The 72089-nt window shown below is 39.8% G+C and overlaps 3 protein-coding genes across 4 annotated transcripts in view; 2 read left to right on the top strand and 1 right to left on the bottom strand.

Moving 5' to 3' along the window:
• Nucleotides 1-17364, top strand: part of SUZ12 (SUZ12 polycomb repressive complex 2 subunit) — a 25755-nt gene extending 8391 nt beyond the window's left edge. For both annotated transcript variants that reach the window (XM_029285109.1, XM_015821265.1), the window contains 12 exons: nt 1933-1982; nt 3182-3267; nt 6028-6259; nt 7385-7487; nt 9799-9904; nt 10437-10614; nt 13185-13276; nt 13720-13863; nt 14178-14335; nt 14635-14833; nt 16264-16343; nt 16618-17364. In XM_029285109.1, the coding sequence (XP_029140942.1) occupies nt 1933-1982; nt 3182-3267; nt 6028-6259; nt 7385-7487; nt 9799-9904; nt 10437-10614; nt 13185-13276; nt 13720-13863; nt 14178-14335; nt 14635-14833; nt 16264-16343; nt 16618-16966 (1777 nt within the window). In that variant the 3' untranslated portion in view covers nt 16967-17364. The remainder of the gene's footprint in view (nt 1-1932; nt 1983-3181; nt 3268-6027; nt 6260-7384; nt 7488-9798; nt 9905-10436; nt 10615-13184; nt 13277-13719; nt 13864-14177; nt 14336-14634; nt 14834-16263; nt 16344-16617) is intronic.
• Nucleotides 17365-27711: 10347 nt separating this feature from the next.
• CRLF3 (cytokine receptor like factor 3) lies at nt 27712-59610 on the bottom strand. The gene is made up of 8 exons (XM_015821264.1): nt 59476-59610; nt 45518-45725; nt 42788-42875; nt 41349-41526; nt 39482-39704; nt 38440-38572; nt 29393-29505; nt 27712-27997 (listed from the first exon to the last, which is right to left on the bottom strand). Exons 1-8 carry the CDS (start codon nt 59590-59592, stop codon nt 27744-27746), a joined length of 1314 nt encoding a protein of 437 aa, XP_015676750.1. The 5' UTR covers nt 59593-59610; the 3' UTR covers nt 27712-27743.
• Nucleotides 59611-60855: 1245 nt separating this feature from the next.
• Nucleotides 60856-71994, top strand: LOC107292195 (ATPase family AAA domain-containing protein 5; the record flags this gene model as incomplete). Its single annotated transcript, XM_015821263.1, has 8 exons — nt 60856-60934; nt 62570-64248; nt 64409-64463; nt 65054-65224; nt 66896-67034; nt 68827-68905; nt 70424-70605; nt 71834-71994. Coding segments are annotated over exons 1-8 (2517 nt in total), but the record flags the coding sequence as incomplete, so codon positions are not given.
• Nucleotides 71995-72089: the final 95 nt, after the last annotated feature.

The following is a 72089-nucleotide window of genomic DNA, read 5'->3' as shown; positions in this document are numbered from 1 at the left end:
AAAAGATGCTCCATTATATGCAGGTGGAAACATTTCAGACTTGTCTTTAATTTCTCAAGCCAAATACATCTTTTCCTAGGACTGTAAATTGGGACTCTAGTGAAATACTCAATTTTATTTTCTATAAATCCGCTGCCAATTCTATTTTCTTGGATGACATAGGCTCATAACTTACACATAAAAAAAATAATGTAAACTAAAATCCTTCAAGTGAGGAATTGCTTGAATAACTTAGGATCTTAAGTTAACGGCTTTTCTTGATGAGTTTGTTTTTAGGAACTGATGTTAGTTTCCTATTTGTCCTTCTGAAATAAAAGTTTCAATCATTTTTCTTGATAGAGAATTGCAGATTGTTTTTAAAGTATAAACATATACTTTAAAATATTTAAAATCCTGAGATGTTAAATTTATTAAATTTGTAACTTTAGAAGCCAGTGGTTAAAGTTCATTGAACAATATATATATCAGATTTGTTAAAATGGTTCTTGACAGTAGTTTTATCCAACATTGGCATTATAGTGCAGGTGAAAGGGACAAGCTTTGATGAGTATAGTAAGAAAAGAAAAACTCATAGTTGTGTCATAAAAGCAATGCTTTTCTCCCAGTTTATCCTAATTCAGTAAACAAGGCTTTCAGTCATTAATACTTCATATCTAGGAAGTGTTATAGCATACTTCTTTTAGAAAGAAATCAAAGCAAGCCTAATAAATCATATAATTACCAGCCAATTTAAAACTCTGCATTATTAAAATTTCTTTGCAGTGCATTCTCATTAATATACAACATAGTCATTGTAATGCTGGGGTAAAATTACTTCCACCAGTGCTGAAATCTATGTTGCAATTGAGTCATTTTTTTCTATTATAACTTTCATGTAATTACTGCCCGACTCGTTACCTGGTTTTACAAGGTGTACCATCTTATGGAATGCCTTGAAGTTGACTCCCCTCCAGTGGTTTTGCTACTTGTTAAGGGTCATTTAATTTCAGCAAGCTGTTGAAGCTAATGTTTTGACTAGGATACTATTGACTCTGTCTCTCTATTCAGCGACTTTACTATTGTATGACCTTTACAAAACTGAATTTTAAAACATTGTGAGATACCTTGAGTGGTGATTGACATAACTCAAATTGTTTATAAATATTTTAACAAAATAATTTTATGACATTGTTCTTTCAAATTGACTCTATTCAAGACCTAAACAAATGTAGGCAGATAATGAAGGGATCAAGCGGGTCAGAAACTTTGGCTTATTTTGTTTAGAGCAGCCTGCTCAACTAATGACCTCAGATATATTGCATTGTAACTTCAGTCATCCCCATCCTATTGTTATATTGCCAGCTTGGTGAGTGAATCTTCCAGGTTTTGTCTCGTCTGGTAGAGGCCTTTAAATATTAAAACAAACACTTTGAATTGGACTCGGAATACTATTGATCAGCCTTAAAGTTTGACACATATGAAGTAAATACAGGTCATAATTAGTAAAATGACTTGCACTTTCAAGCATGAGAAATTCTTCATTTAAGCATTCTAATGTGGAATATAATATTAATCCAGACAATTAGGGAATTAAAGACTAATGGTAGGTCGGTATGTGTAATGTAAGGAAGTGCCAACTGAAGCTAACCAAGAATACCTAAAACAGGAATTAAACTATAGATTCCAAAGGAAAAAGTGCAGTCTCATTCAGAACTATCTGTACATCTAATCCCAACTACTTGAAACACCCGGTGAATAATATATGTGTTATTTTAGCAAAGGAGCCAAAATGATTATTTATAGCACTTGCTATGTTTCATATAAGTAGTTGTATAGTGGTACTTTTTGTTATTTGTAAATGCAGTGTTTTAGTGGACAAAATCTTTGTTTGCATAAAGACTTAAAAGAATGTCACAACTTCAAATCAGTTAAATTTTTATTTTCTTAATTTAGCTTGTCTGCTCATCTACATCTCACCTTTACCGGTTTCTTCCATAAAAATGGTAAGTAGTTTATCTCTTTTCCCCTTGTGATGCTGTTCTCTCAGTTGACAAATGTCATTTGTTGTAGAGTTAGGGAATAAAATTAAGACAATAAAAATACTTTTAAAACTTGACTTATACAATACCATTGCAAAGTATTAGTTATATCCAGTTTGTCAGACTAATTAATTGGCTTTAAAGCTTGAAGTTAATGGCAATCTTAATGATTTTGTTTCTGTATATTAGTGTGGCGTACTAAACATTTGTTATGGTCCTCGACTTACAACCATCGATTTAGTGACCATTTGGAGTTACAATGGCACTGAGAAAAGTGACTTATGACCTGTTTTTGCACTTACGATTATTGCAGCATCCCCATGGTCACATGATCAAAATTCAAGCACTTGACAACTGGCATGTATTTATGACGGTTGCACCATCCTGAGGTCATGTGATCACTATTTGTAACCTTCCCAGCTGGCTTCCAACAAGCAAAGTCAGTGGGAGAAGTGAAATTCACTTAAACACGAGTCACTTAACAACCAACTGCAGTGATTCATTTAACAACTGTGCCAAAAAAGGTTATAAAATGGTGCACAGCTCATTTACTGTTTTGTTTAGCAATGGAAATTTTAGGCCCTATTGTGGTAAGTTAATGCCTACCTGTACCAAGGATTTAAATTGAGCTTCAAGAAGAATATTGTGTGCTATGGTATTCCCTTAAATCTAAAGCTTCTGGACCTTTGTGTTTCAATTGTATTTGGTTGGCAATTATTGTAAACTCCATAGGACTTTGTTTCAGTATTTCAAAATATACTAAACCTTTGTACCATTTCTGAGTGATGGAAAACAACTGCAGCTCTATTTACGGGTAATAAATAGATGTTTTTGAATTTGACATCTGGCTTTGCAACTAAGGTGATTAAAAACAAAGTACTTTTTTTGTCAAGCTTAAATATAGAATGGCCATCACTAGACAAATGCTTTTCTGTTTGCCTAATTCTGCATTTTTTAACAATGTGTCTTGAGAAATCTCTCTGCGAAAAAAAGGTAGTTACGTTAGGCAATTCCTACTGACATGAAAGCCTTCTGTTAGGGATGAGTGGGCATTTCTAAAGCATCCAGCAATATCTTACTGTAAATATATCTTGGCCATGCAGAATTCAATTCCTAATCTTTTCAGGATTTTAAATCTTTCTCTTTCTATATTGACTGTTTAGATAAGCCATTGCAAAATTCAGAAAATGAACAAAGTTCTGTAACTCTGGAAGTATTGCTCGTAAAAGTTTGTCACAAAAAGCGAAAAGTAAGTACTAGAAAGCAAATGTTAAAATACTAGAAAAAATAGAAAAGACAATTATGTTTAGAAAAGTTATAGTTGGTAAGGAAGAGCGTGACATTAAAACTAGGCGGTTTCTTATAAGAAGCTATAAACTATCCAAATAAGTAAGCCATTTGTTTGCTTTGTCAAGTTTCTCTTTCACTGTTGTTTTATTCATATCTCTCATTTAAGGACTGGATTTTTTCAGATTTTACTACCAGATGAAATAATAAGTTCTAATTAGGTCTTACTTTCTTCAGTTTGTTTACCTGAATTCTAAGGAGAGGGACCATTTTGCCTCAAACTCTTAATTTTAAATTTAAATTTAAACTTTTAATTTAAAAACATTTAAGCTTAATATTTTTGATAAATGGCTTTTTCTCTTTGTTGATTTTTTTAAAAATGTAGCTTAAGATTTTTACAACATTTTTAAAAACTGCTTGCATTGCAAGCTGAATGATAAGTCTTAAAAAGTGCCCCTGATTTAACATTTTTAAAAATTTTGTTTGAACAAAAGGCCAAAAACTCCTTGTTAGTCGTTGTGGCTCTTTAGATCCTTTGGCACATTGGAAAAGGGTTGTTAGAAACTGGAAGAATGATAAGACTTGGTGAGCAATTAAGCGGATATATGATTACCGTATTTTTCCGTCTATAAGACGCACCCTTGTATAAGACACTCTGGCATGCGAGTTTCTCTGTGCCGCTCAGCTGTTTGGCAGAGCGCCGAACAGCTGAGCCGGCAAATCCGGAAGTTCGGCCGGCCGACAATCTTGCCCCCTCCCCTCCCCCCGTTAGTGGGAAGCCCACAGGGGCTTGACTGCTGCACCAGGTGGCATGGCAGCGGCGTGTAAAGAATCCACGCAGGCATGCCCTGGGCTGCGGAGGTTACCATTTTTCTGTGTATAAGACGCTGCACTTGTATAAGACGCACCTGATTTTTGAATGGGGTGTTTGCAGGAAAAAAATAGCATCTTATACATGGAAAAATACGGTATCTTCACCAGATCTTTGGTTTTGGAAAAAAGTGAAAAAAGACAATATTTTGACGAATCTGAAAGAAAATTGTTAATATTTTTAATTTCCTCCAAAACAAAGGGGAATATTTATACACCTGTTTTTAATAGTCATATTCTCTCTTTATGTAGACTTTGGTGACAATCATAGGTGCAGTGTACAAGACCAATTGTACTTCCAAATGTTCTAATTAGAGTCAACCATGTGGATGCAATTTAGTTAAACAGAGGTTTTTGCTATTTAGGTCTGAACTAGGAATGGTGGGGAGAGATGTTGTTTGTTCTTACTGTACATAGCAGCAATTCCTGAATCTCATTATCTCTTTATCATTTTCTTAATTCAAACATATATTGCATGTGACTGCACAACTTTCCTAAGAGACTACTGAATGGCCTGGGTTTTTGATGCCAACAGAAACAATGTATCATACTAGAGCCAAATATTTTTCTGCTTCAAATGTAGATCCTGCACACCTCAAGAACTAACAGTGAACTGAAAAGAATTCAATTTCATTATGTTAAGATACATCTAATCCATTATTACTTCTAGAACACAGTTCATGGCAGTGACAGCTTCCTAGGATAAGGGGGTTTGTCAGCAGTTTTATGACAAACCTCAGAAGCCTGGAAATAAATTTCATTTAGGCATACTGTAGTTGAAAATTTATCCTGTATATTCAATAGTACTATCCAAATGGAATATTAGAAACTAGGTAAAAATATATTAATTGGTACATCTTTTGTCTCTACCTTCAATTAAGGTTTACTATCATCTAAGTTATTAATAAAAATAATCTAGATATTTTTGATTACTTCATCGGTTCCAGAATACCATCCACATTTTTCAGCTGTGCAAGTTGAAATATTATCAATTAAAGCTGATACCATATACATTTATTGGTATTGTTCCAATTATAGCATTTAAATTGGGGGGGAAATGTGCAAATTTGTCAAAGTAGTTTATTAAACAGCTTTTTTCTTTGAGTATAAAAACTCAAAATAGCATGCTTCTAATGACAGCTCATGGTATTCTATTTTTTAAAAGTTAATTAGAATTTCAGCAAGAATATTATGAAACAGAATTTCAGACATAGTGTTACAACTTTAGATTTAAAATGAAAGGTATAATCCAGTGTAATTAAGTTAGGAAAATGCTTTATTAACAATTTTAGTTAAAGCTAAATTATGAAATCTGCAAACTTGATAACTTTATTTTGGTCATTTCTGATAATATAAAGATTGGGGCTATATTGCTAATTAATGTTTGACATAATGTAGATCTAGTCCTCAGGCTTCAATATAAAACTTGCTTGTTTGCTTGTCTGTTACAATATATTTTAGATGCAGTGTGTCTCTAATATTAATCTTCTGAAACTGTTGGAAAAGTCGCAAATATGAGCAAGTTCAAACTAGGTGATATAAAAATAGTGATTTTTAGAGTCGGTTCAAACCTTTAGCGAGGGAAGAGAAGGAAAATGTAAGCCTTTTTCATCCAGTATCCCCTGTCCTTCTGTCCTTTTGGAGGGACCTGAAAACCAATCTTTCTTTGGCCCATAGTGGGCTGTTCTAGGGCACCATCTAGTTATTGCTTTGTTTTAATGTGGGTTGGATGTGCTGTGCACCACTCAGATTTTGTATTGGGGCAATATATAAAATCTTGTAAAATAAATAAATGGATAATCTTGGGTTTTGCTCTGCTGTGCTCAGCAAATCATCTTATATTTGTCTGCAGGATGTTAGCTGTCCTATAAGACAAGTACCTACAGGGAAAAAGCAGGTACCTTTGAATCCAGACACCAACCAAATAAAGCCAGGCAACTTTCCATCATTGGCCGTTTCCAGCAATGAGTTTGAACCCAGTAACAGCCACATGGTGAAGTCTTATTCATTATTATTCAGAGTAACTCGTCCAGGAAGAAGAGAATTTAATGGGCTGATAAATGGTGAAACAAATGAAAATATTGGTAAGAGTGAAGTCTATTTCACTTTCACTTGAAATAAAAAGATGGAGTCAGTTCTTGAATGTGTCTTGAAGGTGTTCATCGCAAAAGATTTCGTGCATACCTTTTATCTGCCTTCTTTCAGTTTTGACTCAGACCCACGTGTCCTTGAGTAAGGTTTCTTTTTCAGGGAAAATTGTAAAAGATTTTCTCACATCACTATTTATTTATTCCTATCTTTCATTTTCCAAAGGAGCCTAAATTGGTTGCTATAGCTGTCCAATAGAATATTAAAATATTTTTAAAAACCTAATTCTTATATAATTTTCCTTTTTGGCCTTCGCCTTGTGTATTATAAATCCAAACAGGAGAGAACAGCAACTTGGAAAAAGACATAAATGGAGAATAAACCACTTCCTGAGGGCAAGGTTTTCAGTTCTTGATGCAATCATTTTATTGCAGGTAGTTTGAGAAAGTTTAACGTATTGCTATAATAAATACAATTCAGTTAAGTAATTTGGTGTTTCCGTATTGGCTAGAATCTGTTTTGCCCTAGAGAATATATAGCATATGTGGGTCAGACATTTTGAAACAAGAATAATGAAAGTACTTTGGCTAGTATTTGAGAAATGATAAACCTTGAATAAGAGAAAGATCAGCCCTGAACAACACTACAAATTCTACGAGTTCCACTGTGCTTTTAACACACCTTGAAGTTGGATTTCCTGTCAGCATCCAAAGTGCCTATGTTAGCAGAATGCAAATTGAATTTACTTTTATGCATCTGGTACCTTAGTATCCTTTTATCTAGAGCAGGGGTGTCAAACTGCCGACCCACGGGCCGGATCCGTCATGGCGACACATCACGTGACGTTGCGAGTTTGACACCCCTGATCTAGAGCATATGCAATTGAGAGCAGTGAATTGTTTTAATAAAATCTTCTTGTGCATATTAAAACTTTGCTGCCTAGAAAGGATTTCTATACCAAAGAAAGGATATGATCTTAGTTTTTTCATTGCTTTCTATTTTTACTATGTATCTGTAAACAGCTGTTTATGAGCAAATTCAAGTAATAAAATTCAAGCTACATGAGTAGTGAATTATATTAGTAACTATTATGTTCATACAGTAACTGTATTTAATTACAGATGTTAATGAAGAGCTTCCAGCTCGAAGAAAACGAAATTCTTCCAATCGTGAAGATGGGGAAAAGACTTTTGTAGCACAAATGACTGTATTTGATAAAAATAGGTAATGTGTTCTTTAAAAATGAGTTTTTTTCCTTGCATATGTTTCTATTAGCCTTTTAAATGTGGATTTTATTTTAGCCTAAGGCAGGGGTGTCAAACTGTCAGCCCGCGGGCCAGACACATCATGACGAAACTGCGCCCACCCCATTGCCGGCAATGGGAAAAAAGTTCTGATACGTCGCGCAACATTACAAGTTTGACATGTCTGGCCTAAGGTTTCTCGATCAAATTTAATTTTTGAAGGCTCATCTTTCCCAGAATAGAATTAAAATATTCTTCATTGCATTATAAAATCTCTGAGAGAAATTGTTACCCCCTAAAATTAAGATGTATTTAGTTATATATATATTTATATTATACAACTATTTACGAATTTATGACATAAATATCTGCAGCAGATGCCATTTCAACACTCTTCTATGCTGTCTATATTGCGCTTGCATAGGTACTGTCCTTTTTTGAGACTGAATGCTTTATTCCCATTTCTATACTGACATAGTAATTACCACCTGTGATTAAACATTGCCAAAAAATAAAGATAACTCAATTCTGATTTTCATGCTAAGTTTAAAATTAGAATGTTTTAATGTAGTTCTTCAGATGAAAAAGCACATTGATTTTTATTTTAAAACAAGTTATAAACTTGTTTTTTAGTAACAACACAGTAAAACAGTACAGTCTACCGATGTTCTTCTGCATTCAAAGTTCACAACAGAAGTGGAAACTTGAAGTGTAAAATTTATGTACAGATCAATTGATTTGAAAATGTGTTTATAGTAAAGATTTTTAAATACACATTTTCAGGGATATCTTTAAAATAGGGTCCTTTATTAGACTTCAAGGGTTATCTTTTTCTGCCAGAATTCTGTTAACCACAATTAACAATGGTAGCTATGGCAACTAAATGGACTGAAAGGTAGTTACATCTGCAAAAGATACGTTAAACAGTGTGTGTTATTTTAGGACCACACAAAGCATATGTACAGTATATTTGAAATGCAACATTTTTTTCCTCTTTTTCAAATAATAGAATTCATCCAAATGGACCAAACATGAGAAGTAAAGTGAATCTATGATTATAAGGGTGGGGAGAAGCAAGAAAAGGCCGAGCGTGGGTGGGTCTGTGGGGCGTGTAGAAGTCATCTGGGAGCAAATTTAAAGAGCAAACAAAGCTTGATAGAAGAAATAATAGAAGCAATAATATATGCAGGTAGTCCTCAACTTGCAGCCAGGTGAATATACATGTCCCAGGTTGATGTTGCAGGATCCAATCTGGGATTGATCCCTGTGCTGGGCGAGAGAGGGAGGGAGGGAGGGAGGAGCTCCCCTGAGGGGATGGGCGCTCCGGCATGACTCCGAAGGCTCAGAAGGTGACCAACCCAGATTGGATCCTGGTACAAATTACAACGGTACTGGGGGAAAAAATCCCCCATTGACTTTGCTTCTTGTTTCTGACACAGTAAAGTCATCAGTGCAAGCCAGATTCACTTAATGACTGCTTGATTCACTTAACAACTGCAGAGATTTGCTTAACAACTGTGGCAAAAAGGTTGTAAAATGGGCCAAAACTCACTTAACAACTGTGGTCGTAAGTTGAACACTATCTGCATTTGCCAATCTAGAGATAGATCAAGAATCCTTTAGTGTTGGGATCCAGCCTCTTTTTATTAAGCCAAACCCTAAGTCAGTCCAGGATACATAGTTATCACAGTAGAGATCAGTGTAATAAAAAAAATCAGCATTTTTTTCCTTTTAAAATAGAAAATTGTTTTATATAAATCACCTTCACAGACAAAGGGCATATGGCATACGGTTAACATTTCTAGCACTAAATCTTAAAAAAAAAATGCTTATGATATTTCTGATACAGGAATTCTGCCAATCTCAAAAAGATCAAACAATTGGAGAGGAAAAGTAACAATAGGCCAGCTAACATTTCAGTATGTTATATTTCTTCCAAATAACATAGAAACATGGTTACAAATTGAAATATAATATAATGTATTATAATATATGAATTCCTTGAACAGGTTTTAGTTTTGGAAATAGTTGAATGGTTTTGTTCACATCAGCCCCAGAGTTTTTAATCCTTTACCCTAATATGAATGTTTTGAGATTTTACTTTTCATATCCTTTTCTTGCTCCAATTATATTATTTATTGCCTTTCCACATTAAGAAATATGTATTTATTTCACAACATTAAAGTGGATAATTTAGAGATAATGAAGAAACCCCATAAAATTCATAAAAATTAAACCAAGCTATGTGACCAACATTGAATATTGAATAATAACTTTTTTTTTTGTAACAGACGGTTGCAGCTTCTTGATGGAGAATATGAAGTAGCAATGCAAGAAATGGAAGAATGTCCTATCAGCAAGAAAAGAGCAACATGGGAAACAATACTTGATGGAAAGGTAAGAACCAGAACTCCTCTCAAAAGTTGCACGAAGTTGATGAATTTCCTTAGCTTGGAATGTTAGTGACTTGAAATTTTATTAATAAGGCAACTTACTAGAAGGGAAAAGTACAGGTTAGTTCTGTCATAGAGCAATACTCCAATGAAATATTTTGAAATAAATATTTCTTCTTTAGAGGATTACGCTCCATAAGGCTTGATGTTCAGATGACTGATCATTTACTAGTGTGTTGGGATCACATTTGAAATCTCTTGCAGGCTGAGAGTGAACAGCTAAAGGGGAAATACAATTTACAAATTGATACATGAGAATATAATTAGATGTCAAGTATGCCATGTTCTCACTATAAATATTTGCAGTGCACAAGCCATTCCACTGCCCCACTATTGCAGTGAAGGTTATTTGGCTCTTAACAGTTTAACTATGATCTTTTCTCAATATTTTTTTTTATGAATGACTTGTTCCATTTCACCTTATGAAACACTCCTTTCGAAAATTCCTTAAAAATTTTTTTTTTCTTTTATTTCAGAGGCTTCCACCATTTGAAACATTTTCTCAGGGACCAACACTTCAGTTTACACTTCGATGGACTGGAGAAACAAATGATAAACCTCCTACTCCTATAGCTAAGCCCCTTTCAACACGGAATTCAGAGAGTCTCCCTCAAGAAAATAAGTCAAGTTCTGTTAAACCGACACAGACTATAGGTAGGTGAATATTTGAAACAGAAATACTAGTTGTGCTGCTTGCTTGCTGTAGATCCCTTCCCTTTGCTGGAATAATTTTTAAAACTCTTTTATTTCAAGTAAATGTAAAATATTACATGAGTCATACTGAGATTATATTAAATTAATTGGATTAATCTGCCTGAAGCTCAAATGAAGAAATGTCGCTTATTGGATCTACTTTGTCTTATATATTGTCTCTCAGAGAGCCTTTAATTTCAGTGCTAATCTGTCAGCATTGCTTGAAATTTGTTTCTGGGCCCATTTCAAATCTTGATCTTCAAAATTTTTAATAACTTCAAATATCTTTATTTTCAATAATGCATGATAATAATTATAGCTCCCTGTTTCTTAAGATATATTTGCTATTTAAGAATATTTGCATAAATTGAGAAATATTTACTTGTATATTTTTCTTAAAGTTTAAATATTTAGAATTAAAGACATGGCTATTTCAACTAGCAGGACTGGCCTAAGGGGAAATTTTTTAGCGGGGTTTTTAAAAAACAATTTTAAATTAATCAAAGGCCAAATCTAATATTTCATTTTAATTATGTTTTAACGATAGTATTGGGGTATTTTTGTATTAGTTTTTTATCAGGCTGTCAGCCGCCCTGAGTCCGTAAGGAGAAGGGCGGGGTAAAAATTCAATTAAATAAATAAATTAAATAAATAAAGACATAGGTATAAAAACTGTAAATAATGGCTTTCTTAAATGTAATATGGTACAGATTTGAAATAAACAAGAGTTTGTGTTCAAATTATAATATGGTAGAAATAAAAATAAGTCTGTAATTAATTAATATGAAAAAAACTGAATAGAATTGGAGGTTAATTCAAATATTGTACCAAAGCAAAGAAAAATACTTATATTAAAGATTAGGAAGAAAAATTTTCAGCCTAGCAAGTGTCAGGTCCTGACTGACCTTAAGTTTGAAAACTAAATGGTCAGAACTGGTTAGTATTTGAATGGGTGATGATCTCTAAATATTTGAATGGACCACCATTTAATATTGGAGCTTGGACTAGGCTGGAAAGTCCAGCACATACACATAACACCTCCTTGAGAAAATTAATACAGAATCACTTCTGTATTGTAGCCTGGAAAACTATATTGATATGGTCCTAAAGTCATCAGGTTGAGGTCAATATTACCTTTTATTTAAAATGTATTGCAGCCTTTAAAATTGCAAAACAGCTTAAGCCTGTTTTAGAAACTTATGCTATAGATCATATAGGATGCCTGCAAAATATATGATCATAAATATCACTATTGTAAAAAAATAATAGTTTAAAATATTGCTAACAATATATGCAGAAATATTGAATTATATCTAAAGTTTTATTTGCTCTTACCTCAAAAAGCAAACTTTTCTTCTAGCTTTCTCTGCATTTTTATTAGATGTTTCTGCTTGCTTTGAATGGGTCTCACAGTCCATCTTTCATACGTTTTTATTCATGTACTAAGACGTGGCATAAGGTGTGTGCATAGTAGTATGATGACATAGTAGATGGTTATTCAGTGTAGTTGCGCAAGAAATTTGCTGGGTGGCTTTAGAAAGTCTAAAGTGCTATAGGAGATTAATATGTGATAATAATGTTCAATAGGAAATAATAAAATAAATATACGCATTGAAAGTACCATAAATATTAGTCCAGAATACCCTTGTAGTGTATCCCACAATAGTGATTTGAACTTGTACTAAAGTAGGATTGTTTTGCCTATGAAGAAAAGCAATGTCTCCTTAAAATCACGGACATCTCTTGACTATCTCCTGAACATGTACATTTTTCATGTCCATACATTTTTCTTGACGAACAGTCAAAAGTGACTTGCCATTGCCTTTTTCCTTGAGTCTGTCTAATTTGGATTTTTTAATTCATTTTTATTATAGAAATGTTTAACAAAAGAAACAAGAAAAAAAACAAAGAAAAGTGATAAGTAAATAGAAAATAAATGAAAAAGAAAGATATAAAGAAATGGCTTCTGATCTTCTTTATAGCAGTTTTAAATATAGTATTTATGATATCCTCTGTCTGTAAGATTACATAATGGCTCCCCTTCCACATTATATCCTTTCTAACCATAAAACTCAGAAATCACACAAGTTTATTTTTGTTTGTTTGTTTGTTTTCAGCAAAAAGTTCAAACAGGGTTTCCAATCACTATCAAATGTAGTCTTTTCCATAGTCAAACGAGTCAATTTTGCCATCTCTGCAAACTCTATCATCTATGATTCTATCAAATTCACCAACCATTCCTCCATTGTAGGTATTCCAGATTTTTTTACTTCACAGTCTAGCCAGAATCATGGGAGTTCCCGTCAAAATACTGACCAGGATAAACTCTCCTTAGATTCGTAGCCTAAAGAAAATCAGCCAGGTGCTGGCATTTGTTGTCTTAATTAAAGCATCTATTTCCAAAATAAATAAATTGCTCAGTTACTAATTGCTGTAATTGGCATATGTAGCAAAGATGGCCTTCAAAAGACTTAAGTCTTGTACATTGTATTAAGACTATGTAGTCAGTGACTATTCAGATTCTGTTTCAGCTGTGAAGGAATCTTTGCCATCAGATCTACAAACAAGAAAAGAGAGAGATGTTTCAAATGAGCCTCGTCAGAAACTGAGAATATTTTATCAGGTATTAACTATCTAATGTTTGTTTGCTACAGGTCATTGTTGTGTTATTTTATCTAACTGTCTATTAGAGTCTATAAGTTACCTTATAAGTAATTCAAGGCAGCAAACATACCTAATACCCCTTCCTTCCCCTATTTTCTCCACGACAGCCACCCTGTGAGGTGACTTGGGTTGAGAGAAAGTGACTTGCCCAGAGTCACCCAGATAGCTTTCATGCCTAAGATGGGACTGGAACTCACCATCTCCTGGTTTTTAGTCTGGTGCTTTAACCACTCGGAAAACTAGGCAAAATATTTCCCCGTTCTTGAAGGAGCTAGCTATCACTTCTTGATTTTGAGCAGAAATATGCACAGATTCATAAAATGCATACTAGAAAGAAAATGAATTGCAATGTAGGTTTTTTCTAAACAAACTCATAGTAGTAACATCATCTCTTTTTATTAGTTTCTTTATAATAACAACACAAGGCAACAGACTGAAGCTAGAGACGACTTGCATTGCCCATGGTGCACGCTGAATTGTCGCAAGCTTTACAGCTTACTTAAACATCTCAAGCTTTGTCACAGCCGGTTTATTTTCAATTATGTGGTAAGTATTGTAGTAAAATCACTTGGGGTTTAATATTTTGTTTCCACTGGTGTTGCCTTAGTGGAAGGTGATTCCATTATAGAAAGCTACATTGTAAATTTCTAGATGGAGCTCAGAAGGTAAGTGACCAAATTTAATACTTTTTTTTTTCAATACTACTCAGCAGTAGTAGCTACAACAGGGAAAATCCACATTAAGTCCTGTCATCCTTCTTAATGTACCCAGTAACTCAGAATAAACAAATAGTGGCTAAAAGTTGATTTGGAATCTTTGTGCAGCAAGATTTGGAAAACCCATTCTTTTATTTATTGCAGTATCATCCAAAAGGTGCTAGGATAGATGTTTCTATCAATGAGTGTTATGATGGCTCCTATGCAGGAAACCCTCAGGATATTCATCGTCAGCCTGGGTTTGCCTTCAGTCGTAACGGACCAGTCAAGCGAACTCCAATAACACACATCCTTGTATGCAGGTCGGTAGAAAATGGAGTTAGTCTGTACATGTCTGTGAGTAAAAATACACAGTCTGTGATGCTCTCGTCATATTAGAGACAGTAACTGTGATATTGTGAGAGCTTACTATTTTAATACGTTGGTGTTTTTAAATGAACTTTACAACAATAATTGATAATCTGGATATATTGCTGCTAGAAAACAATTAGGTTTCTAGGCTGCTGCTACTACCTTCACTCCTCAAGTGGTCTTTGTAGGATTGCAGTGCTGCTCAGATATTTAAATACCTGGTTGAAAACATTAACACTTCATTTTTCAGGCCAAAGCGTACAAAAGCCAGCATGTCAGAATTTTTGGAATCTGAAGACGGAGAAGTAGAGCAGCAAAGAACATATAGCAGTGGCCATAATCGATTATACTTTCACAGTGATACTTGTCTACCTCTACGCCCTCAAGAAATGGAAGTTGATAGTGAAGATGAAAAAGATCCTGAATGGCTACGGGAGAAAACTATAACGGTAACTTTGGGGCAGACTGTGATACTATCTCTTAATCTGCTAATATTATTAGTAGATGGAATTGGTACAATTGCTGATGTAAATAGCAAGGAGCTGGATTATGTACGAAACAGGAAAATATTATTGTCGGTCAGATTCTGAAATGTTCTATATTAATTTAATTACTATGGAAAGAAAAAAAAAATATAATGCAGGGAAGAGAATCTCATGTTTAGGTTGGATGCTGGTCATAAGATTTCCATATTTTACAACTAGGGGCTCATAGATGGCAAATATAGTTAGGTGTTCGATACATTGAGTAAATGGGGCCATACTTTTATTTTTCCAATGTTGCAATATCAGGGTTGTTGTTGTTTTTTGCCATAGTAAGGGCCCAGAGAGTTCATTTATATTGTCCAATTGTCAAATTTTATATAGGTGTATATTTCAAGAGAATGTTATCCTTTGAAATTTTGCATATGTCGCACCGTCATGTTTATGTAGTCCGCTATTGTCTCCCAAAACATGTTATGTGTAGGACACTGTAAAAGCATGTGTTTTAAAGAAGCATTTATTACATATCCAACAAAATGCTTTCTTAGGCCATCCTGTTATGTACAAACGTAATGGGAATCCAATAAATTCTAAATATTTTTTGTTGCATAAGTCAGGGGTCCCCAACCCCTGGTCCAGGGACTGCTAGAATCCAGGCCGTGCATACAAGCGAAGCTCCATCTGGGGATGCAGGCAGCACATGGAACCGATCCCTGGTGCCCAAAAGGTTGGGGGCTGCTGGCATAAGTCATAATTTGAGGTCCATTGACACTCTTGCTATAGAAATTAAGGCATTCCTTCATTTATCTAGGGCCCCTAGGCAATATAGGAACCCACTAATTCTTTATTCCACTTGTTTCTTAGCATCTGCATCTCTCACTGATTTATTGATAACAAATACTTGTAAAAACCCAATAGTAGTTTTTTGTTTTTATTTTATTTTAAAGGATTTAACTGGTGGTTCTTGTATCCCAGAAGTTGAAAGTGCTGCTACTCCAAATAGAGTTGTTAACAAATGTTGTAACTATAAATATTACTGTTGGGTTACATCTGATAGATGTTATTTATCTCTTAACACAGCATAGGTTAAAAATTCATCTTTATCATCTGTCAATTGGTCCAAAGTCAAAATATCTCCACTTCCATCCAATTTTTCTGTATTACATCTTTTCCCCCAATTTTTAAAGTTGGGTTTCCCCATAAAGTCAATTTAGCATGAGGAAAAGGGTCTTTTTTATTAGATATTACATTCTATAACTTTCTGATGTAATGGTTTCCAGAGATGCTAGAGTTCTTAGTACTTAGACCCCAATACTGCCGATCCAACCAAGTGGCATCCTTATAATTATTAATATTTCCTTTGCTTTAACTAACTTTCAATGGATGTCTCACTGCAGCAAATTGAAGAGTTTTCTGATGTTAATGAAGGAGAAAAAGAAGTCATGAAATTATGGAATCTACATGTTATGAAACATGGGTATGTAATCTATTTTTAATCTAAAATGGATGAGAACAGAAATATGGATGAAAAATTATTCAAATTTTCAAAAAATATTAAATATTTTGCTGTCCTTATTTTAATGTAGTGAGAATTTTAAAAAGTTCAGTTGGAAATATGGGCAAGAATGGTATTTCTAAACAGGATTCTTTTAAACTTGCATCTTTTGAGAATTCCAAGAAATCCAAATTCTGTTTTTTTCAGGGGTGACAACTAAGTAGTAATAATTTGTCTCGTGTTTTAATGTTAACAGATTTATTGCTGACAATCAAATGAATCATGCCTGTATGCTGTTTGTAGAAAATTATGGACACAAAATTATTAAGAAGAACTTGTGTCGGAATTTTATGCTTCATCTAGTCAGCATGCACGACTTTAACCTTATAAGCATTATGTCAATAGACAAAGCTGTTACTAAACTCCGAGAAATGCAACAGAAATTAGAAAAAGGAGAGTCCATTACAGCCACAGCATCTGAGGAGTTTACAGAAGAACAGATGGGTGCAACTAATGGCTATGGCGATGCTAATTCTAGGGAACGGTCTTCAGAAATAGATAATACATCTTGTATGACAAAACAGAATAGAAAACAGAAGATCTGAAAAGACCAGCTGACAAAAAAATGAAGTGATATTCTAAGATGCATGAACTCTATAAGGAATTTAATAAGATATACAGATTTTTAACAGGCACTGCTGGAAGCAAAGGATTTCATCACAGATAGTGTTGATATGGTTCCTATTGAAATAATTATGCAAGTGCAACATGTATATCAGTTCTAGTGATGTAATGACAATACTCAAAGTTTGAGCATGAAGAGCAATACAATTTTTGGAAATTTTAATTATGAAATGTACTGAATTTACATAACTTGAGTATATGTAAACCAGTTTTTATATAAAAAATTTTTGCATCGGTAATGGCTGACTTTCCTACCATGGAGTTGAAAATGAGAAGCGATCGGAACAGTTTATAATTTGTACTTAAAAATTCTGTTTCTTTTTTGTAGAAAATAATGTATCATTTAAAGCTTAATTTGATCCTTTATTTTTATTCTATCAAATTAGAAGACCGCAGTTTTTAAATACATTTTTAAACATTCAAGTGTAATATTGCACTTCTATAATGTCCATTTAGGGGGGAAATTGCTTTATCTATCTCAAACACAGGGATATACTATATTAATTGTGCCAGTAGCCTAAAAGAATTTGTTGATATCATCTGGTATATGAGATCAGACTGTTTAGGGTGGATGAAGATGATGATATGCTGCTTTAACACCTTCAGGTTATGGTGGGCATTTCGGCCTACATTTGCATGTATACAGACTGCAGAATCAAAGCACAGTTAACCTGGGACTTTTAGATGCTACTTTTAAGGGGGAAAATACACTGTAAAATTGGTCCAGAAAATGTGTTGCACTTCTTTTGCAAGTATTCTGTGATGTATTGCATTCAATACAGATGCTAATTAAAAGCCTGGTGCAGTCTTGCACTGCTCTTAACACATTAAAGCATATGTTTACAGATTTTCTTTTTTTCCAATGGAAAGTAGCTTCACTACTGGTACAGTATCAGCACCAAGCGTTTGTTCCAGCAAGCACTATGGTTGAGTAACATCACCTCGTTTTTTTAAAAAAAATCTTAAAATAGTTCATTTTTCATATTCCTTATTTATAAAGGATCAGTTATGTATATACAATTTACATTTGTTTTTATTTCATTCCATCATCGTAAGTAGGCAGTTCCCCATTTTGGATTTTTGCTATGGAATGGGTGGGGAAGAAGCTTCCTAATGGAGATTTTCAAAACTTTATAAAAACTGTAAATACTGACTTTGGTCCCTTAAAGGTGTGTTTAACTGTGAGACTATTTAACTAATGGTGTGGATGTGATTTGTCATCCAGTATTAAGTTCTTAGTCACAGATTTGTGTCAATAGCAAAGAGGGAGACTACAGTTTTCATTAGGTGTCTTTTGTCTGCTCTGAGTTGTAGTAAACTCTAATTACACCTTTGAATAGCCGGCAAGCATTTCTCTTGGGCTTTAATTTGCTAAAGCTGTGCACATATGTAAAGAAATATTTTAGGAGAGACATAGATGTAGAGTTATTGCTTATGTCACTTAAGCAGTCGCGCTCTCAATGCTTAAAAGGAGGCTAGCATTCTTTGCACAAAAAGTTGATGACCCCCAAAAATAGTAATCAAATTACTTCTGTCAAGTAAACTTTCTATGTCATGTCCATTTATAATAAAAGCTGAGAATCCCTTTGTTTCTATTTATAATAAAGATGGATTTTCTATATGTACTCTTAATGAGACTTTGAAGAAATCATGTAAACTGGATGAACATTTGAATGGTACAGTAGATAAAGACAATTGTTTAATGAACCTTTTTGTTTTTACATTAAATGTTTATTTGAAATTTGAATTTTGTACATAAAGTTCAATAATGTAAAATCTGACAAGGTGTCATGTTGAATCTTTTCACGTATATGCCAAGATGGATTCAGAACCAGACAAATTTTGGTATGTGTGTGGGGGGGGAAATATTTGCATTTGGACTAATTGTGACTTGTGATAGGGCCTGAAATAGATTTTTTTTGGCCTGCATTTAGAATACTTTTTTAAATTATTTTTTTTTTGCTTTTTTCAAGACTTGCAGTCATAAACTAATGTAATTTAGATAAAACATACCAATAGTATTCTAAAGATAAAGTCTGATGCCACGATTGTCCATGAAGGGACCAGAAATGGTCAACGTTCAGATTGGCAACAAACATTTTTCTTTTCCGATCTGCCAGTCATTGAAATACACAAGCAAAATTATTTTTCAAATATTAACATCAAGTAGGAATATTTTGGGAAATTAAGATAGTAAAAACATCAAAATATACGGACGCACTTCAACTAATCACCCAAGAAAGCAGAACTCTTGAAACAGGCATTGTCTCAAAAGGAAACTTCTATTAGGGACTAGTGATAGCAGAAGCTGAGATCTGAAGAAAAGCCTGTGTGAATGATATAATTAAAAGCAATATGGCCCCTCCCACCAAAGTCATAATGTCTGTCTGAACTCCAGCCAATCCACAGGTGGCTTGATGGGCGGCTGACTGGTACGGTAGGCTCGCATCTCAAGGTCTTCTCCAGCTTTCGTTTCCTTGCAACTATTTCCTAGATGAGACACATTCCATACTCAAAAGAAGGCCAGGCAAAGAAAGAGGAAAGCGAAAGTTACCAACACAGTCCCCCATACACCCCCTCCCCCAACAGAATGGCAGGCCCCAAAAGAATAGAAGAAAAGAGAGCAGACTACGGCTCTGATCTACGTGAATTGAATTCACCCAGGGCCATAAGTGTAACCTTTCTGAAATCAAAGTGATAGGTAATCTTCAACTTACAGCACAATTGGGACCCAAACTTCTCTTGCTAGGCAATGTGGTCATAGAATCACACCAATTTTTTAACATATTTTTTTTTGCCATGATCATTAAGTGAATCCAATTTTCCCCACTGACTGCTTGTCAGGAGTCCCTAGGAAGGTTCAAATGGTGATCGTGGGACTGGGTCACTGCAACCGTTGCATCTATGTACGCTGGTTGACAAGCGCCCAAATTTTGATTGGGTGACTGGGGACACTGCAGTAGTTTTTTGTAAGTGCGAGGACTGGACACGAATCACGTTTTTCAGCAACATTGTCACTTTTGAACAGTTGTTCAAATGGTTTTAAGTCAAGGACCACCTGTTTTGCATTTTTTTTCTAATGGGAATTCAGCAAACACACTTTATTTCAGTTGCTATTGTTGTGCTGAATTCAAGGAATAAAACGTAATTTGCTTAAAAACTTCCCAATTTGTGGCCTGCTCAATTGTTCGGGCTTCTCTGGCTTAGCTGTCTGTTTCTTTAAGTTGTTCATACTGAAAATCAATTGCAGTCATATCTGCTCACAGGTATTAGATGATTTTTGATCTTTAGTTGTGCATTCACTTGACCATTACACATCACGCCCAAGAGATAATAATGTGCTACCTCCTGGCGCAAAAAGGTGAAGTTTTCATCTTACCCTACTGAGCTTCCAAGCTTGAGACAAGGTAGTAGTCACTTCAAAGCCAAGGCAACCATTTCTTCCAGTCTTCAAATTTTGCAGTTTCCTCTTTTTTAATATACTGTATTTATATGGAAGGCTGAGTGACCCAACCAATATGTATCATGGTTAATTTTGTGAGCATCTGAGAAACGAGTCTCAGATTACAGGAACGATCCCTTCCGTGGCAGGGTTTTTAACAACAGATCTTACAGAGCAGATTATTGTAGTCAAACCACAAGGTAACAGAGACAATGCACTATATGTCAGGCTAAGCTCAAAAATGATGTGGAACAATTCAGCCAGAGTTCAGTTCTTTATTTGCACTTAATAGAAACTTTCTAGAATAAACCCTTATTATTCTCAGCCTGACATACCCTGGGAGATTCTAAGGAGTGGCTGTCCTTTCTCTCTGTCCCCTATCCAGCTCTGCTGGGCTGCCTCTTGTCTCATCCTCTTCCTGCAATGTGTCTCCTTTCTAGGAAACTGCCACATCACTGTAGCCCATCATCCTCCCCTCCATGGGCACTATTTTTCACATCATACAAACTTTCCTGATTTAGAATAGTAGTGACCAAAGGTGGATGCAGTATTCCAAGTGTGGCCTTACCAAGGTTTCATAAAGTGGTATTAACACTTCATGTGATCTTGATTCTATCCCTCTGTTAATACAGCCTAGCACTGTGTTGGCTTTTTTGGCAGCTGCAGCACATTGCTGGCTCATATTTAAGTGATTATCCACTAGGACTCCAAGATCCCTCTCACAGTTGCTACTATTGAGTGAGGCACCCCCTATACCAGTGATGGCGAACCTTTTAGAGACTGAGTGCCCAAAAACTGGCCCTGCCCCTGCTCCACCCCCTGCCGGCCCCCGCTCTGCCCCCCCATCCCCCGCCCCGCCTGCCCACAGGACCACTTACCGCCTCCAGGGCCCGCCACAGATCGCCCAGGCAGCCCAGCAGCGCTATGGCAGCCACAGCTTCTGCCCGCGCCCTGCAGCATCAACTGCATGATGGGGTGTGAGGACAGAGTCTTGTCTACACTGGCTGGCTGCCATGTCCTTGGCTGCACTGCTCTGTGTGGATCACCCTTGAGGGCGACTCTCCTTCAGGGGGGCTGCTGGAGAGGAGGGGGTCACGGGGGGAGGCATGGCTGGGGCAACGGCACGTGTGCCCACAAAGAGGGCACCGAGTGCCGCCTCTGGCACCCATGCCATAGGTTTTCTTGCCTAAATGTAGAACGTTACTTTTTTCACCATTGAATTTTATTGTTAGATAGCACCCAATATTCAAGTCTGTCAAGATCTTCCTGTATCTTAAGCCTAACCTCTGGAGAATCTCCATAGACAATCATGCTAAGGCCTTCTTGGCCACTGCTCCATCTGCTGTACTAGCAGGAATTGTGAGTCCAGGAGAACCCTCCAATTATGAACCAGCTTCATATGGGGGAGCATGCCTCTCCCATCTAGAGGTAAAGAATAATATTTCTAGATTCAGAAAGGCTTTAGAATCCACAGCTACTCCATTTTGCTAGGACTTTCAGTGCCTCATGTGCTTGGCCAGAAGCAGGAATACCTACTGTAATTGGGCATCATCTGAATATTGGTATTACTTCAGCTCAGGTTACTTAAGTTTCACCTAGACCAGGGGTAGGCAACCTTGGCTCTTTTATGACTTGTGGACTTCAACTCCCAGAATTCCTGGCTGGCTGGTTGGAATTCTGGGAGTTGAAGTCCATGAGTCATAAAAGAGCCAAGGTTGCCTACCCCTGACCTAGACATAAAGTAGCAAAGGGAATGCACCGACTCTATGCAATTCTGCAACACGGCTCTCACAAACTCAACTTTTCCCTCTCCTTCACGTCACCCCTGAAACCTTGCTTCAAGGAAGAGAGATTATAAAACCCTGCTCTACTCTCAGACCTCAGAGCTAGTCAAGTCAAGATGTGCCAAAAGGTCCACTAGGACCAGTATTCACCTCCTGGGCCTGCCACAGATCACCTACAGTTCTGGAGTGACCAAACCAGACCTGAATTTTGACAGATGCGGATCCTCCAGTTTTCTCTGCAGCTGTCAACCAACTCCTTTCTTCACAATCTTCTCCATTGAGAGAAAGCTGAAAATCAGGTGATCTTAATGTGATGGTGGCTGACCTGTAACCCTAAAACCATAGTCAAAATTCAGTAGCAAAAAACTCCTGTCCAAAGGAGGCAAAATATTACATTTCTTGGTTAAAAAAAGAGAACAAATTATTCTCAATGAAATCCTAACACCAACAAGCCATTGCCCTATCCACTGGAATTCTAGATTGCCAGATGTTTTAAAGGTGCAGTGTCTACCTATGTAAAAGTTGTCTGCTTTCTGTCTTAGCATATCAGACTATGAACAAAGACCTTCCCGGTGAATTAATATCCACTAATTTAAGGATTTTATTCCACTAGTCATTTCCGACTCTAGGAGGCGGTGCTCATCTCCATTTCAAAGCCATTGAGCCAGCGCTTTCCGAAGATGTTTCTGCAGTCATGAGGCCTGCATGACATCATGGAGTGCTGTTACCTCCGGACTGAAGTGGTATCTACTCGCATATGCATGCTCTCAAACTGCTACAGTAATGGCCAAAATTGTGGAAATCATTTGGGAAAAGTGTATTTTTTAGGTTTGATGGCTAATAACACCACTTTTCTTTTTGGAGTAGTACCATAAAATTATATATCAATGGAAAGATAATTTAATCAAAAATGTAATGCAACATAGTTTGTTCAATTATCTGTACTGTATTCTATGAAACGTTATAGCCAAATAACCAGAAAAAGGAAGCACAACTTGCTTAGGTTGATATCGGGTAGCTTTCCTTCATCTGATTGTAGCCAATGAGCATGAGTGTTTAGAGAGCCAATCAGGTGTCATCTTGTTTTGGCAATGAGCCAATCAGATCAGTAGGATTCAGTTACTGATGTCATGTATTGAAGCTGAGAGGAGGACATTTGTCAGTGTGTTATGTGATTGCTATCAAGTTGGTTGGGGCTTTTTGTGTTCTTTCATTTAGTGAGCTTGTAAAACGCAATAAAATTAAAGTAAGGGTGCAAAGAGTTGACTGGTTGCCGAGAAAGCGATGTAAAATAGTATTATTAAGTGAACAAGGCTACAGTTATAAAGAAATTAGAAGAAAAATTAGTGGAAACTTAACCAAAGGTGGCATTTCTACTGAACACTTTTCCGAAAAGGTCTCCACAATTTTGGCCACTACTGTAGGTTGGCAGGAGCTGGAGTGAGAACAGGAGCTCACTCTATCAAATGGCGCTTGTGTCTCGAACCTGAGCTGCCAGCTTTCCAATCGACAAGCTCACCGCTGTAACCACTGAACGACGGCGCCACCTAATTTAAGGAGGGATGATCAGCTGTTGTTTCTAAGAACAATTTTTCTGTTAGATATACCTCTGTTCATACATTTACTAAATTCTTATGTTCCATTATGAGCTGATGCAATGGTCAGCCCAAAGTTTCTGGGGAATAAAACTGCTAAGGCCTCAAGGCTTATTCTGTATATTGCTACCCTAGTATCTTACTTTGGTACTAAAGGTAATGAACATTTTCAAATCTAAGTTATTTCCCAAAGGTAACCTCTTCAGTATTCAGACTTTGAATTAAATACGTAAATAATTCTGATTATTTAAATCTCTTTATTTTACAACTTTTAGTAGGATGGCAGATGTCAACCTAGCCACTGTTGGCAATTACTTGAAAGCAAAACTAATGATTTTGAACAATGGCTCCTAATTTTCTGTTCCTCAAGTTTCACCAAACACTTTCAAAGAATTTGGGCCTTACCACAACAGAAACAAGAGGCTTATTTTTTTCTGTTGCTGTATTTACTAATTACCAAAAATGTTTAAAACATCACTGATTTACTCTGTGGCACACCTTATTACTTTTGAGTCCACCTCCGAACATGGGTACAACTACTTGAAAATTCCTGGAGTACAATGACAACATCCTGAGTACAATGACAACATCACCTTTGCTGAAGGAATGTAGGCTTCTGAAAATAATAGTTCTTTGCTCATAAAATTACTTTAGAGCCAAATTTTCCCGCCCCCCCAAAAAAAATCCCTCAGCTTCCTACAGCATAATTTTAAGCAACTGTTTATCTTCTGCTTGCCTTCATCCCGATATACCTTTCAAGTTCAACAGAGACAAGACCCAAAGGTGTTTTTATTTTAAAGGCAGAAAGTCCAGTTGCTTTTAAAATAAAAGCATCTTTGGGGCAACCATGATCTGGATGAATGAGAACTTCCATAGGCAAGAGAAAAGATTTCACCACGACTGGATAGGGTACAATAAAGTCAAACCTTTATTAAAAAGTCATGATACAAAGTATCTTGAGGTAAATACATACAAGTGCATACAAAACATAATTCCATGCTAACTTTGCCTCCAAGAACTGCCACCTCATATGAATACTGTCTGAACAAAGAATCCAATTTTTCAGAATTCTTATGGCTCTAAAATACTGATTCAATTTCTTTTGAACATTTTTGCTGCTCATAAATAGGTTCAAGGTAAGCTTTTGAATAGCTTTCCTGTTTCATAGCTATTTTTTTTTAAAAAAAGCCCAGACTTTACCCTCTCAAGAGATAAAATCTCTCTGTTTTCTCTTTGTCTCCCATCCCCGGCTGCAGAAAGTCAGCCTTTGCTGGGGAAACAAATTTCTATTGCTATAGCAAAAAAGCTTTTACAAAAGTTTAAGAAATTCAGAAAATTCCTTATTAGCTCAGCATCTACATGCCTTCCTCCCACAAGATAGAAGTCTGTGGTATATTCAAAAATGAAGATCTTACTCTATTCCAAGGGAAGGATAAGAACTACAACCCAGATATCTGGATAGCATCCGGCTGTTTTAAATGTTGCTTTATATTTTTGGTCTTCTAACAGTTGAATATTTGGATTATGTCCTCCATTCCATCTGTCACCAGATGTAAAAAAAAGTTACTTATTTTAGAACATAGCAAAGGCACTTTGTATGGTATATATGAAATTGCAAATGTCCTCTGACAATCCTTCAAGAAGAGGAAACAGCACACATCACATCTGAATACCTTCGCAAATCCCGATTTATGTGGGGGAATTTCCAACCTGCCATTATATAATGAACATACAAAGCTAAAGGTGAACTAAAGTATCTCATTCCTTTTTTTTTTTTTGGTACCAGTTTTGCTTTACGCTCAAATACATTTTCATAGAAATCAATAATGAGAGGTAAAAAGTATATGGATGATCTGGTTTGCATTTGACATTCTTAAGAGAGGAATGTTAATACATTAATATCCTTTCCCAGTCTATATTCACATGAACACATAAGGCAAGGTGGTGATTTACATGAGCAGAAGAGAAGAGTTTTGGCATGGCCTGATTTTAAACTGGGGGGGGGGGCAGAGGTAGGATTCTATAATCCTTAAATTCCAGCTTCTTACAGGGTATCTTGAGATCGGGGTGGGGTGGGGGGGAAACTAACCATTTTTATTTAGATTCTGCTCCACAGAGTATTCAGTTAGCCTTCCCCCAAATCCTGCCTCCAGATATATTGGAACTTCAACCCATAATTCTGATAAGCAACAGGAAAGGAAGTGAAATATATCTAGAAAACATCAGATTGCAATAGGCCACGAGATAAGGCTCAGTTACATATTCCTGAACCAAAAGACCTACTCCCAATTGATCAGACATTAATACCTGGTGACAACTTTTACTTAGGGCTGAAATCAAAGAACTCCTAGCTGGCAATCCCACCTTATAAGAAGGGAAGGGAGGAATTTTGCTCTTTTTATCAGCAGCTTCTTTCTTTGCTTACTTGTCAGACGGGGTAGGGCAGCTAAGGACTGCAGCTAAAGTCTCTGGGCCTGGGATCGAAGACTTAAAAGTTTAAGAAAGAAACTGGCTGCAGATCTTACTTAACAGGCCAAGACTGGGTTCACCATTTTGGGAGATGGGCATGCAGGCAATTTAATTATACAAAGGAGATCCCAAAAAGAGGGATTTCACTTGCCCAAATTAAAACAGCAAAATGGTAATTAACTGCAGAGGCTGAGCAAAAATGCATTAGCTGTTACTCTCTACTTAAAGTTAGTACCTGGCTCATCTGTTAACTTGGTTACATCAACCAAATTTTAAAATGCATGCTAAGAGACCTCTATTATGCATTATTTTTTATATGGTACCTCCTTATTTGCAAGCTCACTTGCATACCCTGCTGCTCTGACCCCACCCCTCTTTCTATAAAATTATCTGAAAGGAAGTCTAGGTAAAGACGGGTGTGATGAACATAATTTACTTGCTACACAAAACTCTAGACTCCGTACAAGTGTTCAGGAAAGGTCTAAACCATTTGCGCCCTAAATATTTCCTCGGACTGTGTGATATCATCTTGAAAAAGGAAGGCACAAACTGTAGAAGGCACTGCAATGAGCACAGGGGGGCGGAAAAATGTCGCTTAAAAGCGACAAATGCCAGGAACGAAATTTTCTCTTTCACGAGTGAAATATTGTTCAACAGAAGCATCCAACGAAGGCACGTTAGGTATGGCTTGCCAAAGCAAACGTTTCAGCTCAGATTTCTTCTGCAGTCAATAGCAAGGCACTGAAGGAAAAGGATAATGTAGAGGCCCAAAAGGTCTTATTGCCCAGTGGACAAAAAGCTTTCGGCAGGAATAGGTTGAGGTGCAGCATTTCAGTACCGAACTCTGATGAATGGGAAAACATACATACAGTTTTGGTCCATTAACCCTGAGCCAAAGAATAACACTAGGCAAACTTAGTAAGCATGACCAAGCATTGATAGCAGGACCACAGTAACAGAATCATCTCTACCTTTTTCTTTCAAAACCACACTCTCTCTTGGTGATCTCCAGAGGGGGACTACAACTCGTATCATCCCCCTTTGACTAGGGATTGTGGAGGATCGTGCCCAGCACCTCTGGAGAGCATCCAAATGGAGAGAGCTGTTCTAAAAAAATAATACTCAAAATGCATGATGTTGAATAGCAAACACAACAGCTTACATAAATTTTCCAGGTTACTCAGCATTTCACCAATATTTCAGGTGAATCCAGTAGAGAAGACAGAGTTCAAGTAATGTTCATCTCACAGAAGAGTGGCCTTAAGCAGCTTACTCTTGTCTGAGCCAACAGCAGTATACCAAAGACACACAGATTTAACAGCCTGGATGGGCACATAATTGTGTCATTGGAGTCCGAACCCTTTGAGTGACGCAACCAAAAGACAACTACTGCTTCTCAGTCTAAGAGTTAGAACACCAAAACTTTCCAGCCGGGATAGGAGAAGGAGCATCCAAAATACAGAGAGCCACAGCATTGATCAAGTACCCAGTCAAAGACCACTTCCCTATTGTTGGAACTAATTGTCACTCTGAGTTTGAAGTTCCCCCCATTATTATTGCAAGGGCCTAAATTCACAGTTTCCATGTCGAAGGTTACAGCTGACCCTGAGGTCACCGCAGGCAACTGGTTGGTCATCTCTTTTCCATTGACAAAAACAGCTCCTGCAACAGAGAAGGAATGCTGGTGAGCCTACCCAGTCACATAACACATTTTTTTCAATTTCCCATGGAAATCAAGTAACTTCTGAGCTTTCTGAATTCATCTTCCGTAATGACCTGCAACACACTTCATGGACACCTTGTTAAATTATCTTCTCGCCCCTGAAGACAGAAAGTTGGCTTGCTCGCCAAACAAAGGTCCTATCCCAACTTCATTATTCCCAAGTACATCTGTTCAATGTCATATCCAACCCCCCAAATCAAAAGTGAATCACCAGAGAACTAGATAGAGAAGCAGAACATTCTCATGTCTTGGTCTCTTAGCCAGGACAGTTATTAATGGTTAAATCTCCCAAGAAAGACCATTTTGTAACAGCGCCCACTGCCCCAAAAATAGTTAGGACGCCCACATTATTTCACATAGTGTCTCACATGCACATTAGTGACACCCGTTTACCACACTGGCAGCAAGAAAAGAGGGAAATTTATTTTCTCAGTTCTCAGTTATGTACAAGTGGTAGGGCAAATCTTAAAAATACCATTATAAAGGGTTGCCCAGTTGTTTGGGGTCCAGGGCTATATTCTCCATACAGAAGCTTAATGAGATAAAATTTAGGACTTACTGATCTTCATGTATTTATAATGAAATTAAATGAAAAAGGAGAGTGTATGATGATGATGTAAAAGGAAACCAGGCCGTCAAGGAACACGGTGGCTGGACATCATCACAGCTGACACCAGCCAGAGCATGGAACAACTCCAAGAATATTGACATGCCTGTTTCCCAAGGCACTGCTTTTTTTTTGCATACCTTTGCTGACAACTTATTATTTTCCATCACCTGTTTTGGATTTCTCCACATCAGTGGTTCTCAACCTTTTTAATGCCGCGACCCCAACCGGTCGTAAGTCGAGGACTAAACCGGTCGTAAGTCGAGGACTAAACCGGTCGTAAGTCGAGGACTAAACCGGTCGTAAGTCGAGGACTACCCAACCGGTCGTAAGTTGAGGACTTTCCCTGCCCGGGAGTGCCGCGCATGCGTGGTTCTGCCCCCTGCGCCGGCCGAGGCGTATCTGGCAAGTGGCAGAGACGGAGCAGGCCGACCACCAGCTGGCCCAGCCCAAGGGAGGTAAGGCACCTGCCGGAAAAGGGGGGAAAATGGCGGACAAAAAAAAATGGCGGACAAAAAAAATGGCGGACAGCCTTGCTTGGCGACCCCCATGAAATGGTCGATCGACCCCAAATGGGGTCCCGACCCACAGGTTGAGAACCACTGCTCCACATCATACTGTAATACAGTCGTTCCATATACAATAGGTCTTAAAATGACAGAACATTAGAATATGGTAGAGATTACAGGTCAGAAGGTGGGCCAGTTTAGGTCTATTTGAAACTCACCATTGGTACTAATGCACACAGCTTTATCCCGTTGCAAAGAATCATAGCCATTGAGCTGCTCAACACAAACTCCAATACTATCTTTCCTGTCTGGCTGGCCAACTGTTTCAATTCTGTGAAGAGAAAGGGGGGGGGAGAGGAAAGCAGCTATATTTAGAAAAAATGTTAATATAAACCACGTCCTTGATTAATGCACCCTCCTTTAAAATCTCACAGTCTAGGAATTCAGCTCTCTCCCATCTGGTGTTCCTCGCATATATTGAAATACAAATCCCATATGTTGGTCTTCAACGCTTACAACACTTACCAGCTTTGGGAAAGCTACTTTACTAGATGAGATAGTTTCCATTTGCTTCAAGTCATCTTTCTTAAAGATGGAAAATTTCTAGGTTTGGGAAAACCAACTACCCGCATGTTTTGCATAAGGGAAGGCCTTCATTGGATCAGTGGCATCTTTAGCTAAAATGATACGATAGCAAGTGAAAATGAAAATCTCTGCCAGTGATATTGGAGAACTATGCCTGATAGCAATAGCAATAGCACTTAACAGTAGTGGCCAAAATTGTGGAAATCATTTGGGAAAAGTGTATTTTTTAGGTTTGATGTCTAATAACACCACTTTTCTTTTTGGAGTAGTACCATAAAATTATATATCAATGGAAAGATAATTTAATTAAGAATGTAATGCAACATAGTTTGTTCAATTATCTGTACTGTATTCTATGAAACGTTATAGCCAAATAACCAGAAAAAGGAAGCACAACTTGCTTAGGTTGATATCGGGTAGCTTTCCTTCATCTGATGGTAGCCAATGAGCATGAGTGTTTAGAGAGCCAATCAGGTGTCATCTTGTTTTGGCAATGAGCCAATCATATCACAGTAGGATTCAGTTACTGATGTCATGTATTGAAGTTAAGAGGAGGACATTTGTCAGTGTGTTATGTGATCACTATCAAGTTGGTTGGGTTTTTTTTTCCCTTTCATTTAGTGAGCTTGTAAAATGTAATAAAATTAAAGTAATGGCGCAAAGAGTTGACTGGTTGCCCAGAAAGCGATGTAAAATAGTATTAAGTGAACGGGGCTACATTTATAAAGAAATTAGAAGAAAAATTGGTGGAAACTTAACCAAAGGTGGCATTTCTACTGAACACTTTTCCCAAAAGGTTTCCACAATTTTGGCCACTACTGTAGACTTTACATATCGCTTCACAGTGCTTTACAGCCCTCTCTAAGAGGTTTACAGAGTCAGCCTATTGCCTCCAAAAATCCAAGTCCTCATTTTACCGACCTCGGAAGGATGGAAGGCTGAGTCAACCTTGAGCCCCTCAGAATCAAACTCCTGGAGTGAGCAGTGAGTTAGCCTTGAAAACTGCATTCTAACCACTGCGCCACCACAGCTCTTGCCTGATGCTCTGAACAATACAGTTAGATGAACAATCTAATCTACTATCTAGCTATTTGCCATACAGTTTCTTCTTCCTACTACAGGTATATTGGGAGAAGTAACATTCTTCCTGTCAGCATTAATTAATAAGATGTTTGCTGTCATAAAATGTCACAGTTTGTTGCTTTTCCATCTCAAAAGAATAATTACTTATCTTTAAAAAACATTCCTTTGGAAGATTCAGTTTTCTCTATGGGGTGCCACTTTCAGACTAAGCACTCCTCCATTTATTTATTTATTTATGAGCAGATGTCCCACTTTTTCATTATTTAAACAAGCCCAAAGTAGTTTTCATGAGTAATCAAATAAGCATTTATTGTCAGAATCTCCGGAACAGATCATGTGTTCAGAGGCTATATTAATAACGGTAGCAACCGGAAGTGCAGAAACCTGCAATGTGAGCAGAAATTTCAAACGACTGAAGTCACGGCCTGAATAGCAGAATATACAAAGGAAATCCAAGGAAAAACAGGAAAAATTTATCTTCTAGATTTCATTTAAGCCATTTGGAATTTTATGGTTACAACTCTGAGGAAACCCTGAGACATGTAGGTAGTCCTTGACTTATGGCCACAATTGAGCCCAAAATTTCTATTGCTAAGCAAGACAGCTGTTAAGTGAGTTTTGCCCCATTTTATGATCTTTCCTGCCGCTATGTTAAGCGATTCACTGCACTTGTTTAGTAACACGGCGGTTTAGTGAATTTGGCTTCCCCATTGACTTTTGCTTATCAGAAGGTTGCAAAAGGTGATCACATGACCCCGGGACACTGCATCCGTCATAAATGCATGTCAGTTGCCTAGCATCCAAATTCTGATCACATGACTATAAGGCTACCACAACAGTCACGTGTGAAAAACAGTCATAAGTCACTTTTTTTTAGTGACACTGCAACTTTGAATGGTCACTAAAGGAAATGTTGTAAATCGAGGACTACCTGTATTAAGCAGCAATCATAAAATGTGAGATAATCCTGTTTGCTAAGAAAAGAAAGGAAAATGGGAAAAGGAGCAAGAGCTAGAAATTTATTCCTTCTTTTTAAAAGTTACAATGGAGTGTTACCTGCCCTGTCGGAGATAAGAACCTAAAGGTAAGCAAACCTTTTAAGTGGCCTGCTTCTTCTGGCCAGTATATTTGTACAAGGAAAAAAACAACAACCTAGGTTCGTTTTAGAAGCAATCACATTTATAACAGTTTGTGCAGATGCAGTACATGTGCCAGCAAAATTTAAGCACAATTATTTCAAAAACAGGGAAATGTTAAAAACCTTCCCCGTTTTTAAGGAGTACAGGTCAGGCAGCAATGAGTTAATTCTTCCCCTCGATTTTGAGTAGACCTCAAAACAGGAACCATATTGTCCTGCTAATATTTTAGCCAGTCTTCCTTTTCTTCAGGAAGAGACTCAGCTGAAGGCTAATGTTACAAAATGGGGGAGGGAGGAGGAATCTCTTACATCTGGAAGCAATCCATAAGGGAAGGTTACTTGTAAAAAAAAAAAAAGCAAAAAAGCTGAGATTTACAATCTGCAGTTGTTTCATCCTTAATTATAAGTTGCTGCTGATACATTTTTGAAAAAGGCTGTTTTTAAGTTAAGCTCTTTTAACCATGGACTTCAATATATTTTGGTGTGGAAATTTTGCATTAAGCTTGACGTGTTCCCCTTTGATGCTACATTTAGTTCTTATTACAACTCTAGCTGGTAAGAACATAAGAAGTCCATTGTGAGAAACAAACCTCTAGGCTAGCGTTTCATGTCCAAAAGGAGCTGATTAGATGTCTCTGGGAGGTATCCAAGCAGAGCATGAAACTAATGGTTACCAACTGTGACCCAGGCATCTTTATTAGATGGATGACTACAATGCATGGAAATGCCATTTGGTTATATGGATTAACTTGTGCTCCAATCCAGCAATTTCTTGCAGAGACAGAAGCCCAAAATAGAATGTTTTGCAAGTTTACAAGAAAGCACAAACCCTGGATAAAATGGCAACCTAAAAATAAACCACATACTTGTATGGATATGTGTATTTATTTATTGAAGTTATATATTGCTTGATTCCCGGTCACATTGGTAGCTTACAGTATTCAGAGGGAGGAAGGGAACGCCAGACACATGTGAAGTTGAAACATTACTTAATGCAATCTCTGAAATACAGAATAAAACACCCTATACAACAGAGGTCCCCAACCTTTTGGGAGAAATGTTTTTCCATGGACCGAAGGGTGTGTGGTTTTGTATGCTGCCTGCATCCCACGGAGGGAGCTTTGCTTGTTTGTGTGGACCAGTTGCTGGTATGCCGCAGCCCGGTACCGGTGCATGGACCAGGGTTGGGAACCCCAGCTATACAAGACTGTTTTTGAACAGGACATAGGCGGCGACTGTCAAGATCTTCCATTTGGCGCTGCCCCGATATGCAGGCAAGGACTATCACAGCCTTTTCTAGGGTGGCATGAAGACACTAAAATGCCAAACTCCTATTGGACTGATCAAGTACATTACAAAGGTTGGGACAGACCTCTGCTGCACAGCACTGCACGGAATGTATGCGGCTATCGTTTGGGGACGGTTGCATAGCCATTCTTTTTATACAGCAGCAAATGTTAACATTTCCCACTTGAACGTGCCTTGCCTCTCCCCCCCCCTCCCAGCAGGAAGTCAGAACCAATCAGCAGGCAAGGCGTGCACCTCCACACAACATGCAGTTGGGATTGGGGAGTTGTTTGGGTTGGCCGGTCTGCAACCCTCTGCAACCTCCGCGTACCCATCAACCCCTTCGCAGCATAAAAATGTGGTAATGGCTATGGGCAGTTGTGGCCATCTAAATCGGCCATTAGACATTTATTTCTTCGTGAAATGCCAAGGCAGTTCCAAGTCGCTTCATCATTTTGCTTATTTACTGAGCCGCGCTATAGAATATTCTTCCCTTTTTCAAGGCTTAGAATTATTTCCAATTATTTGTGCGAACTTTTTAAATCAAAAAAATGAATTCCATTACTAAAAATTTAAAAAAAACAAAACAAAAAACAAATATCAAATCAGACTCCATCAAGCTTGTGCATCTTTCTTTTAGGAATCTGTAAAATCCCTTACACACACACACACACACACACCCCTATTGTGCAGTACAAATAACCAGAGCCACACACGCAGAGTTCAAGCTAACTATTCTATTGTATTCTGCCCATAGTACAGGAATCTCCCCAGAGATTGCCTTCCCTTGGGAACAGATAGATAAGGTTTCATAGAGCTTGAAGCGGGGCAGTCCTGGATCTCTTTTGGCTACAAAGTGATTCAAGGCTACCTTCCCGCTTGATTCCTCCTCCCTCCTTGCCTGGCTGGGCATTTCCCAACATCTATCCGGAAAAGCTTGTTGATGTCTTGCAGAAACAAAGTATAGAAACCAATCAAAACCAAATAATCCAATACTGATAAATCCAACAGCTTCTAACATAACCCTTCTAACCCCAACCCCAACCCAACTCTGAAAGACAAAACCTTAGGCAAAAAGGTTGGGAGGAGGGCAGTTTAGAGTGTTTTCCAGTTTCCAAAAGCAATTATATCATTACAAAGGAGATTCGATTCGTTGTTCTCTTCCTACAAGACCCACAAAGGAGCAAAATGTCAGTCTCTCTTCCTGCTATATGCTTAGGTTATGACAAAATCTCTCGCCATTATCCAAAACTCTCTCGCATCTCCCTTGGATTTTTTTTTCTTTCTTCCAATTTTGAAATGAAATCCCACCCTGTTGGATGCCCTAGGGACTTTCTCCTCCTTCAGTTGAGTATTGACCTCATTGTTTCTCTGCAGTTTGGCAAAGGCTATTGCTTCCCAGTTTTTTCATACACACATCCTGTCAGCCCCAGCACAAAAGAAGAGCAGAGCAGCCCTTGAGGAGAAAGATAATCAAGTCCACAGGGACAAGGAAGAGGAGGAGGAGGAAAAAGCCTGGCCAAGGAAATCTAGAGAATTCAAGGACAGACATTCCTCTTTGCTGGAAAACAAAGTTTGGGGTGGGCAAAGCCCAAGGCCAAGTAACAGAGAAAGCCAACATTTAAGACCAAAAGATGGGTCAGCTTGGAACAATCTGGCTCCCTAAATCTAAATGTCCAGTAACCGAGTCCTATCTTTCTTCCACAAAGAAACAGGAAATGCACTTCACTTGAACTAGGAATGTTTTGATTTCAAATGATTAAAGGCTCCCCAACAGTAGAAAAGCCCACCTAGGAAGGGAGAAACTGGTCACCCTCCAGATGCTGCTGGACTCCCAGTGGCTGGACGACTGCTTGACTTGTAATTCAGCCAAAGCTGGAAATGCACCGGTTTCCCACTCTACTTTGAATGGCTAGAAGACCAGTTCAGAGACATGGTTCAGAAAAACCAGCTCATTTTCTCCAAAGGAAGAGAAAGCTTTACTGCATCCGAGCGATCGCACAATTCACTCAGAGATTTTACCAAACTGCAAGTGCAGCTGTGGTATGTTTATCGTGATATTTAATTCCATTTTAAAATAAGAAATTCAGCATTGTGTAGGTAGTTTTTCTAGGTGGAAAAATAAATTCAATCAAGGTATCAGGTAGTTTGTTTTGTTTGTTTTTTTAAAAAAAAGCTTTAAAAGGCCACTCGGTTTTATATGCCCTGGATGGAGGGCCTTGGATATCTCTAAGCCAGGGGTCTTCAAACTTGGTAACTTTTAAGACTTGTGGACTTCAACTCCCAGAATTCCTCAGCCAGCCATGCCATGTTGCTGGTACTGCTCTAAACAGTACCAGCAACATGGGAAGTGATTATGGGGGTAGGGCACCTGACGGGAAAGCTGCTAAGGTATCAGGCGGGAAAGACACATGAAGATTCATTTAAACGGATTAATTGCTAAAAGTTTATGTAGAACAGGGGTGTCAAACTCAATTTCATTGAGGGCCGCATCAGCATTGCGGTTGCCCTCAGGGGGCCGGGTGGGTGTGGCCAAGGTGGGTGCGGCCTACTGGGTGGGCATGGATGGAGTGGATGTGGCCTACTGGGTGGGCGTGGCCAGCTCTACATCATTCGCATCAAGGGTGCCTGTGGGGGCCTGGGCAGGAGTGGGACAGATCTGAGGGTCTCTGGCAGAAGGGGGTGGGACCGGGGCAAGTGCCAAGGCATGGTCCACTTGGAGGAGCCTCACTGTTCCTCTCAGGCCATGCGGGGGAGGGGGGGCTGGATGGTGGTGCGGGCTGCCCGGAGCCCTAGGCAGCAGAGGTCAAATGCCCAGTCTGTCCCTTGAGTACCTGCGACACCAAGCCCAGCCCCACTTCCTCAAGGCTGCTGCTCAAGGTTCTCTTGGTTCCTCGCTGTTTGCAGACAGCCTTGTGGAGCTAAGACTGAATGCGTTTCAGCATAGATGGCCACCACAAAATTGTACATTGGCTCCCGGCTGGCCTGGGCCTGGGCCAGGGCCAAGGCAGAGGGGGCCGTTCCCTCACTGTTTCCAGGATGGCTTCGTGGGCCACATGAAACCACTTCGCGGGCCGCATCCGGCCCCCGGGCCTTGTGTTTGACATGTCTGATGTAGAGGAATCTTCTCAGCCAATGATCTGGCACACATGGGGGGGGGAGGTTGGGCTTAGTTTTCTTGTGGCTACATAGGGATTCTAGGCTGATTCCACTTTTCACTCTCTTCCCACATGTCTATGAAGCTTCTCAGTTGTTCAGGTCATGGTTGTCCCAAAGGGGCTGTCTTTCAAAAGGCAATTGGACTTTCTTGTTTTGCTAGAAGACGTTTTGCTTCTCATCCAAGAAGCTTCCTCAGTTCTGACTGAAGGGTGGAGAATGGAAGGATGTATATTCCTTGCAGCCATGTGGTCGTTAGCCCTCTTTCTGAGAGTCGTTGAGGGCACTTGGAGGTTTATCTGTGCTCTTCAGGGTCACCTGAATCCTGTAGTCTGCAATTTTCCCCCCCCTGGAAATCCTTTCATAGCCCTGCACCATTTAGCTGTGCACTTTGGAACGGACGCCCTTTGAATGGGGCTACCGGTACACAATTATTCAATCTTCAAATTAAAGTCTAGGTTTCATTTGTTTGGGGCTTTTTGGAGCATAAAAACCAGAAGTGATACCGTGTTTCCCCAAAAATAAGACCCAACTGGAAAATAAGCCCTAGCGTGACTTTTCAGGATGCTCGTAATATAAGCCCTACCCCAAAAATAAGCCCCAATTAAGGTAGTGCCGGTAGGGCCACCTCGGCTGTCGCTTGCCCAGCTGGTAAGTAGGGAAACAGCTAGCCGCAGTTGAAGTAGATTCGCGTCCTTGCCGCCTTTCTCCCAGGGATGCCCCAGTCCCCTCCTCCCATCCCGAGGCCAGAGTGGCAGAGTCCAAAGGGGTGAGAGAGAGCAGGTGCATGTCTGGGTGAAAGATAAATTGCCCCCCTTGCCTCCCCAGCTGAAGCTCCTCTTGCCAAAGCGTGCAGCCTCGAACAGGCCTCATTTTTAACCCCCATTTTAAAATCTCCCTGAAGGGCGCCTTCAGCTTCAAGTGATTGACAAGCTTTTCGGCGTGAGAACAGGCAAGTTTAGGCAAAGGTGCCAGAGAGAAGCGCTTCTTGCACTGGTTTTGTTTAAAAATGGTCTAGCAGCGGGGAGCGGAGCCGAGTTCTTGCGCTCCTTCGCAAGAGGCAGCGGCAAGGCAGCGGGCGGGCTAGATTGGATGAGTGCTGCAAAACGCCCCCATTTGTGGCCAGACTGGATTCCTCTCCAGCTTCTAAATGCTGGGGGGGGGGGTTAAGCACGGACAGAAGATTTAGCTGGGTTAATGAGCAACGTCTTTATTGATTCATTTGATGTGTCTCCCCCACGCCCAGCTCCGATGCCTCATTTGGGGTCAACTCCTGCAGATCCCTCAGGCAGTACTGCAATCACAGCCGGAGGAACAAGAGGAGGAGCGCTGGGGAAGGGACAACTTTGGCGCCCTTTTTTCATTTCCTCTGCCCCTCGTCTTCGATCCGTACCCTGCTCGACCCTCCTCGGTCCTCCGTCATTTTCAGAGGGTTTCTTTTGCCTCCCTCTGCACGGAGCAGGGGAGGAGGAGGAGAAAGTAGACACCAGTTCCAGTCTTCCCCAGGGATTGGGGCTGGAGGGACTTCCCGGATGGGCGCTGGGACCGGACCGCCATCCCCGATCGCTTTTGCCGCCGCTGAAGCCCAGCAGCGCAGCCCACATGGTGAGACTGTGGGTCAAGGGAGGGGGATTGGAGAAACACATGGCTTGCAAGGAGATGTGGATTGCCTCTTAACCCCTCCATTTCTGCTGCTCCTCCCTCCTTCTTGCCTCAAAATCCTGTGCTGGCCCCTTAAGCCGTCCCCCTGTCTTTGCCCTCCCACCCCAATTGCTCCTTGTCTCCCAGGTATTAATACCATGTTTCCCCATGGTATTAACTGGAAAATAAGCCCTGAATGTGTCTTTTGGAGCAAAAATTAGCATAAGACCCAGTCTTATTTTGGGGAAAACACAGTACCTAGAGAATCCACCTTGGATAACTAGAACACAGCCCAACTCAGCAAAGGAAGAGATCGATGCCATCAAATCCTGTTTGGGAAAATACAACCAGATTGATTGATTCATCTTTCCTTACCGGAATGTCAGCGTCTGGCCGCAATGGTAAGTTGGAGCCTTGGAATACAGCACTCCACCTGCCTGCGAATCATTTCGGAGGGCTATGTTTCTTCGGCTGCTCAAGCTGTAGCCCTCCGTGCCTGGAGTCCATTCTAAGGAAAGAAGAACCGACAGTAATGCAGAGGTCCCTAGCCTGGAAAAAACTTACAAAACATAATATTCTTAGTTCACTGTCGCGAAAGGCCGGCCTTTTCTGAAAATATGTGCTTTGCTTCCCTTTTTAGTTACGTTGGGTACACTTTCCAAGATAGGAAAGTGCACAAAGAATGTACAAGTAGCCCTCGACTTACAACAGTTGGTTTAGTGACCATTCAAAGTTACAACGGCATTGGAAAAAAAGTGACTTATGACTGTTTTTCACACTTACGCCCACTGCAGCATCCCCACGGTCAAGTGATCAAAATTCAGACACTTGACAACTGGCTTGTATTTATGACAGTTGCGTTGTCCCCAGGGGTCATGCGATCACCGCCTTCCCAACCAGCTTCCGACAAGCAAAGTCAATGGGGGAAGCCAGATTTGCTTAATGACTGAATGTTTCACTTAACAACTGCAGTGATTCACTTAACAACTGTGGCACGAAAAGTCATAAAATGGAGCAAAACTGCTTAGCAATGGAAATTTGGGGATCAACTGAGGACTAACTGTAATTCACAAACAGTCGGATCCCATACAAACCTATGAGCTTAACCAATGACACAAGCCTTGTTACGATCAATAAGCTGACATTTTTAAAGGAGAACTCAGAATTAAAATTTTGCTTAAAAACCAATTTTAAACTATTTCATATATGCTCTGCACCTGAAAATATGGCAATGTTTCATAAAGCTAAACATTTGTGTAACAAATGGCCTTAGCATCAAACAAATGTACCTGAATATGAAAATTAATCATACAGAGCAAACGCACGATAGCAATAGACTAGATTTGCAGGTCGAGGAAAAAAAGATGAAGCGAGATTGAAATCTTTTTATTGCAGAATAAAATGACCAAATACATACCATGAGGCACTAATGTGGAACGCCCAGTTTGAGAAACGCTCCATGGACTCCATTCCTGACGGCCGTCTCCCCGTGCACAAACCTTGAACTGATAATCGATGTTGGGGTCGATGTGCAACACCGTGAATTCTGTGTCTGAACCGATGTACGCATCTTCAAAATGGCAAGTGGTACTCTTGCGATACTGAAGTCTGTAGTCTTGTGGGATGAAGTCCTCATCAACCTAAGCAAAGATGAATTACATTGTTACCTATCTTAAACTCTTCCTTCTTTAAACATTGTTTTAATTAACTTGTTTTCTGAAATGCAAAGACTTCAAGCTTGATCGCTCAGATGCAGCAAAGTAGTTTGGGATTAGAAGCACATTGGGCATTATCAGGTATTACGATGGACACAACTGCAAAATTACTATTGTGGGGTGAGCGATTAGGCACAAAACACATTTTCCAGTCTTATGCCAGCCAGATGTGCTGGAATCCTGAGAATTCCAGTCCCAAGGTATCTGAAAAAGTGATATAAATACAGTAGTGGCCAAAATTATGGAAACCTTTTGGGAAAAGTGTATTTTTGAGGTTTGATGGCTAATAACACCACTTGGGGGGGGAGTAGTACCATAAAATTATATATCAATGGAAAGATAATTTAATCAAAAATGTAATGCAACATAGTTTGTTCAATTATATGTACTGTATTCTATGAAAAGTTATAGCCAAATAACCAGAAAAAGGAAGCACAACTTGCTTAGGTTGATATCGGGTAGCTTTCCTTCATCTGATGGTAGCCAATGAGCGTGAATGTTTAGAGAGCCAATCAGGTGTCATCTTGTTTTGGCAATAAGCCAATCAGATCACAGTAGGATTCAGTTATTGATGTCATGTATTGAAGCTGAGAGGAGGACATTTGTCAGTGTGTTATGTGATCGCTATCAAGTTGGTTGGGTTTTTTTGTGTTTTTTCATTTAGTGAGCTTGTAAAACATAATAAAATTAAAGTAATGGTGCAAAAAGTTGACTGGTCGCCCAGAAAGTGATGTAAAATAGTATTATTAAGTGAACAAGTCTAGTTATAAAGAAATTAGAAGAAAAATTGGTGGAAACTTAACCAAAGGTGGCATTTCTACTGTACACTTTTCCCAAAAGGTTTCCACAATTTTGGCCACTACTGTATTAAGAGGCAGAAACCATCACATAGAATCTATTTCACAATGTGCCAGTTATCATACAGCTATTAAATTAGTTACAATTTTAAAAGAATGCTATCTTAAACAGAAATCAATAAAGCCCACATAATAACCACTATTCATTGTATTAACCACTATCTGTGTTCTATTCTCAAGGAAGAGATTTTCATGTGAAAGGAAAGATCCCAAACCTCTTCCACATATAGGTAGTCCTTGACTTACAACAGTTCATTTAGCGACTGTTTGGAAAAAAGTGACTTATGTCCATTTTTCACATTTACAACCACTGCATCCCCATGGTCACATGATCAAAATTCAAATGCTTGGCAACTGGGTCATGTTTATGACCGTTGTTGCTTTCCCAAGATCATGTGATTACATTTTGCAACCTTTGGACAAGCAAAGTCAATGGGGTACACCAGATTCACTTAACAACCAGGTTGCTAATTTAACAACTGCAATGATTCACTTAACAACTGTGGCAAAAAAGGTCGTAAAATGGGGCAAAATTCACTTAACATCGGTCTTGCTGAGCAACAGAAATTTTGGGCTCAATTGTGGTCGTAAGTAGAGGATTACCTGTAATGTGTTTCTGCCCATCACAAAACTGCCACCAGGCTGTTGGGTTAAGCACAACACAAAAGAAAATGCCTGCGTAAATCTGATCCTGAAAAGGCTGCTAACTCACCTTGCACCATCGTACTAAGATACCCCCAGGCTTCTCGATCAGTTCTTCTATCTGTATGGGTGGTCGAGATGCTACTGTTCCATGGCTGAAGATGTAGCTTTTCATTATTGTAAAAAAGGAGTCGTCCCATTGAGCAGATAAGCTAGCCACATCAACCAGCGGTGGCACTTCAGGTAAACTAAAGAGAGGAAACGTTATCAATACACAATAGGTGAGGCACTGTTGTCACTCTGATCCTTTAACGATGTCTGGAACTCTTGATTTGATATATTTTTTAAAAAAAAAATGTGTCAGATTAATTCCTCTAGCCACTCCAATCCATATCTTCTTTATTTTTAGCATAAAGAGAAGCACATCAAAACAGGTATAAAATGTTAGGCTATGGATTTCTATTCGCCAACCCTACTTCCGTAAGGTTGAAGGCAGGGTTCTAGCATCACCTCCTCTGTACCTGTAATTTTGCACCTCGTGTTTCCCAAATGGAAAATATAAATTTGAAAGGTGGTGAAGATGGAATGAAAGAACTCTGGATTAGTTAAGTTTCTCGCCAAGGAAATATTTCAGATAATTCATTGGGCTGGTTTACTTAATACCTATCCCACCGTGGAGACAACTTTCTCCCTTAAAATAATAATTTTGAGAGTCTCAAATTTACAAGTAGTCCTTGATTTATGACTGGTCACTTAACAACCAAAGTTACAACCCCCCCCAACAAAAGCTACTTAAAGTTACAACAGACACACACATACACACATATACACACACACGGTTATGTGATAGCATTTTGGGTGCTTGGAAACCAGCTCCTTTTTACAGCCATTTGCAGCATCCTATGATCACATGACTGCAATTTGCAACTCTTTGCTGGTTTCTGACAAAAAAAAAAATGCCCACTGAGGATAAATTCTCTTAACAACCACTGCAAAAAAAAAAGTTTAAAAAATCAGGTCCGGTTAGGTGATGCTCAACTTATGACCATAATAATTCCAGGCTCAATTACAATCGTAAGTCAAGGACTATCTGTATATTCTTTTCAGCTTTGCTAGTTCATTATCATAATAATGTTTAAGATTTGGGGAGTGCTCAGGTTTTCCATTGGGATAGTTCTGTGCGTGTGGTTTGTTTGTTTATTAAATTTATAATAATCTCACTATCCAAAGCAACTCTAGTGAAGATTAGTTTACTTGGTTACTCTTTTGAAAGGAAAGCTTTTCAATATGTCAATGACCTTCTGAATAGTTGCCAAATAATGCTATCTGAAGGTTAGAAGTTGCTATTATAAGCCTCAGTAGATCAGGTAGTCTAAACTGTACCTTAGAAATGATAATTCTGCGTCATTCACATAAACTACCCTAAGTGGAAGAAGGCCTTCTACAACCCAAGGATACTTCTGTCAGCTACTGACTGTGAAAATCCAGCCCTTGAACTGTGGCTCTTACCTGTCCAGCTGAATGTGCAAAGCCTTTTTTGTAAAACTGCACAGCTTGTCACTGTTGTCCCTTGTAATTCCACCAATGGCACTTTCACCTGTAATGCAACAGCGGAAGAGATTATTACTAAGAAGGGAGTCTGGGACATCACAGCCAAGGACAACTGATCCAGAGGCTTCGGTGACATTCACTTCCCCTTTGCAGACATTCATCTGAAGTGTGTATTTATAGCCACCTTAACAACCCGTGAGGTCCAAATGCGATGGATCCTCGGATAAATTCTGATCACCCTGGAGAAATTTCCTGGCAGTTAGAACAATCAACCAGCGGAACGGCTTGCCTTTATTTAAAAGTTGTGGGTGCTCTGGAGGCTTTTAAGAAGACATTGGACAGCCATTTGTCCAGAATGGTGCAGGGTCTCCTGCTTGAGAAGGGTTGGAATAGGCCAGGGGTAGGCAACCTTGGCTCTTTTATGACTCGTGGACTTCAACTCCCAGAATTCCTGAGCCAGCCATGCTGAGGGGAAAGGGAGAGGTTTCCATGTTTAGCCATGCTGGCTCAGAAATTCTGGGACTTGAAGTCCACGAGTCATAAAAGAGCCAAGGTTGCCTACTCCTGGGCTAGAAGATCCCAAGGCCCCTTCCAACTCTGTTATTCTGTTATTATTCTGCTTTAGTGGCAGCTGGTTTTTAGGACTTTTGAAGAACTCTTTAGGAAGGTTACAATTCTGTAACTCAATGGGCTGATATGAGTGGTTACCAATTTCCTCCCCCCTACAAAACCTGAGTTGATGTTCTGCTCCTACATCTCTCTCTACACTGCTTGATGTAGCTGAAGGGAAGGAAAAGAAAGAACACCCCAGTGTCTTCCTATGTCCTCTGCTTTGCCATAAGAAGGAGGTGGATGCTGTTTCTCTGAGCCGGTAATCCACAATTTTCTGTTATGGAGTCCTGAGAGCACCAAGGACTCAGTCTTCCAATGTTTATTTAATAATCTAGGACGGGGTCCCCACCCCCGGTCCGTGGACCGGCACCAGTCCGTGGCATGTCAGAAACTGGACCACACAAACAGCAAAGTCCTATCCATCGGATGCAGGCAGCAGATGAAACCATGCCCCCTCCGGTCCGCGGAAAAACCTCTTTCCACGGAACTGGTCCCTGGTGCCCAAAGGGCGCTGATCCAGGACCAGAGAGCTAACTCTAAAGTTCACTGAGTTCATTCTTAGACAAGGAGATTCTAATTACAGAAAGAAGCAAATGTTTAGCAGGTTTGATATTGTAGTTCTAATTCTAAATATCTTTAATCAAATCGTTTCACCACTACCAAATTGCAAGATTAAAGGCAAAGCAACATGCTGATTCACATCTCTGCAATAGCATTGCTAGGCAAGATCCGTGATACAATCTCCTTATGCTCAGTATTCCCCACCCTTCATCCTTGAGGATGGGTGAAGAAATGAAGAAGAAAATGCTGACTAGGATGACATCACTACTTGTTTAATTAAGTATTATTGTGGTCTTGCAGAAGAAGGCCCAGAAGCAGCAGTGACAAGCAGTTGCAAGACTGCTGACAGCTCTGAGTTACATATTCCATCCTTGTCCCAGCTCTGTCAATTCGGGTTCTTGCAATCTTATTTAATAGCCAAAACAATTCAACAGACATCTTTAATTTGTTTTTTGGATTTAGATATCCCAGCTCCAAATTCTCAGTATATTGATAGCCGTGATAATTTTTTTGCGCATCTAGCAAATTGTTCTGAAACTTACTTCACTGAATTAAAATGAACAGATTGGTAGAACTGTAGGGTTCACCCATTATGTGAAGCCATAATAGCAATAGCACTTAGATTTATATACTGCTTCGTGGTGTTTTACAGCACTCTCTGAGCAGTTTACAACATCAGCATATTGCCCCCAACAATCTGGGTCCTCATTTTACCAACCTCAGAAGGAAGGAAGGCTGAGTCAACCTTGAGCCCCCTCAGGACCGAATTCCTGGCAGTGGGCAGAGTCAACCTGCAATACTGTATTCTAACCACTGTACCACCATGGTTCAGTAACAAGCTTTATTGAGTTTTGATTTATCTAAACCAAAATACTATGGCTTGTAAAACCTCTTCATGTGTATATGTATTCTCAGACATTATGTTTTTACAACAAACCATAGTATATAGACCAGCCAATGTGTGTATTGATTGGGGAAAAAAAGACAGAGAGAGGCATCAACAGCTCCTTCCTCTTGATCAACAACAGACATATCATCTGTGATTTATTTCTGTTCCATGGTACATGGATGTGCTTTATATGCATGCTCATTCTATGCATAATTACCATTTGTTTGATTTATGCCCTACTTTTCCTGGCAAACACAGTACTCTCTGCTTGATTTCCCCCCCCCCCCCAACAATAATGAGGAAGGATTAGTTAAATTATACCAGCTGGACCAATTTTACCCAGCAAGCTTTTACACCTCAGGATGGACTTCAACTGGGTCTTCTCAGCCTTATCCAACATCTTATTTGTTCAAAGTAACTCCAAGATTTGTCCAAGCAATTCTTAACCATATTTTTTCATTTGCAGAAGCATTATGCCAAAAAGACCAGTCTAGATCTCTAGAGAAACATGGAGTATTTTTGACAGACAGGTGGAACTATTAAGTACAATAATTTCAGTGGCTATAAGGTTGATAGAAATCCCCTATGGTCCCCAAAGAAAATGTTTTAAAGGCAGATTCTCCTACCTTCCTGGAGAAGTTCATTGGCTGTCCCAACTCCTTGTTCTATGAGCTTCTGGCACTCATCCAAGGGCTTGATACTTTCCTGTTCTATGCTGTCTACTTCCTGGAGCAGGGAGGCCAATCTTTCATCCAGCAACTTCTTCAAGGTCCCTTTTAAGTCGCTGAAATGCTGTTCCAGGACTTCCCGGGTGTGTGCAGCACTATTTTTGATCTGAAGGGAGACAAAGAAATCAGTAAGGCCTTGAGGGAGATTGGCTAAAACAGGGGTCCTCAAACTTTTTAAACAGGGGGCCAGTTCATTGTCCCTCAGATTGTTGGGGGGGGGGGCGGACTATAGTTTGAAAAAAATTAATAATTATAGAACAATGTAAAATCAAGTATAAAATGAAAAAAATGAAACAAGAAAAATGAATTGGTTAATTATTTGAATGAGTTTTTAAGTGAAGAAAATATACATTCTCAGTGAATCCACACGTGTTTTGTTTGGGAATGAAACTGCTGGTTTTTCTGCAAATAGTTTTTGAGATGTGGGAAGATGGCATAGGTTTTCCTCCCTCACTTGTTTAATGAGTATGTCCAATTTTACTTCAAATGCTTTCATATGTGAATGCATATCACAGATGAGCTTCCCCTTTCCTTGAAGTTGCACATTGAAGTTGCACATTGAAACTGTTAAGTAGCTCTGTTACATCTGTCAAAAAGGCAAGGTGCCATTTCCATTCAGCATTTCTTGCAGACATCTCATGACCCAAAGTAGGTAACATCAGCAATGCCAGAAGAGAGGGGGTTTGTGGAATGGAGGAGGAGAAGAGGAGAAGGAGGGCGACTGTGAAGATCTTGGTGCTCTCTGAGCTTGGTGGCTTTCTTGCAGACCTCTCATGACCCAAACTAGGTAACATCATCAGTTCACTTATCCCACTTGGGTCCTGAAACGTCTGCAAGAAACCACCATCCTCAGAGACCTTCCCCCCCACAGGACCCCTCATTTTAACTCTGAGCCAGAAATATTCTCCTTGATTGGCATTCCCGACCTTTCATCGCCTCAGCTCCACACAACCCCTCGCAACCCTGAAATAACCTTCCAGGAGCAAATTCTCCTCCTTTTTTCTCGCTCACTCTGGCTGCCCCTCACAAATAATTTGTCCTTTGCCCGCTCCCCTCAGACCCATAACCGACGCCCCACTCCATCAGCCCCACTCCAACCCTCACGGGGGTCAAGCCCACCCACTCGGAGCCATCACCCTTGCCGCCGCCAATGGGGCTGGGTCCATCAGCGATGGTGGGGTGATGTTGGGGGCCGGCAGCATCAGTTTCCTCTTGTCTGGCATGGCGGCGGCAGCAGCAGTGGAGGCTGGGGTTTACGTTCCGTAGCGCCTAGCGAGGGACCCACCTCAGAAGAAGCAGCAGCAGCATCGCCTGCCTTGGCTTCCCTAAGTGAGGCCGAGGCTGCAAGCAAGGCCTAAACCTCTCAGCCTGGCCCTGAAGTAAAATCGCAAAGAGGCGAGAGGAGGAGAGGAAGGGGGCATGGCCGAAGCGCAAGCACGCACTTGGGCGCACGAGGGAGAAACTTGGAAAAAAACATCTCCTCTCACCAACTCGCTGTCCCACCATTGGCTGGGGCTCTCGCCTCCATCTACCTACCCTCTCCTCGTGTTTGGACGGCTTGCCGGGGAGGTTGAAGCGGGCTGGATAAAAAGACAGGGCAGGCCGCATGTGGGCCGCGGGCCATAGTTTAAAGACCCCTGGGCTAAAAGAAGGCTCTTACCGCACTGATTTGGCTAGCAAGAAGGTGCTGAGCCTGCTTGGTCTCATCAAACACTGCAAGTCAGGTGAATTAAAACATCTTGGACTTGAATGAGTTTGCTTCGCCAAATGGCCCCACAACATAACTGAAGAAAATCAGATTCTTCCAAAAATTCAGCAACCCCACAAAAGTCTGGATTATTTTTGCTGTTTCTTAAAATTGCCTCCTTGTTTTAATCACCTTAAAAGATTCATGATTTTAGTAGTAAACGTTTCACAAGAAACCTCTAATAGCTTTGCTGTAAGCCACCATTTTCAAGTAACCAAGGTCGGATTCACATTTTAAGCTAGAAACAAATGAACCACTTTTGGGGTTTGCATGATGTGTGAATTAAGGTCCTTTGAATGTATGCAACTTACTCTAGCCAAAATATATTTAGGATTGCAAAATATGCAAACATTTAATCTGCATATTTAATACCTTTTTAAAAATCTTTTTATAATCTGTAAGTCGCCCAGAGTTGCCTTGTAGGGTAGATGGGCACCATAAACATTTAATAAATAAATAAAACTTCTCAAATTTGAAACAGAATAAAGAAAAAGGAAGAACTAGTTGGACATAAGACATTCTCATCTATTCCACACAAGAGCAATTGCACCCCCCAAATTTTCTCTGTGGCTAAATCACCCATTATGCCAGGCCATGGTTTACTGAAGCAAGCCTACAATTTGTAGCATTGTAGAAGTTGTTGAATTGCAACTCCCAACATTCCTTACTACTTGGCTAGGGTTGTTCTAAGACAGGGGTGTCAAACTGCCGGCCCACGGGCCAGATGCATCATGCCGAAACCGCGCCCACCCCAGCTCCGGCAATGGGGAAAAAGTCGCAATATGTCGTGACACGTCACATGGTGTGGCGAGTTTGACACCCCTGTTCTGAGATGCAGTTTAACAACTTCTGTAGTGCCATGCTTTAAGCCAGGAGTCTCCAAACATGGCAACTTCAAGACTCAGGGACTTCATCTCCCAGAATTCCACATCCAGCAAGTCTTAAAATTGCCAAGTTTGGAGATCTCTCGCTTTAAGCTATAAATCATGGTTTATAAATCACTACAGCTTTTGCTTGCATTGCAAAAAGCCCTCCAAATAAATCACATTCTAGCTTGGCATGATGCTTGATTCCAGATGTTTCTCTTCTCAAGATTAACTCAAGAAAAAAACAGATAATGCAGATTAAGGAACAGCAGGAAATGAATTCCAAGAAGAATACTTTAATTTCAAAACAGGTATTCTGAAGTAATTTTTCACTGTTGTTTGGAAAACATCTTCCAGAAAGAATTTTTACCCTGAAGTCAGTTCCAGGATCCCACACTCTCATTTATATCCAGTCTAGCAAGGCCACATTCCCATGACATATAAACCACAGGAACCGGTTATTATGCATAGCTCATTGACCAGAGTTAGCCTTGAACTCAGTACAGCTGCAAAGTCAGATGAAACTAGAACTGAAACCTCCAAAAAAGCAATGCTTCAAAGTCCAACTTCTGCAAATCCAAAAAAGGGCCATTTTAAAACTCATGTTAACCTTCAAGTCTAATTAATGGACCACACTCAGCTGGGGAAGGGGAGGGAAAGATGGTGGCCCAAGTATCGGCCTTCACTCTTTTCTGTGGTGTAGTATCTGATGCCAAAACAATCTAAAAGTAAGGAAACAAAGTTCACATTGTGAGACTAGGCTGAAGCTGCCATACCTAAAGATGAAGCAGACATATAAGCAGAGTGTATGCCAAAAATTAGGAGGTAGGTAAGAGGCGATAGTTAAGAAGGAACCAATCCATTAAGGAAACAAAGGAAAAATGTCACCTGAACCAGACAAAAGAAGTTGGGCCTGAGCACGATGGGAAACCGCCTCCCCAAATCCAATCAACAGCTAACAGACTTGAAAATCAAGGCAAGTGTAGCTGCCAATCTTGAGAATCAACAAAGTGAGGACTTTGGGGGATAAAAGGCATCCTGAAGCTAGTCTGCTCTTTGAGTCATCTTTGGATCACAGCTTGGTGGCTTCCATCCTTCTGGCTAATACCTAGTTGACAAGGACACAGGTAAGTGTGGATGAGTGTATGTGTGCATGTCAGAGAGAGCAAATGTACATTGCAACCAGTAAAGTTTTTCTGTTATTTTAAATTCACTAGATCTTCTTGTATTCCAAAAAACCGGTTGTGCCTCAGTGTTAGGTTCAAAGTGATTCAAGTGTGGCTATTGACCTTGTGAGTGTCCAAGTGAGTGACCATAAACCAAACCTAGAAGTGTGTGTAAGAATAACATGTATATCTGAAAATGAGTCAGTTTTAATTCCTTTTTTTCCAGCTATTTATCTATGGACCTTAGGTGAGAAAAGGCCATAATGCAGAAAGAATACAGATTAAGCTTCTTTTCTAACCATTTGGAACTTCAGCAGCATGTTGTGTTGCTATCACTAAATCACTCATCATTCATCCACACCTCAAAGAATGCCTAGAGCAGGACTGAGCATGGCTGGCTGGGGAATTCTGGGAGTTGAAGTCCACAGGTCTTAAAGTTACCAAGATTGGACACCCCAGCTAGAGGATCTATGTAGGGCTCCGGATAAAAGAAAAAAAAACATACTGGAATGTAATAAAGTGTCCTGCAACCTGCAAAGTTTTCATATATTTGTTTTTTAATTGAAAAAACCTAAAACAAAGTCAAAGTGTGTACAGAACCGGATGTGTGCAAAGGCAGGATGTGTCGGCACCATTTAATCCAATTTTTAAAATTCTGATTAGGAAGGAAATAGTCATGAACAGTTACAAGGAAGAAAAGGCTTATCATAATGACAAGCTAAGCAAAGCTAACCAAAAGTAGCTTCTTGATCTCTTTAAGTTCTAACAAACAACACAGGATGCGTTACATTGGTCAGGTTATGCAAAACTGACTTCCTCTTTATGTCACATTTGTAGGCCTTTGTAGTCCCTGTGCAGTTAGGTTTTGTTATTTCAAGTCTCCATGACTAAAAGAAGGAAGTATATGCCTCTGTACATTGAAAAGAACACACAGCGTTGGCAGGAAAGATCAAATAACTATGTTCTCTTTTTTAAAAAAGCTCTTTTAAGTCTTGAACATGAGACTATGAAATGGGTGCTGGGAAGGGTGGACATTAGAGCCTTGGAGGGGACTCACTGGTGACTTAGGGCTGGATTACGTGAACGTAATTCTTCACACTGTGGTGGATAAATAGAGTATCACATAGCAAAAGCTACAGTAGCATGGCCATGCACGACAGCAGCATTCTGTAGGAATGAGAGAGAAAAGTACAGTTAGGTCTCTTTTCTCTCTAATTGCTATTAATTCCTGCCCCATCAGCAGAAGACATTATAGCAGGAGCCAGTTGTTATCGTTGCAAGTCTGAGGATGTAGGAATTAGCTGTAATGAACTGGACTATAATGCAGAGATAGGGCTAAAGTTAATGGGGGAAGGGCAACCAAAGTTATGGTAGCAATTAATCAGGACCTTATTGAATTACAACATTAACATCCAAAAACACATGTACACATTCTTCATAGGGGGCATGGTGGTCTATAGGTGAAGACACTGGTCTTGTCAACCAGAAGGTTGGCAGTTTGAGACCTGAGCGCCGCGTAACAGGGCGAGCTGCCGTTACTTGCCACAGCTCTTGCCAACCTAGCAATTTGAAAGCATGCAAATGTGAGTAGATGAATAGGTACCACTTCAGCGGGAAGCTAACAGCATTCCGTGTGCCTGGAGGATATAGACATGCTGGCCACAGGATCCCGGAAGCATTTTTGGACAATGTCGCCTCCCTTGGCTAGGAAACAAAGATGAGCATTGCCCCCTAGAGTCGGACATAACTGGACAAGGGAAACCTTTACCTTTACTCTTCACAGATGACAAGATAATGATTAAGAACAGGATGCCAATTCGCATCATGGAAAAAAAACTCTTTGTAAGTAGCCAGAATTGGGACAGATCACATTTATAAACATTCTAACATCCTCAAGTTCACTCAAGATTTTTCACCTTCTGCTTACAACATTTTAAAAAAGTGTCCTGACATATCACACAATTGATTAAAACATTTCTTAATTAATAATGGAGGCTAAATGTGAAGTACCAGTGGGCTTTTTGTGTTTTTGCAGTTACGTTAAGACCAAATATATGTGCAGTTTTTAAACTGAAGATCCAGAATTTCATCTAGCCTTAACCCCAACCTTGGTCAATCAGTTGGTAAAATTATAGAAGATAAAAGTTCTATGAGTCAAGACTGACTCCTGGCGATTTCATAAACGCATCCATCTAATTTTCTGGCAGCGGTAAAGAAATTAATTGTTTTCAATGTTTTCTCTGATCTGATTTAACTTTCTGGGCTATCTGTAGCCTTGAAATTCCTCAGTGGTTTTCCATCGAGTATAAACCAGTCTGATAGAAAATATGACACTGTAATTTTTTATTCTGTAGACAGATTTGCTGAGATTGAAAGGATATGCTCACACCATACTTCGAAATACAAACAGAGCCTTATTATTGAAATGTAGACATGGATATACAGGTAGTCCTCGACTTATGACCACAACTGAGCCCAGTTGTTAAGTGAATTTTGCTCCATTTTACAACCTTTCTTGCCACAGTTGTTAAGTGAATCACCGTAGTTATTCAGTTAGTAACCTGGTTGTTAAGTGAATCTGCCTTCCCCATTGACTTTGCTTGTCAGAAGGTTGCCAAAGGTGATCACATGACCTTGGGACATTGCAACAGTCATGAACCAGTTGCCAAGTGTCTGAATTTTGATCATGTGACCATGGGGATGCTACAATGGTAAGTGAAAAACAGTCATAAGCCACTTTTTTCAGTGCCCGTGTAACTTTGAATGGTACTAAATGAACTGTTGTAAGTCGAGGACTATCTGAAATGTCCATAAGAAACTTTTACAGTGACTGCAAGCAGATGGGGGATGCCAGAAAGGCTGCTAAGGCTATCTGCAGGCACAGTATGCATTCTGATACTGATCTTGAAATTATTATTATTATTATTTATTATTTATTGAATTTATATACCGCCCTATCTCCCTTACGGGACTCAGGGCGGTGAACAGGCGATAATAAAAACCACGATAAATATACACAAGTTTCTGTTGTAAAATCAAATTAAATAACAGGCCTGCTCTAAAAGTACCCCATACAAAACCCCCACTAAAACATAATCAAACTACGCCAGGCCGGCCGCACGGAATAGATGGGCCTTCAGGGCTCGGCGAAAAAGGCGCAGGTCCGCAACTGTACATAGGTCGGGGGGTAGGTCATTCCAGAGGGCAGGAGCTGCCACAGAGAAGGCTCTCCCCCTGGGGGTCGCCATCCGGCATTGTCTGGCCGACAGTACAAATACAAGTATCTGTCCTTCTATAATGTTCTATAGCACAAAACAGAATGGGCTCATTAGCCAGGGATGAGACTTATTGAAATTCATTTATTAAATCAGCTTTCCTCAGTCTGGTGTCCTCAATATGTATTGGGGCTACAACTCTCAGCAAGCATGGCCCAATCTCTTTTCTAAAAATTCAGGCAAAATTAAGGCAAAGCATTTTTTTTTACATAGAAGTTGATACTGTATTTCCTTCCCCTTAGAAAAATCAGCACAGAAGCACGTAGCAATAATGAATTTATATGAAAAACAGATTGTATCACTGCCCTTTCCTAGATCAGAACATCTTCATATATCGCTGAACACAGATTTTCGATTTTACTCTCCGTGCAGATCACAAAGGCTATCAAACGCAATCTGTGCTGAACTTTATGCCACAACACTACTACACAGAACATGAGAGCTCCTCTCAAAATGCTGAGTTCAATCAGTGCATTTTGCATTTTGAAAAAGTACTATGGGTACAATCACAAAATGAGCGTAGTGGAGAAGTGGGGCACAACTAACCATAAAATGATTGCAGTTGGAAATGGTGCAGCCAACTAGAAATATTCCACTTGTTAACCTCTGCTTTGCACACAGAAAAGCCAGGCCGACAGAAGGAGAGGAGGAAAAAAACCATCTGGTTCACACATTTACTTATTGTTAGGGTTACAATCTGAACTGGGACTCATATTCAAGCTCCAATCTTCTCTCTTAGGCCAACCTTATTGGCTGTAGTAGGCTACCCACTAATAGGATAAGGAAGATGCCCGTACCAACTATCTGAGTTCCTGCAGAAATGGCAGGATCCAGATCTAACAAATTAATAATATTTATGGCATACATGTCCCATCTAGCCTCTAAAAGTTTAAGGCAGCCATCATAAAGAAGGACATCCTCAAATTTTATTCTCACAGTAACCACTTTATGAATAGATTGGACTACAGGAAGTCCTCACTTACCAACTGCCTTGTTTAGTGACCGTTCAAAGTCACAATGGTGTAAAGAATGCTTTGCAACCAATCCTCACATTTATGACTGTCGCAGTGTCCCATGATGATGATTGCCACTTCTCAACTTGCCACTTCTCAACCAGCATGCATTGATGACCATTGTAGCATCCCACAGTTCACGACTGCAGTTTGCATGTTTCCCAACCAGTTTGCAACAATGCAGAATACTGAAGTAAGTTCCTAAGTTGTAGCCATATGTTTTAACGAACATTGTGACTCATTTAATGACCAAATGGGAAATGATTTTGTAAATCCATGATGGTCACATGACTTTCTACTTAGTGATTACAATGCTTAAAGATGGAGTTCCTGGTCCCAATTGGGATCACTAAGTGAGGACTACTTGTATACATTATCTCTTAGCTCCAAATCACTCTATCACAGTGATGGTGAACCTTTTAGAGACTGAGTGCCCAAACTGCAACCCAAAATCCACTTATTTATCACTGGGTGCCGGGTGGGCGTGGCCCACTGGATGGGCATGGCTCCAGTGGTCACGACAGACTAGGTAGGTGTGGCCGGGATGGGCATGGCCACTTCAATGTTACTCGGGAGGGACACCTGTGGGGGCCGGGCAGGGGGAGATTCAGGGGGTCTCTGGCGGGTGGGGCGGTGGGCAGGAGGCTTGTCCTGCGGGGTGAGGCAAGGCGAGGCAGGGGTTCCAACTGCCGTGGGGCAAGGCAAGGTGAGGCAGGGGTTGGGGCAGCTGCTGCCTGACACCATCGGCCCCTGCACATGGGGACCAACAATGTCCGTCAGCAGCCACAGCCTGCCAACTGTCCTGCATCATGGCAAACTGACCACAGAGCCCCATCGGTTACAGGAGGAGACGGCCCCGGGACAGCTGGAAGGAAGCCCTTGCCTGGCCTGGGCCCCGTCCGCCCGACGGCTCTGATGGGGGAGGCTGCTGCTGCTGCTCCGACCGGCCAACTATGCAGGAGGAGGTGGAAGGGCAGCCGAGGGTCTGGAGCTGCCTCGGCTGCTCGCTGGCCGCAGCCAGTCCCGCCTCAGCAGCCCAATGAGGCAGCGGATCTTGCGCACCGGCTGCCCCTCCACCTCCTACTTCCCTGCATCGTTGGCCGGTTGGAGAAGCAGCAGCAGCCTCCCCCATCAGAGCCGTCGAGTGGACAGGATTTGAATTGGCAGAGTTCATACACATCTTAGCCATAAATGACAATTTAAAAATCATATATATGTTTGATTCCCAGACAATTGATATGCAATTTGGCTTTTAGTGGAATACAAATTGAATATGAGTCAGCAGTGAATTGCAGTTATTTTTTTTAAAAAGTATTATGTAGTCCTAAAGGCACTGGTTAAAGAAATAATAATTCCACTGTATTCCATATTAATTAGGCTGCATTTAGAACACTGGGCACAACATTTATGGACCATGAGAGCTGGAATACATTCAAAGTAAAACCACCAGGATGCTGAGAGTCTGGAAAAGCTTTAAGGGAAACAATGGAAATAGCTAAATATATTTATTTCATAAAATGAGACGATAATGGGGGAATATTGTAGCAATTTATAAATATCTGAAGGACATCACAGACGACAGAGCTGAGTCAAACAAAAACCTCTGGATAAAAATTATAGGAAAGCAGATTTCAGTTGCCACAAAGAGAAGGGGGGGAGTAACCTATTTTCCAAAGCACTCGAAGGCAAGACAAGAAACAACAGATGGAAACTAATCAAAGAGAGGTCCAACCTAGAACTAAGGAAAAATTTCCTGACAGTGAAAACAATCAATCAGTGGAACGGCTTGTCTTCAGAAATTGTGGGTGCTCCATCAATGCAGGCTTCTGCTTGAGCAGGGGGTTGGACTAGAAGACCTCCAAGGTCCCTTCCAACTCTGATATTCTATTCTATTCAGTTAAACTTTAGGGGTAGGAAACTAACAATAAGAGCCATAGGCAGAACAGATTACCCGAACAGCTAATAAGCTCTGTTTCATTGGAGATAATTAAGATGAAGCTGAATAGCCATGATAAGGATATTCAGAAGCATCAGTCACATTGGAGATACTTTAGGCAGCAGACAATTGGACTAATTTTGAGGATCTTCCAACTCCACGACGCAAAGCAGAGGAAGAGAAGGAAATATTCATTTATCTTGAGGTACCAGCCACTTTTTAGCTTCCCTCCCCAAACAGGCATCCATCCATCATGCTATATAAAATAACCCATCTAGTTGTCTTTGTAAGAACTGTAGGTTTAAGTATGGGTGTCTGGGCAAGATGTTTTCCTCCCAGTTGTATATATAAATTTTAATATCTTTTAGTTTGTATTATCAAAATATGGAGACTGGCATCTTACATGGATATTTAATATTTGACCAAAGAATGGAGTAAACAGACTTTAGGGTGATACAGATTTTCATGGTTCAAAGCCAAACATAGAGTAACACAAAAATATATGATACCTCTTGACTGTTTAATGAATGTCTTAAATAACATGTAAGGAATGCTTGTGATTAAAGCTATCTTGGCTAGAAGTATGAATATGTATGTAGCTCTGAACATGACTATACCCAGTGCTTTTTTCTAAAAAAAAAAAAAGGTGCCGGAACTCACACACGTTATACAACCCGCCTTGCCTACCCTACAAGGTTCCATCCAAAAAAGGTGCCGGAACTCCATTCTGGGCGTTCTATGAGAAAAAAAGCCCTGATTATACCATGTTATTGACTGAGAACTACAGCAAATGTTAAATTCATGAGTCATAGAGTCTGATCTGTAATGTATGAATCTCGGCATTAATACTGAAGACTGAAAATGTTTGTGTTTGATTGTGAAAATAGAATGAAGTTATAGATGTACCGTGTTTCCCCAAAAATAAGACCCGGCCTTATATTTTTTTTGCCTCCCAAAAAGGCATTGGGGCTTATTTTCAGGGGATGTCTTATTTTTCCCACTGTCTCACCTCGCGACAGCAGCACTGACAGCCCTGTCTAGTAGGAGCCTGTGTGGCTGCCGGCCCACTTCTGCAGCTGCTCGCATCGCCCCCGGCCTCCGTTTTGTCGGTAGAAGCCTTCAGGAAAGGCCTCTGCAGCCAAGAACAGGGTTGATGCACGCATCGCCCGACCTCCGTTTTGCCGGCAGAGGCCTGCAAGAAAAGTGCTCTGCTGGCAAAATGGAGGCCAAGGGTGATGCGCGCATCAACACAGGGCTCCATTCTCAGCTGCAGAGGCCTTTCCTGAAGGCCTCTGCCAGCAAAACAGAAGATGGGGGAAACGCGTGCAAGTGGTGGCCGCAAAAGAAGTGGGCCGGCGGTGGCCACATGGACTCCTGCTTGATGGGGCTGTTGGTGCCGTCGCCACGAGGCCGTGTTGGGGCGTGAGAGGTCTGGCTACGTGGGCCCCGAGGTAAACGGGTGCAGGGTGCATGGGGCAGCTACACTTTCTCCCACCTGCCTCACCTCACCTCATGGAGGTGGCAGCGTGAACAACCAGACGGAATGGGTGGGCGGCCGGCCAGCTGCATAGGCCAGTGATGGCGAACCTTTTAGAGTCCGAGTGCCCAAACTGCAACCCAAAACCCACTTATGCATCGTCGGGTGCCAGGTGGGTGTGGCCCATTGGCTGGGTGTGGCCAATTGGGTGGGTGTGGCTGCAGTGGTAACGGCAGACTGGATGGGACTAAAAAGTTCAATCAATCAATTCCAACTTTGCAAGATCTTTTTTTTCCCACGAGAAGTTGAAATTGACTGATTGAACCTTTTTTTTTTTTTTTTTTTTTTTGCATACGTCGGTGGAGGCCTAAAGTGAAAAGGTTTTATAAAACACAGCTGAAGGCCTAGGACTGGGGCGACGGCGCGCGTGCCCACAGAGAGGGCTCTGAGTGCCACCTCTGGTACCCGTGCCATAGGTTTGCCACCACTGGCATAGGTTCTTAACTAGGGCTTATTTTGGGAATAGGGCTTATATTAGGCGCATGCGTAAAAATCAAGCTAGTTATTTTTGAGATAGGGCTTATTTTCAGGAAAACACAGTAATTATATAATTCAAAAATATGCTCAAAAATATAAAAAACATGTAAAGTCAAAATCACTCCTGGTAGATGATTTGTGTATGGAAACATGGAAATGTTGGTAGAAAGGCAGTGGTATGTATGTGGTCTGTTCTAAAGAATAAATGTTAAAAAAGCAAAAGCAAAAGTGCCTTTTATATGCTTCTGTTTTATGGCAGGGGAAATTGGAAGCCGTGGGTATGGGTTGCTTAATAAGTCTGCCCTAAAACAAGAAGAGTAAGATTGAATTAATGATAGGGTGCTGAATGAATGTGGATTGAATACCACATGAAAAAGCACCTTAAGATCAGACAAAATGAATGAAAATCAAATTGTAAAACAAATATATGAAGGGAATGCAAATTTCTTGTAAAGGAGAGACTGAGAAACTCTTGATTGATGTGAGAAGTTTTGAAAACTTAAAAAATGTTTACTGCATTGTCTGATATTTGTGTACCTATACATAAAGTGAAAGTATGCACACAGTATTTTGTAATACCGTATGAGTTAATCCTAATAGAGAAATCATCTTAATACAAACTATGGAATTTTTAACCAATTTGCATTTTTCTCTTCATAAACTGCATCAATTGCACCTGGAAATCACATACAATTGAACCCAAAATTTCCTTTCCTAAACAAGCCACTTGTTAAGTGATTATTGCCCCATTTTACGACCTTTCTTGCCATAGTTGTTAAGTGAATGAATGTAGTAATTAAGTAACATGGTTGTTAAATGAACATGGCTTCTTCATTGACTTTGCTTGTCAGAAGATTGCAAAAAGTGATCATATGAACACAGGACACTATAACCCTCATAAATATGAGCCAGTTGTCAAGAGTCCAAATTTTGATCACATGACCATGCTGTAACAGTGGTAAGTGTGAAAACGATAAGTCACTTTTTTCAGTGCTGTTGTAACTTTGAACAATCACTAAATGAATGGCTGTCAGTTGAGGACTTACCTGTGTAAGTAACTTATTTCAAAATATAAAAGCAAATATAAATTATAGAGAGAACAAGGGGCTCCATTACTGCCAACTTCAATGGAGATTGGTGTTGCTTGGAATTTTCTGCTTCATTTATTATTATCCCTCCATATTATTCATTCTGCAATGCTCCTTTGCACAAACGTACCTAAAAGGCTCGTAGCATTTGCAAGTTCCCATTTCGGCCCACAAATAAAAACGAGAGTATATTACCATTTTAGAAAAGAGGCAACGGAAATTGGAGCTATTACTTCTTGCCAGCATAATAGGCACTACTTCATCTATTTATGAGATAACGCTTCTGCATTCCCAGCCCACTCCTCTGGACCCAAACTTGCTTCAAATTGTAACAGACGGCAGTTCGCTTTCTAAAATTATACTGAATTTCCCTTTCTGTGTCAAGCAGCCACTACTATACACGGAGAAAAGAAGCAATACTTAGATAAGCTCTCGAGCAAAGTTCCCCCTGCAAACTGGCTCGTAAAGAAGCAGAACGGAAGGGGCAAGGCAATCTACGCTTTATACCTCGGCTAAAGGGTGAACGCCGTGCCATTCTGGCAATCTTTCTGCAGAGGGAGTCTAAAGCTGCCCTCGGGTCGAGTTAAATGCCGCAGCGCTTGCAAACTGAACAGGGAGCCCGCTATTCCCAGCTTAGAGGAGACCAATGCATTGCAGAAGAGCGTACATTCCTCAGGTTCCCCGCACATCCGCTCTCCACACCCCCCATCGCTCCAGACGGGCGCCGGCGGAATCACGCCCGCATCGTTACCTGCTGGCGAGCCAGGTGCAGTCCTTTTAGGCGTTGCTGCAGCTCACGGCAGTAGGTACGCGCCGCCTCGATGCTCTCGTGCGCTTCCTGCAACAACGCCTCCGTCTCCAGCTCCATTTCCCCCGACGACAACCCACTGCCAGTCGGCAGCGAGAGTGGCAGGCCTCCGCTCGGCCGAGCCCACTATTGGCAGTAGCTTCACAACCGGAAGCGAAGAACATCCGGGCATTTCAATCGTGGCAGAACAGGAAGAGGGGCGGAGTCTCCGAGGTTCTCCACTCGTGCTGCGAATTCGTATTTAATATTTTCATTTTGGGAATTATCACGGGATTCCAATTACCCGATTCTGAAGAATGAATGAAGACTATAATCCATAGCTGTTTTCTTTACTGATTTTAACCGGAGCGATGTAGTGAATTGCATCAAAAAGGACTTTTAAAAAACGCCAAATCATGGTAGATGGGCAGATACGTGTTAAAACAATAGGGTCGTCATTCGGAGAAGCTATTTCATGAGTCAGTTATTTAAACTTTATTTTTAGTTATTTAAACTAAATTTTAAAGGAATACTTGATAGTTGCTCTTTCTCACTAGGGACTTGCACCACCCACCCATTACAGAGCCAATACCGTTATATTACCATAGAGAATGATGCTAGCGACAATATAAATCACTAACTTTCAATAATTACTGTAAAGCAATTAGTGTAAACACAAGTCTACGCATAGCTTTTTCAGCTAGCCAAGACGATTCCAAAATGATAAACTGTATGCTGTGAGGTCACAATCCGAGCTGCACTATTCCATACTTACACGGCCACCAGGAGCCGAGTTCAACTCCAAAGAGATTTTTTTTTTAATAATATTTTTATTGATTTTTTTTTAAATTAAACAACAAATAGTACAGATATGATGCATTTACGTACACAAGCAAAAAAGGTAATCCTACTCAATATATTTTCGAGGACGCTCGGCAGTCCCCGCCTTGCATCCATCCTCATTCACTTTCCTCTTCCTTCCTCCCCCTACACCCACAACCTCTCCTTTCCACAACTCAAAAGAGATTTTAACCACTTTGTGCCTTGAAAACAAAGCAAAACCTTCCCCCAGCCTTACCCACACACACACACTAGGAGCCTTCCTCTAATTGGCTTAGAGGCTCACGTGACATAGAACACGGCAACGAGCGGGTCTCTACCCGGCTCTCCTGTCACGTGCTTCCTAGGAGCGCATGCCCCTCCCTCCCCAGTGTCACTGCGCTCCAAATCCCTCCCATTTCCCCGCCTCTCGCGCGGTCTTTTCTGGTTTGCCCGATTGTATTCTCGCGCGGGAATTTCCGATGGGGTTCTTCTTCCCGCTGAATGGCGGATAGGAGACGACTGGGGCGAGGGCGGCTTTCTTGCAGGGAAGATGGCCGTGTTCGCGGCCGCGACAGCTTCACCGACTGACGGGGCTGCTCAGGTAAGCGCTAAGGAGAGAGACGCGAGAGCAAGGGGAGAGGAGGCATTTCTCTTCGGCGTCCCTGTGTTTTTGCTCGCCCGAGCGGGAGGGGAAAGCGGTGGGATGCAGAGATCTCTTTGTATAGGCGCCAGTAACCGGCTCTAATCTTTTGACACCTTCGACCTCCCCTTTAATATATGCATGCAATATTGGTATATTAATCTGGATTTTAAGGTGGAAATAAAATTCTCTTTTGCCTGCATTAGCATATTGATTTCATATGGCTCACTTTGTTTTGCGATCCCTCCCAAAACCAAGGATCCTTGGCGGTTGATGCTTGGGCTTCAAAGTCGGGAAGAGAAGAGGTGTCAAACTACTGTTTTTGCTAGCTTTCTAATGAACTGTAATTCCCAACCAGGAGGGCTCAAGAAGGGCCATCGGTGGCTCTGTGGAATCCAAAGATCGTAGTAAGGCGGTCCCTTTTTTAGGAATTTAGTGTCAGACAAGAAATGCCCTAGGAAGTTAAGTAAACTAACTACAGTTGTCAAGTTTTCTTCAAAAAAAGGTTTTTATAGAAATTGTGTTAAGACTTATCCAATGCCTAATAATGTTTCTAGTACAGCCTTGTATTTCCTATTTATGGGCATTTTCTTATCTTTGGCCAATTTGATTGGTTTTATTTTAAGTCAACTCTGGCCATGGATGTGGTGATAGATGTTGCAGCCAGATCGCTCTCACATCCATACCTTTCTTCAGATGTGCATGCTACTTAGTTCTGCTTGACTGGTGGAAAGAAAATTAGGAAAGCAATCTGCTGGAATACAAAAGATAAATAAGTACATTTATTGCAACAACAATTGGTATCAGATGTCTGTGGAGGTTCTCGGTCATCCAGGTATGGTTGTCCCAAAGATGCTTTTTCAGGAGAGAACTGGACTTTCTTGTTTTTCTTTGAAGATGTTTCGCTTCTCATCCAAGAAGCTTCTTCAGCTCTGACTGGATGGTGGGGAATGGAAGGATTTATATTCCCTGCAGTCTGCAAGGAATATAAATCCTTCCATTCCCCACCATCCAGTCAGAGCTGAAGAAGCTTCTTGGATGAGAAACGAAAAGTCTTCAAAGAAAAACAAAGTCCAGTTGCCTCTTGAAAAAGCACCTTTGGGCCAAATTTTGATCACAAGACTGTGGGGATACTGTGACAATAGTAAGTGTGAGGACCAGTTGTGAGTCACTTTTTTCGGTGCTGCTGTAACTTTGATTGCTAAACAAATGTTATGAGTCAAGGATTACCGTACCTATACTATATGTGTCTGATCAGCTTTTTCTTCATTTTTGTACACTGGCATTAATAGTTCAGCTGGAAGTTGGTCTAGGTCAGGATCTCTAAATTAAAGCCTGAATTTGTTGCTTGTTAACAAGAAGACATGTCTGAAATAAATCATGTGTGCTTTAAGTTGCAGAAAGATGTTATGTTTGCAGTCCCCAAATGTTTTAAAACATCTTTTTGGTAGTGAATCCAAAGCATTGCACAACATTTAAAAATAATGCCATGTATTTGTGAGTGGTATGCTGAGAATCTTTAAAAAATAATTCCAAAGTGAATATCACCTTGATAAGATATTTGCATTTTATTGTTCCTATGCTCTTTCTTTACAGTCATGTACAAAACGGAAGGAAGACGACCTTTCTATTAAAGCAATTACCAGCTATTTTTCTCCATTGGGGAAAAATGTTGAGAGTGTATTGTCACTACCAAAGTCTAATAACATAATGGATTATTTTAAAAAAACTATAAATGAGAATATTGCTTCACCTCTACTAGAGCAGGAAAGCAAAGCAAACTCAGCCTCATTGGAAAATTCTTCAAGACCTCCATCAAAACTTAAGTGGAGAGGAAAACGGAATAACTTAAATAATAAATTAAAAACTGATAAAACACTTGAGCCTGAGCCTTTGGTAGAATTGAATAAGGATAATGATAAAGAGACAACCAATACACTAGAAGAGAACTGTAAGGCTAGTTTCATGAGTCACAATGATGTTGCGTTAAATAGCCTCACAAATGGGGAAGAGACATTAAATGTTTGCAGTGAAGGCTCTCTCAATGCAGTTAGTTACAAGAATGAGAAAAGAAAAGCTAAAATAGAAGGAAATATAGTAAAATGTAATGCAAAAAAATTAAAAAGAAGGAACCCTAAAAATGAAATGGATTTGTTTGAAAATCCCACCACTGATACACAGGCAAAAGATTCAGGTAAAGAAACTAATAAACAAATTGCATCCATCACTGAATCAGAAAATAGAAGTTTACTACTTACTCCAGATCCTGAGACTAATGCACGGATGACACCACAGTTAAATGACAATACTGTCACCATATCATTTGAAGACTTCTTAAAAAGCCAAGGAGAAGACTTTGAACAGATTCCAAGGAAACAGACATCTGAGGATTTTGTTGCCTCTGATAAAACAGACGTTTGTCAAGGCACTCAACATTTGCCTCTTAAGAAAGTGACCGTCCTTGCCCAAATTCATTCTGTCCCTCCAAAATCTCTCCGGTCCCAGAAAATTGCTTCTATTTTTGTAAACTCAAAAAGCAAAGCCAAAATTAAAAAGAGTCCAGCTTCTTCAGAAATGGAGTATATTGAACAGGTGACTCAAAAAAGAAAGTCAAATGTGGTGATTGCAGAAGAAGAATTAGAACTGGCAGTATTAGAAAGTACAGCTTCAGAGACTGTGAAATTGAAATGCACTGCAGAAGAACGATACCAGTTTATGAAAGCTTTTAGACAGCCAGGAGCAGAGATAGTAAAAAATGGAGCTAAAAGGGGACCTAGTAAGCAGAAAGAAGTTGAAAAATCATCAAGCCACAAACTAGAAGGAGAAGAATGTGAGGATCACTCTAACCAAAACACTCCAAATAATGCATTGATAGCTTATGGTAGTAGCACTGCCCATGACATTACTGAAAAATGTGGTAGAACCAGAGTAAAAAATAAATCCAGAAAGCGGAAGGGCATAGTGGAAGCAGAAGAGAAGGATTTCAATAGTAATGATAACCAGAACAATAATGCTCCTGGTCCAATTAATAGGACAACACCAACTAAGAAAGAAAGAGAATTTTCTCAAAAAAGTAAGGGATTGAGAAGACATTGTCGGCAAAAAAGAAGCCAGAGTACACCGGAAAAAGCCATGGTTTCACAGGCTGTTACTGAAAATCCACCAGATGCTCCCCCTCTGCAGACCTCTACTCCTAAAACAAACCGATCCTTTAAAAATGACTTGTATACAGCTGAAGTGATAACCGAGCCCTTTGATTCAAACAGCCCAATAAGGTAATGTTATTTTGACATATTTTAAGAGTGAAAGTAATGAATGTTACAGAATTTTGTCTGGAAATAGAAACTTATCAGGGTTTTGTAACATACCCAAGTTGTATTTTTTAAAAAGTGTAATATTATGGGGTGGGGTGTTTTTTTTTTCTTGTTTATACAGAATGAAGTTCACCCGAATTAATACTTCAGACAGATTTACGCAGCAGAATGTAAAGGTATGATAAATCTGAATGAAAGTAACCCTCGAGGCATCATTGTAAAAATTAAGGTTAGATAGCTGGATTTAAAGTGTGAAAATGATCTTTGAATGATGTATGGAAATTAAGCCTCTTAAGCCCATGAAAAATATAAACACAGGCCTATTTTCTCAATGCATGGAAAATATTTACACTGAAGCTAGAGTTGCCATTCTTATGATCATGTAATTTAAATTTTGAATTAGCTGCATTATCTTGCGGTCAAATAATATATTTAGAGAATGAATGGGCAGAGTAATGAAAGCAAATTTGAGGCATTTACTGATCTTGCTGCACTTAGAGATTTTGCAAATGAGTATACTGGCTCATACTGGCACCTTCAGTAGAATGCTTGGAAATTTGTGTATATATGTGCAGTGTACAGTACATATTTGTTATAACTAATTATTTTCCTGTTTTACACCATATTAGAGATCGACTTAATATGTAGCATTAATACAGTTCATTATATTCAGAGGTTTCTTATAGGAAGAAAAAACACTTATGCTTTGGAAAGGGTGCATGTATTTCTGCTCACGGGTATTAATTATTTTTCATGTTTGTGGTAGATGAATTCGACTTCTAGAAATATTTTCAAAGCAAAGAAATTGGTTGAGAAAGCAAAGGCTGTACAGCATAATCGAATATCAAGAACTGTGGAAGAAGGGTCCCATATATCTTTAAGACGTTCTTCTAGACAACGGGCTCTTGCTGAAAAGAAACATTTAGAAAAAATAGAAGTAAGTCTATTGAGATCACTGATTCATGTAATTTTGCTGTTGAAATTAAACAACTTAAATAATTCTTTCCTGTTGAGTTTCAAATAATAAACTTGCTTTGTTTTACATATTTTGTTTTACATTCATTTAAAAGTTTAATTATAGCAAAACATGCAGTAGAAAGTTTACAACCAACCCAAGTGTTTTCTAAGTTATAATAGGTATATTTGGACAGCACAATAACATGAAAGCATGCCATATTTTTTATTTATTGTGTTAGTGTAAATCTTGATACAATATATTATTTCAATACAGGATTCTTATATTCGTAATATTCTATTTAAGTATCTTAGAGTATTGAACATAGAGAAGAAGAAAGAAAAACTGGATATTCTATTAATATAAATTACAGTTTAGGACAGTGATGGCGAACCTTTTAGAGACTGAGTGCCCAAACTGCAACCCAAAACCCACTTATGTATCGTCAAGTGCTGGGTGGGTGTGGCCCATTGGCTGGGTGTGGCCAGTTGGGTGGGCATGGCCCATTGGGTGGGCATGGCTGCGGTGGTAACGGCAGACTGGGTGGGACTAAAAAGTTCAGTCAATCAATTCCAACTTTGCAAGACCTTTTTTTTCCCGCAAGAAGTTGAAATTGACTGATTGAACCTTTTTTTTTTTTTTGCACATGGCAGCGGAGGCCTAAAGCGAAAAGGTTTTATAGAACCCAGCTAAAGGCCTAGGACTGGGGCGATGGCGCGCGTGCCCACAGAGAGGGCTCTGAGTGCCACCTCTGGCACCCGTGCCATAGGTTCGCCACCACTGGTTTAGGACATTAATGTTACCAGCATGATGATTATTTAGCTTTTTGCACTCAAAATTGAATATAACATTGGAAATAAGGAGATGAAGGAAGAGCACATATTAAGCTATTTGTTTTGTAAGAAAGGTTTCAGATTTAAGCTTATTCTTGAATGCTCTTACTTAGTGGCTTCTTTCCTTAAGTGGCAGTTAGAAACCAGCAGTCCATTGTTTGTTTTGGACATACTGTGTCATCTGCAGGATACTTCTTTATTCCTCTTAACCAGAGAGCACCCCTTTCGTTTACTGTAGATTTGTTATGGGGATAACATCTATTAGTTACGCCTAGAACTGCTTGAAGAGGACATGATAAAACTGAGCCACATTAAGGAATATGTTCATGATAAACCATGCTTGTAATGGTTTGCCACATTTATTTATATATGCCATGGTGGCGCAGTGGTTAGAATGCAGTATTGCAGGCTAACTTTGGTCACTGCCAGGAGTTTGATCCTGGCGGGGCTCAAGATTACTTAGCCTTCCATCCTTCTGAAGTCAGTGAAATGAGCCAGATTGTTGGGGGGTAATATGCTGACTCTGTAAACCGCTTAGAGACGGCTGTAAAGCACTGTGGAGAGATTTATTGCCAATGAAGCTATTATGTGACCTGAGCTCCATGGGGGCATACTAACATTGCATGAAATATAAAGGGATATTAATTTACAAGAGAATCTATGCATTAAATGTTAGGAAATTTCCACAAATTATTGGGGGGGGGGAAGGGAGAGCAAGATGTTGAAGTATGCACCCACACATCACCAACAGGCAATCAAAGATTCCTCTAGTCTTTGAGTAGCAATATTAATTTCTTAATATTTATTTGTTTTTATGCAGAATTCGGAGGTTCTGGATTCAGGCACACGGACTCTTACCACTGTTTCAGACCACACAGAATATCCTAAAAAACTCCAAAGTGTAAACGATGTATTGGGAAAAAAGACCAAATTTGTGAAGGCAACTAAGAAGCCAAATGGTAATCAATGCTCCTTATTTACAGTATGTTAAATGGCTACAATAGAAACAAACCGAGATCTTTGATCATAAATCCTGTCTCTTTATAATTGGGTAAATAACAGCCATAAATTTGCTTTGTGGGATAGGAACAACCACGAAGGGCAGAGAAGAGCTTTTGATATGCAGTGTTTCGTCAAGTTAGCCTGATCCACTGGAAGCTAATACTTAATAAATGACTTCTTTATCACTAATATTTCTCACACGAGAAGTTAGGTTGTCAAAAATTGGAAAGGGAAATATATAAAGGCAGTAATGAACAAGAATATCTTAAATTCTGCACTATAAAATAAAGATAATTAAGAGTGAGAGATACACTGTAAGAATATCTGCCTATAACTATTTGTTTCCTAGAACTGTAGAAACAATGTAGCCATCTCTGATTACCTAAAGCAGGGGTCTCCAACCTTTCTGGGTTTGTGGACTGTTGGGGCAAGTGGCATGCTCACCGCTCTCACAAATGGAGCTTCCCGCACAAGCGTGAGTGCCCACCACTCATGCAAATGGAGCTGCGCATACGTTTGGCTGCCAAATGGGCCATGGCCTGGGAATTGGAGACCCCTGACCTAAAGTCTATGTACTTAATACATTAAGGAGACATAACATTGTATGCTTAAACTAAACAGTTGAAATATATAGGTAGTCCTTGCTTAATTACTATAATTGGATCCAGAATTTACCCCGCTAAGTGAAGCAGGCGTTAGGCTAAACTGCACTGTACCATTGAACAAGAGCAGTTCCAGTAGTCCCAGTTGCTGTCCTTAGGTGAGGACCTCACTCTTCTCCTGTCCTAAACGAATTGCCAGTTCCGTCCTACTGCCTTCTCTCCAGTCAGGCCTGGTGAGCTCTCTTCGGTGAATGAGGCTCTGCCACCCACTTACCTCATCCCCATCTCTGCGGGCCTTTTGGCTGCCTTGCACTCAGCTGCCCCTGCCGACCCCTCATCACCAATTGACATTTGCCATCTTCTTTCTCCTGCTACTGATAAGGTGTTGTGAGGCCTTGTGGTGGTTTCATGAGGCATCACAAAGAACGAGTAGCTGCCTTGGCCTGGTATGCCTTCTCAGAAGACAGTGAAGGTCAGATGGGGGTGGCAGAGAGCAGGATAGCCAAAAGGGCAGAGATACGGCAAAAACAGGTTGGGTGCAGCTGGAGGACATTCCACTGTCCTAAAAGCAGGTCAGTTGCCAAGCACTCAAATTTTGATCACATGACTGAGGGTGCTTCAAGGGCCTGTCGTAATGATCATTTCTCCAGTGCCATCATAACTTTGAACAGTCCCTGAACAAAAGGATGGTTATTAAGCAAAGGCTACCTGATGTATCCAAATAATGCCATAGGCAACGCATTATAAATATAAATGTGGTCTCAGGAGCCAGGATTTCTGCAGCAGCCTTAGATGGCACCTGTAGAGCTACAGAATTATTATTTTTTTAAATTGTAGAATTCACAAGAACTCCAAGACTCAGGAAATTTCACCAGTCTTGCATCAGAATGTGTAAGGTTACTGCGCAAGACCGCAGGGCATTACAGCTGAGATCACCAAAATCTTACAAAACCTGGGCCATATTTAGAAAGAGAAAAATTAGAGGAGCCCTGGTCACTGTGTAAGATTGTGTAATTGTGCCTGGAAAGATTCATAAAAATTAAAGAGATTTTTATTTCTCTTATTACATTGTTTCATTACTAGATTAAGATTAAAGTATTGCCTATCCATAATTTAATACTAATTTAACAATATGTTTTCTTCAAAGGGAAGGAGAAAATGTCTTTGGCAATTAGGAAAAAACATAAAAAATCTATGGATGAAGCAATTATTATGGTCAAATCCAGGTCAGTCCATTATAGCTACGTGGAATAATAATATAACTACTTATAACTAAATTGAAAATTGCACTAGTATTTGTTTGTCTAGCCAGATGCCTCTTGATTCAAAAATGTGTAGCTTCAGTTAGTGCTCAGAAAGACATTTGATAGAGGCATGTTTGTATATCATGTTTAACTTGGAAAAAGGATGTGTTGTTATGTATATATGTATGTCTGTATACACTGATGGTGTTGCCTAGTTGGGTAATGAAATATCTGCAAGCCAGCAACCAAGTTCAGAGAGTACAAAGAACTCCATGGTTCAACCCCAAATTACATATATTCTCTTCTATTGGTATATCTTTAATTCTTTCGTCATCCAGAGGTCCTTAATAAACCAAGATGCCCCTTGGGAGCAACTATTACTGAGATGTCATTCAGGCAATCTTATTCAATATCTTTGTAGTCTGTATATTAAAGAATTGAATAAGGTGCATAGTGAAGTGCCCACCCCCCACCCCCCATTCACCTCTGAAAGCCCTAAAAGTTCTGTAAGCCCATGGCCTCTATCTGAATTGGTCTCCCATTCTTGCAGAAGACAAACTGCAAATTGCCCAGAAAATGATCTGACTGTAACAACGGACCAAGAGCAGTGTCCTCTATCTTTGAATGATGATCCCTCTATTTCAAGATACATCTTTTTTAATAGGCAATTGCCAAAGTGTATTAAGATTTAGAACAGTGGTCCATAACTTTTCCGGCTCTACGAATCGGTGGTGGTGGTGGGAGAACTTCACACACTCGCCTGCCACTTGCCCAGCCTGGTTTCCCAAGGGGCCATGGCCCGGCACTGGGCTGTGGACTAGGGATTGAGGACCTCTGAATTAGAACACCAGAGGCGACCCCATGGAATTTATGAAACCCTGAGCTTATCCATATTCTACACCCAAGGCATGGCGATTGAAGTCTCCCAGCTCTAGAGGCCCACAGGATTCCAAATACCAGTTCCGATAGAGTATTTCAGGAAGAACTGGTGTCAGGCAGCAGGCTGGTCAGAATAACGGAGGAAAGTAATAGAATAACAGAGTTGGAAGGGGCCTTGGAAGTCTTCTAGTCGAACCCCCTGCTCAAGCCGGAGACACTACTACACCATTCCAGACAAGTGCAGATGCTGGAGACAGCTGTAAATGCAGGAGCATTCGTAAGTACCTGAAATGCAAACACGTGACTGCGGGGGACCGACCATCACTTCAGTCATACCCCTTGGGGAGACCGTTATAACTTTGAACGTTCGCTAAGAGAGCAATTATAACTTGAGGACTAGCTATGGTCTACTTGACCTCAATGTTTGCCTTTCAAACAGGGAACATTTGAAACTCCTTTTTAATTATGCGTTGCCAGGGGAGGTCATTTTTGTTTTCAAAAAATCTTTTTTTTTACAGATCTTACTTAATATTCTTAGTAAGCTTCTTCAGATTCTTCTCAAAAAAGCATCCAGTTGCCCTGTACTGAAGCTTAGTTATTTTTGGTTGTCATTTTCCTTAGTGAAGATGAGTCTGAAAACTCGCAAGATCACACTGAGTTCAAAGCAAGGCGGGAATTTTTAATGAGCGGTTTGCCAGAATCGTTAAAGAAACAGATTGCAAAAAAAGCAGCGGCATTGGAAGCATATTCTGCAGCTAATTCCTGTTTTCAAAAAGTGATCCATGTTCAGCAGAAGGACGACAGTGAGTGCTGATCTTTTTTCAAGATCCTTTAATGCATGTTAAGTTATTGAACGTATTCACTTTAAAGGGAGTTTATTGGCACATTTAATACTGAATACCTGGAATGAAAGTACAGCAAAACCTTATTTCAGCAGACTATTTAGGCGAAAGTGGCTTCATTGACTACTAAATATCTGCTATAGTATATCATGGGGATTTGTGAAATGATGGTATTTTACAAATTATATAAGCAGCTATAGAAGGCATAAAATTATTATACATTGAAATGCCTTATCTAAACTACAGTACTGTACTTCACATTCAATTCACTTATATGTGAGCACTGATGCTGCTACCTAGTTTGGTTATGAAACATCTGCAAGAAAACCGCCAAGCTTAGAGAGAACACCAAGGATCCCTCAGAAAATATAGTGTACTATGTCTAAGATCCACTTAATACAGATTTGATAAAGCCAGGTCTGATTGTAATTGGAGAGAATTGGAGAAATAAAGAAATCTAAGATCCACTTGTTTCATATGGGAAGATAATAGGAATCAAAGTAAACAGTGTAATTCTTTTATTCCATGCTTCCTCTGTAGCTGTATTACTGATCTTATAAGACTTATTTTTAAGAAAATCGTTGGCTGCCCACTTACATAGATGCAACTTAGTACACCTTCACACTTAGTACAGGTAGTGCCCGACTTACAACAGTTCATTTAGTGACTTACATTTGTATTTCTAGTCTCTTTTTTGTCTAATTCTCCTTAATATTTCCAGAAACGCAAAATAACCACATCGTCAAACGTTCTCATTTGATGAAGTGGCTATTTTGTGTTTATGAAAGTATTTTACATCAGAATCTTAGTACTTTTGAGGAATAAGAGACCAGATATTAAGGAAAGATAGCCAAAGAAGAGACTAGAAATATAAATGTAGGTCACATAGGAGTGCAGACTAATAAGTGTGTAGTAATGTTGCATCTGTGCTAGTGGGCAGGCCAGCCAATGAGTTTTCGCTTAGAGAACAGTCAGGCGTTTATTCTACGTTTAAGTTCAGTTCATTAGAGTGAGTCTGTGCAATACCGATTTCTGCTGTACTGTGTCTAGCATTCTCCCAAGACACTTGTTCATTACCAACAAGTGTGTGGCAGATAAATGAATATTGTCCCATCATTTGATTCTCCTATAATTTCTATTCAAGAATATCTTTCTAAGAGTTGTTAACTGAGTTTTTATTCTTTCGTAGGATGCTCAATGTGGAGATTGGCACCCCTTTCTTGTTCCTTCTTAACTAAACTTAAGGACGTGAATTCTGAAGTAACCGATGTTGCAAAACTTACTCTTTCACTGGGTGAACTCTCAGTTTTAACTATACAATCTAACAGCAATGATTCTGCAGTTATGGTGGTTAGTATTTTATAAACATTCCTACGACCATTTTGAGTAAACAATGTGACATCTTAACAAAAAATAGAGAACTAGAGAATTCTCACTGCTGCTTG

The sequence above is a fragment of the Protobothrops mucrosquamatus genome, unplaced genomic scaffold (genome assembly GCF_001527695.2).
Source record: "Protobothrops mucrosquamatus isolate PMUCROS unplaced genomic scaffold, P.Mucros_1.0 scaffold1291, whole genome shotgun sequence".
In the NCBI taxonomy this organism is placed as follows: Eukaryota; Metazoa; Chordata; class Lepidosauria; order Squamata; family Viperidae; genus Protobothrops; species Protobothrops mucrosquamatus.
This window is presented reverse-complemented; position numbering and strand designations above follow the sequence as displayed.

What these genes read in the sequence shown, in the direction of transcription:
- CRLF3 (XM_015821264.1), bottom strand. Translation starts at nt 59,592, where the DNA reads ATGGAGCTGGAGACGGAGGCGTTGTTGCAGGAAGCGCACGAGAGCATC. An exon ending in TCTTAGTACGATGGTGCAAG is followed by an intron (nt 39,705 to 41,348) that starts GTGAGTTAGCAG and finishes ATCTTTGCTTAG; the next exon opens with GTTGATGAGGACTTCATCCC. An exon ending in TTCCACATTAGTGCCTCATG is followed by an intron (nt 38,573 to 39,481) that starts GTATGTATTTGG and finishes TTCTTTCCTTAG; the next exon opens with AATGGACTCCAGGCACGGAG.